Source organism: Nicotiana tabacum, chromosome 6 (genome assembly GCF_000715075.1).
Source record: "Nicotiana tabacum cultivar K326 chromosome 6, ASM71507v2, whole genome shotgun sequence".
Taxonomy (NCBI): Eukaryota; Viridiplantae; Streptophyta; class Magnoliopsida; order Solanales; family Solanaceae; genus Nicotiana; species Nicotiana tabacum.
This window is the reverse complement of record NC_134085.1, coordinates 6,870,789-6,942,877: the sequence shown is the minus strand read 5'-3', so window position 1 is coordinate 6,942,877 and position 72,089 is coordinate 6,870,789.

Below are 72,089 nucleotides of genomic sequence, written 5' to 3'. Positions count from 1 at the left end.
CTTGATTCATGCCCGAGGGACTATATATGAGTGACAGTGATGTTTACCCGAGGGGCTGTTTATGACTTTTGTTGCCCGAGGGGCTGTATACGAGTGTGTTTTGCCCGAGGGGCTGATTATGTTTTCATCATTTTTATTTACTGTTTTATCACTTCGTTTGAAAGCTGTTGAAAGATGTTTTAAATGGTTTTACTGAAAGTGGATTTAAATGAGTTGAGTTGATTCAAAACCCTGATTTTAAAAGCCTACTGTATTCTACTGAGATTTCGTGATATGAACTATATATGTTTTATTGCTCGTCACTGCTGCTCAGTCTTTATTTAACTTTATTACTTACTGAGTTGACGTACTCACATTACTCCCTGCACCTTGTGTGCAGATTCAGGGATTGCTGGACGTGCTAGTGAGTGTTGTTTTCATCCGTCACAGATCTGTTGGAGTTAGCATAGCAGCTGCATGGCGATCGCAGCCCTGCTCATCTCCCTCTTATCTTCCTATAGATGTTATTAGTTGGTTTCCGGATTGTAGTAGTCTCAGTATTATCAGACAGTTCTTAGTAGATGCTCACGACTAGTGACACCCCGATGTCGGGCTTTCCTTCTGCACTTTGTTATTCAGATTTATCTTATGAAGTTTTTATTAATTAAATATCTTGAAGTAGTCTTTATGATAAAAATTCAGGTTATTTGAGTAAAAGAGTCGGCTTGCCTAGTCCACGATAGGCGCCATCACGACATGGTAGATTTGGGTCGTGATATTGTATATTTTACTCAATTTCTAATCACGTGTTCAACTACGAAAATCAGCCACTTAAATCACTTTTAAACCCAGAAAAATAGTCGACAAGTCGCACACTTTTACACCTAAAACCAAGCCCAAAACTACCCATCAATAGCCGCAAAAATATGCTCGAAAACAGTCCAAAGAGCTCTACAAAAACCATGGAAAACCAGTTGAAATTACCTTAAAAACGCAGCAGAAAAACAACATAGGGAAAGAAGATTTTTTTCAATAATTTTCCACTTTAATAAAAAAGAAAAATGGTGTAACTAAATCCTTATATATATATATATATATATATATATATATATATATATATATATATATATATAGAGAGAGAGAGAGAGAGAGAGAGAGAGAGAGAGAGAGAGAGAGAGAGAGAGAGAGAGAGAGAGAGAGAGAGAGAGAGAGAGAGAGAGAGAGAGAGAGAGAGAATGTATATAATTTGTAAGTATTCCTTGTTTAGGACCGGTAATATATAAAAGGCAAAATACATAAACAAACACTTAAAGTTGGCCTCATATAGACACTTCAACTTAGCACATATGTGTCACGTGGACACCTGTGTCTGTAAGTCTACCAGAGTGAACACTCTCTGCTGACATGTCAAGTCAACAAATGAAATAATGACATGTGTAATTTCAAAATAAAAATATTAGCACCTTAATAATAACTTGATTATAAAAAACTCAAAAAGAACAATTCTTCCTTCTTTCAACCCTACCCGTCGTCATCTTCCCCAACGACCCCTCCTTGCCGGAAAAATTCATTTCCGGCCATTCTTTTACAATTTTGTCATCTTCTCTTGAAATTTGATCCTTTTTTTCTTCTTTTTCTTCATGTTAGAGCTTTCGTCGAAATTTCTTTAAAAGTTCCAAATCTAATTCTTCTTCTTTAGATTCACGAAACTTCGCCGGAAAAATAAAGCTTCATTGGAATTTTTGAGATATAAATCTGATTTTTTTTAGATTTAAGTCACAAAGATTAATTTCGTTATTATTGAGAAAAAATGAAACTTTGCCGAAAAAATGAAATTTCGACGAAAATGTTATTATTTAGATTTTTTTGTCGGGAATGTTACTGTTTAGTTTTTTCTTCTTCTTAACGTTAAATGTTGTTGATTTTGAATGATCCAGATATTTTTTAAGAGGAGATGGAGGTAACAATGTTTTTCTTTCTTCTTCATGTTACTTTTGGAAAAATTAACAAGTTTCTTGTTATTTTTGGATTGAGAAGATGGTGACGGTTACATGGTGTTTTTGTACTTTTGTGTGCGAGTTGTTTGGTGGTGATGGGGCTGCTCGTTTTTTTACTTAAAGGGCTTATGTACATGGCTGTTTTGGGTCTTAGAGTGAAGCTTGGTAAAACTCATATGGTAGAAGAAAAATGGAGAAGATGAGCTTGTGGCAAAGAGAAGATGGTAAGGTGAGAGAAAAAAAGGTAATGTGAAATCCATCTTTCAGAACAAGGAATGATCAAACGTGGTGATGGTGGTTGTGGCTTGATTGGGGATGAAGAAGGCGAGATCCACATTAAAAAAATTAAAGTAAAAATATAATTATATGAATCTTCACACGCTCAAATATGAGCGAGACACACTCATTATGCCATGTCACCTCGGAGTGTTTACAAGACATACTAAAAACCAACATAAAGTGTCTATATGGTCACCTAGTAAGTTGGAGTTTGAGAGAGATATCTGGGGCCAACTTTAAGTGTCTGTTTATGTATTTATTAGGATAATTTTAGTAAATAAGTTTCAAATATTATATATAAAGGAAAAAATCCCAAGAGATAATGAAGTCAGATATCATGTATTACTCTATTGTAAGCGATATCAATAATACTGTTATTAGAGCCCATTTATGTAACGATCCGACTAGTCGTTTTGAGCATTTTTCACTTTGCTCGCCAGTTCTCGGGCATGGATAGCCCCGTGTGATGTATTATGACTTATGTAAATCATCGGTTTTGGCTTTCAGGTTAACCAGGGTAGATATGGAAGAATGATTCTCAACTTGAAGCTTTATATTTGAAAGATTTGACCAAGTTTTAACCTTTTAGCATTCGATCTCAGATTTGGATTTTCATGATTTGGTTAGCTTCGCTAGATGATTTTTTGACTTGGGAACGCATCCGAAATGTAAATTGGAGGTCCGTGGTAGAATTAGGCTTGAATTGGCGAAATTGAAAATTTGACATTTTCGGTTGGCAGTGAAAATCTTGATATCAGGGTCGGAATGGAATTTTGACAGTTGGAGTAGGTTCGTAGTGTCATTTGTGACGTGTGTGTAAAATTTCAGGTCATTTAGAGGGATTTAGTAGGTTTCGGCATCTTTTGTGGAATTTAAAATTTTGGAAATTCTTAGGCTTGAATCCGGGAGTATTTGGGTGTTTGATGTTGTTTTGAGTATTCCGGAGGTTCGACCAAGTTTGAATGTTGATATGTGACTTGTTGGTATTTTTGATTGAGGTCCTGAGGGCCTCAGAATGATTTCGGATGGTTATTAGAGAGTTGGAATTTGGTAATGCAGTTGAAGTTGTTGATTGTATCTTAATTGCACCTGCGGAATGGGAACCGTAGATGCGAGGTCTGTAGAAGTGGGTATGAGGTGCATGTGCGCGGATGGGATCACAGGTGCGACTTGGCCCCCGCATCTGCGATGATCGCAGATGCGGTCAGGATATCGCAGAAGTGGAAGTGGATTTTTAATGAGATTCTGCAGAAGCGGAAATGTTTTTGGAGGAGCGGTCCGCAGATGCAGGAATGGGACCGTATATACGGTTTTGCTGGGGAGAACCTATAAATTGGAGACTTCGCGAAATTTGGGTTATTTTCCACCATTCTTGTTCGGACTTAGAGCTTTTTGAAGGGTTTTGAAGAGGGAATCAAGGGGGTTTACATTAAGGTAAGTTACTTGAGCTTAATACTTGTGATTATAGTAATTTTCAGTTGTTTAAGCATGAAATTAGTAAAAATTAGGGATGAAATTGAGGGGATTAGGGCTTGAAATTGGAGAGTTTGATTTGGGGATTTGAGGGATCATTTGATGTCGTATTTTGATGAATTTGGTATGTATAGAATCATGGGTTAAAGGAGTTTCTAGTTTTGTAATTTTTGTCAGATTCCGAGACGTGGGTTCGAGGGCCGGGTTTGGGTGAATTTCAGAATTTTGGTATAAATTGATTGTTTTTTGTAAGGAATTGGCTCCTTAGCCTTTATTGATTGCATTGTATTTCTTTTGGTTAGATTCGGGATGGTTAGAGGCCGATTCCAGAGGCAAGGGCACCGCGGAGTAGGGATTTGACCGGTTTGAGGTAAGTAATGATTGTAAATCTAGTCGTGATGGTATGAAACACATTATTTTTTACTACTTTAAGGTGATGCACATTCTATGTGACGGGCGTGTGGGCATGCACCGTTGGGTATTGTGACTTGGTCCGTCCCGTAGAAACTATAAAGTTGCTTATTTGACTTATGTGTTTTAGAAAGAATTACTATAAATTGGGCTGAATGCCATATTTGGAGCCTTGTACTAGAGTTGTTTGGACCTTTAGGGGCCTTTTTCTTATTATCCTCTCATTGTTTTGATTAAAAATCTATTCTCAGTCATGCTATATTCACTGATTTCATAACTCAGTCTTTATCACTCCGTTTTGATGCATATAAAATGTTATTTTAGGCTGAGCACCCTGTTTTTACTAATAGCCTGAATGGCTTGAGAGGTTTATGACTGACTGAGACCGAGGGCCTGTTTTGTGAGGATATAATGGGCTCGGGCTATGCGCCACAGCATATTGTTACTGATTCATGATTATGTGAGGCCGAGGACCTGATTGATTTATGCCACTAGGTGGATTGATATTGTTAATAATTCATGATTATGTGAGGCCGAGGGCCTGATTGATTTATGCTACGAGGTGGGTTGATATAGCGCTTGGGCTGTAGGAGCCCCTCCGGAGTCTGTACACCCCTAGTGAGCATGAGTACCCTAAGTGAGTGATATGATGCTTTGCCCGAGAGGCTGTTCTAGATTCATGTTGTGCCCAATGGGCTGTTTACGAGTGATTGTGAGGTATGCCCGAGGGGCTGTATATGAGTGACATTGATGTTTGCCTGAGGGGCTGTTTATGATTCATGTTGCCAAAGGGCTGTATATGAGTGACAGTGATGTTTGCCCGATGGGTTGTTTATGATTCATGTTGCCCGAGGGGCTGTATACGAGTGATGTTTGCCTGAGGGGATGTTTATAATTTATGTTGCCCGAGGGGTTGTATATGAGTGAGTTTTGCTCGAGGGGCTGGTTATGCTTTCATCATTTTTACTCATTGTTTCATCACTTTGTTTAAAACTATTGAAAGATGTTTTAAATGGTTTTACTAAAACTGGATTAAATGAGCTGACTTGATTCAAAAACCCTGATTTTAAAAGCCTGTTGTATTCTACTAAGATTTCATGAAATGAACTGTATATGTTTTATTGCTTGTCACTACTGCTCGATCTATATTTACTTTTATTACTTATTGAGTTGGCGTACTCACATTACTCCCTACACCTTGTGTGCATATCCAGGGGTTGCTGGACGTGCTAGTAAGTATTGATTTCATCCATCGCGGATCTGTTGGAGTTAGCAAGGAAGCTGCATGGCGATTGCAGCCCTGCTCTTCTCCCTCCTATCTTCCTAAAGATGTTATTAGTTGGTTTACATACTGTATTGATCTTAGTATTATCGGACAGTTCAAGGTAGATGCTCATGACAAGTGACACGCCGATGTCGGGCTTTCTTTTCACACTTTTGTTTGATTTAAACACTTTATGAACGTTTATTGTTAAATAGCTTTAATTTTATTTTATGAATGAAAATATTGATTGATTTTAGTAATGTGTCGGCTTGCCTAGTACCATGATTGGCGCAATTACAACAGGGTAGTTTGGGTCGTGACAGTTTACATTAGCTTATTGTAAATAGTTGATAAGCTTGAAGTGTTTAAAAGCATTTTTAAGTATTGAAACTGATTTCTTAAATAAGCATTTATGTGTTTGGATAAACATGATAAAACTGATAATAAGTAGTTGATGTGTTTGTCACACCTCCTTTTTACCCGCGCCCACAAGGGCATAGGAGGAGTTTTTCCAATTGAAGGACAATCGAAACGAGATTTATTATTAAAGATTTAGAGTCTCCACTTGGGAGATTTATGGTGTCCCAAGTCACAGGTTGAATCCCGAATCGAGGAAAAGATTGACTCTGTATTACAATCCGCGAACCAGAAATCCGAGTAAAGAATTCTGTTAACCCGGGAGAAGGTGTTAGGCATTCCCGGGTTCCGTGGTTCTAGCACGGTCGCTCAACTATCATATTTGATTTTATCTGATTTAAAAAAAAACATGTTTATGCTTATGCTTTTGAACCGATTTTATTATTATTGTTATTTTTTATGAGAATTGCAACGTCGTGGAAACGCGTCTCTAACCACGTTACATCAATGCACCCGTGGTTGTCGACATATTTCGACTTCGTTGAGATTTGGATTTGGGTCACATAAATGCGCGCCCGAGTTTAGGAAGGTAAATTTCTTAAAAGCGCGTCTAAAGTGTCTAACGCGTTATTATTTTGGGGAAAACCATAAAATTTGCTAAACGGCCCATCCCGAGTTCTATGTATTTATTATAACCATTTAATGAGGGCCCCGCAATTTATGCGTTTATTTGGCGAGGCTCGTCTCATATATTATTTTTTTAAAGGGAAAATCCTAAAGTAACTATGATTTCTATTTTTTGTTGATCTCTAGTAAATTAAAAGTACAGGTCCTAATCGATTTGTTACGGGGTTGGAGCTGACTAATTGGTGATGATGTACCAAAGCCAAACATCGGGCTTCGAAACTGGCCATCCGTATATCTCAGCCCAGGTCCAAGCACATACAGTCATAAAACGGGACCTGGGCTGCTCGTTTATCAATCTGGAGATTACACATCTTGGGGGAAAATGAATGGTTAAGCCCATGTGACTAAGCCAAACACGGTAGTTTAAATTGAGAAAATGACCAGTTAACAATTGTTCTAATGCATTATTCAGATGTTGTTGATCAGATTAACACCTCAATAGCTAAATGAAACTTATCAAGTTTAATGGTCAAATCCAATAGACGTGCACATTCTGATGTTTACTAACATTCTTGTACTAACTTGAAAATACTACTTCAAACTAATATATCAATTGATTCTTAAGGTAATTATTCATATGAGGTTACAATTAACTAAGTGGCTGATTGATATAACTACTACAAGCTTTAGCTTTAGGTGAAGGTGCATCAACCTATATTCATATTAACAACCAGATTACCTATGACCAATTCAAATAATGCACTCAGTTGGTGTAGCCGAGTACAACTATCTTAACTACAGAAATCCATATTTCAGTCCACAAAATGTAACTAACATCTACTGCACAATAAACGAATCACAGAAAAACTTTCAGAATAACAGAACTATCGAACATGCAAATCCCCAGTTAATGAGGAACACAAGTTCTCATACTACCTAACAGTCTGTACCAAATGATAGCTAACACAGTCCAATTGCAGTTCAAATTATGAAACAACTCTGTTCAAATCTAATTTATATGATTACAAAACTAATTTTGTTCCACACAATTGAACTAGAGTCTAAGTTCAAATCACAGACAACGAATCAATTAAAAAAAAGCAACATAAGACATTTGGTCAATCTCTATTGATTTTATGTTTCAATCATGTGAAGCTACAACCATAGAGTCTCGAGTCGTGTACCTAGAAATCAGTTACAATGGAAGAAGAGGTCAGCCACAACAATGCAACAGTAGCAGCAACAAACAACAGCACCAGCATGTTGACAATCAACAGTAACAAACAGAGCCAAATTCAAGACCAAACCACAGTCACAAAGCCCAGGAAGAAAGAATCTTAACCAAAACACTAAATCTACTAGAAATTAGACTAAGCAGTTATAGGACATCTTTCAGCAATCAGATAATACCTAGCACCCTCGAGTAAATCACCAAATATCTTCAAAAACTATCTCAAAGACTAAAAAAAGTTGATCTCCCCCTTCTTCTCTTAGATCTTCCCCCTTTTGAAGACCAATGTTAAACTCTTTTTTTATTCAAATTTTTCCACTGTTCAGCCTGTTTATTCCCTCCCATGTGCACTCCTTTTAACTTTTATCATTAGCCAATATTATTTTCTGATTTCCAACTCTTAAAAGGTCCTTAAACAAATGTAATTTCCACTACTGATCCTTCTTTTCAATTTTTAATTCCCTCCACTAACTTAGTGCTTTTAATTAATTCAATAGTGTACCACTGCCATTTGTTGTCAGACTCAAATAGTAACCCCTCGCGCTAAACTTATACTAGTCAGTTGGTTATTAAAACAAGAAGTTATACCAAACCATTGAACTAATCTTATTGTTCTGACTAAGTGGAAAACGAGATGTAATTTCAATGCCTTAAAACAAACTGATATCCTAATTGTATGAAACAAATCCGCAAAAACCAATCCAAAAGAAACCACAGTGAATGAAAATAATCTATACAAGGAACTGATGGAATTTCAAATGAAATTGACCATAAACAGAAAAAGAGACGAAGAAGATGAATATCAGAATAAAAGTTAATAGACTACAAACATAGAATCAAGACAGGGACTCACCGGTCATTAGTAAATGAAGAAAACCTTCGAATCTTCAACTTTTAAACCAGATTTTGACTTTAACTGTGTGTTCTCATCAAGAACACACAGATAAAGTCCAAATTAGCTTAAAGTATCAGCGAATCTTTGACTCTACTGTTTTGGGTTCAAAACTTAGATTTATTATTCGACAGGTTCAGGTTTGATTCGAGGGTAACGAATCGTGGATTAAGGAAGAGGAGAGGGAGATGGCTTCGGGGTGTTAATTTTGGGTTGATTGGGTTAACTAGGGTTCGGGGTCAAATTTCGATCGAAGATTCGACGATTTTGGTCGTGATTCGAAAAGAACTATTTAGGGATTTGAGATGCTGAGGTGAAGGAGAATCAACGGTGTAAAGATGGGGTCGTTTGGACCACCGAAATAGCCGTGAGGTGATTTCCGGTGGGCGGAGCATGGTGGTAAGGGGCGGAGGGATCGTTTGGTCTCTAAGGCTTAGAGACGAAGAGGTGAGGGTGGGGGTATGATTTTAGGAATATATAGTGGGGTGGGGATTTGATCTTGGCCGTTGGATCATTCACGATCAACGGCCTGGATCACTTCACTAATGAGGAACGACGTCGTTTGGTTTCAACTGGGGCTGGACCGGGTGGGGAACGGATTTTGGGCTGATTTGGGGCGGGTATTGGGGAGAATTTTGCTTGGGCCTGGGTAAAATGAGAAATAGCCCAACAGATTTTGCCCTCTTTTATTTAATCATTTCCCTTTTCTTTTTCTTCCAAAAATTAAAACTAAAACCCTAATTAATTTTTTTTAAAAAAACCCTAATTAACTTTAAAAATATTAATTAACTTTAAATAATACCTATCACTAATAATTAAATACCAAATTAAAAGAAAAATCCCAAAATTTGACATTAAACACTAAAATGCACAAATACGTTATTTTTGTGAAATTTTCATTTTTGTAAAACAACAATTTACTTAATTAATGTAAAAATGTAAATCTAAATTCTAAATGCAGATGCTATATATATATATTTTTTTTGTATTTTCAATGCATTAATAAAATTAAAATGCATAAAATATGCGAACTAATGCTGTATTTTGTCCCGGGCCCGGGCCTTAGTGGGCCTAACGGGCCGGGCCTCGCGGTCCCGGGCTTCGTGGTCCTGGGCTCTGGCGGTCCCGGTCTTCGTGGGCTCAATGGGTGGAACCGGCCCGTGACGGGCCTAAGCCCACATGGTCCTGTGCTTAACGGGCCGGGCTCGTGGGCTTCGCGGGCCTAGCGGGCTTTTTTTTTTTTTAAGACAAATTCTTGTAGTATCATGGCTATATTAAAAATATATATGTAGTATATATGTATATCTAATTATTAAAGTGCTTGACGAAAAAGAAAATAACAAAACAATAGTAAAACACTAAATTGTCATGCATAATATATTTTCTTGTAGTATATTATATTGTATCTTATGTATATATATTCTCTTATATATTTTCTTTTAGTATATGTATTGTATCTTATGTATATATATTCGCATAATATATTTTCTTGTAGTATATATATTGTATCTTATGTATATATGTTCGCATAATATATTTTCTTGTAGTATATATATTGTATATTATGTATATATATTCGCATAATATATTTTCTTGTAGTATATTATATTGTATCTTATGTATATATATTCGCATAATATATTTTCTTGTAGTATATATATTGTATCTTATGTATATATATTCGCATAATATATTTTCTTGTAGTATATATATTGTATATTATGTATATATTGTAGCATAATATATTTTCTTGTAGTATATTATATTGTATCTTATGTATATATATTCTCTTATATATTTTCTTTTAGTATATGTATTGTATCTTATGTATATATATTCGCATAATATATTTTCTTGTAGTATATATATTGTATCTTATGTATATATGTTCGCATAATATATTTTCTTGTAGTATATATATTGTATATTATGTATATATATTCGCATAATATATTTTCTTGTAGTATATTATATTGTATCTTATGTATATATATTCGCATAATATATTTTCTTGTAGTATATATATTGTATCTTATGTATATATATTCGCATAATATATTTTCTTGTAGTATATTATATTGTATCTTATGTATATATATTCTCTTATATATTTTCTTGTAGTATATATATTGTATATTATGTATATATTGTAGCATAATATATTGTCTTGTAGTATATATATTGTATCTTATGTATATATATTCTCTTATATATTTTCTTGTAGTATATATATTGTATATTATGTATATATTGTAGCTTATAAACAATTCTAAGTATAGACAAAGAAATATTGCGAAAAGAAGCTCATGGGTAGAAGCAATAAATTTTATTACCAAAAAATGGCATATCTTTCTTAGTCATCCTTCCCCCAATGGAATGAGCACAACAAGGTACTAATACCACCATTAGAAGGAAAAAAACTAAGGAAGATGTGCCAAAATACAAGTTACATATTATTCTATGTATTATCTCTAACAAATTTCATAAATCCTTCAAGGTTCAGAGGAGGTTGCGTTGGTGGTGGTGGAAAAGAAGCTTGTTCATCACCACTTCCGGGCGAAGCCGAATCCTCCGCAAGTTCCGCTATCATTTCTTCATAAGCTTCATCTATCGCCGGTTGTGCTTCTGCAATTCCAAAGTTTCTTCTTTCCGAGCGGATCCAATCTCTAAACAATACTGATTTTTCCAAGCTATCCCTCATAGACGCTCTATGATCACCTATTTGCAGTCTTGCTTGACTGAAAGCGCTCTCTGATGCAACAGTTGAAGCTTGAATTGATAAAATATCCCGAGCCATCCTTGCAAGAACAGGAAAATGTTTTTCCCTTGCCTTCCACCACTCCAAAAGATCAAAAGAGCCGTCTGGATTCTCCTTTTCAAGTCCCTGAGACAAATAAACTTGAAGCTCATTTAGATGTGAAGTTTCATCATAATTTTCACCTTGAGACCCCCTGAACTCCGTCCAAGATTTAAGAGCTTTTAAGCCCGCAACTCTTTTAGAGGATTGTGAGCTAGACGAAGTAGGGGTTGGAATAGTTGGCCTAGCATGCTCTAAGGCAAGTTGATAAGCATTATAAACTGTTTGAGCGTTAATCTTAATTGAAGCTTTTGCATCTGCAAGTGTCGCAATTTCCTCATTTGAAAGATCTAAAGCCTTATAAATATTTGAATACCAAAAATAAGGACCTCCCAATTTCATTGTAGGATTTAGCATTGCAGCAAGACCATAAATAGGAGGGATAGGAAAAAAAATATTTTTTAAACTTTTGTTTCATTTCATTTATAGAAAGTTCATAAATATCCCCACCCTCACTAAATTCAAGAAACAAATCAGATAGTGCTGCAATATAAACTAAACAGTTTGAAATAGTAGGATAATATTGCCCAGAAAATGCATTTATAGCAATTTGAAAATGTTCTAAAAAATCTAAAAGAATTTTAACATTAGTCCAATCTTGAGTGGTAAGCATTTCATCATCATCCTCACCACCTACCAGAGAATTAAACGTTGCATTAATTGAGTTTCTATATTCATATGCTACTACTAAACTTTCGTACATACAATTCCATCTAGTCGGGCAAGGTTTAGGAACCTTTCTTTCTCTAAGGCCATATTCATCACATTTTTTAAAATACTCTCTAAGTCTACTTCTACGGTTTGAATAAAAAAGCCAATTAAGAGCCATTCTAACCTTTTCAATTTCTATGTTTAATATTCGCATACCATCACCGACAATTAAATGATAAATATGACAAATACATCTAACATGGAAAATATTAGTAAATGCAGGATTTAGTGTTGTTGTAAGCATGCCTATAGCACTGGTGTTACTAGAAGCATTATCCATTGAAATTGCCATTATTTTATCGCTAAAGCAAAAATATCTACAAATATCTGCAACAGTGTTAGCTATAAACTTACCTGTGTGACGCGAATTAATTATTCTATATGTAATTATGCGTTTTTGCATTATCCATTCCTCATCTATCCAATGACTTGTAACAGTTAGGTAATCACAATCATTACCACTTCTACCAATATCAGTAGTAATAGAAATCCGATTAGGTATATGAGTAAATAAATACCGCAAATATTGTTCATATTCATGTTTGAATTTATAAATATCACTCTTAACTGTTGCGCGAGGCCAACCTTTATAAGTAGGATTAAACACTCTTCTAATATAATGAACCCAATTAGGATTAGAAGCAAAAGTATAAGGTAAGCACATAACAGTAATCATCTTTGCTAATTCTTCACGATCTCTATTTGGATCGTAATATAAAATACCTCCGGTGACAGTGTTAATTCCTGGTTGAACTAGATTTGAACCTGTACTAGGGTTAACCGCAGAATCTACACTTGTCCCCTCTAGCTGCGCTTTCATTTGAAAAAATCTAGCCTTATCTCTAGGGTGTGTTTTTATGTGCCTAGTCAAACTACCTGTGCCGCTACGGTCTCCAGTATATTTATGCGACATTAATTTCCCACAAGTTTTACACTTAGCCTTATTTTTTTCTCTTACTTGAGTAAAAAAATTCCAAACTAATGATGTTTCTAGGTGTTTAGCAGGTTCTCTATTAAAAGTAGGAGTTTCTACAGGTGGGTCGACCGGTGCATCACTTGGGTTATTAAGAGGACTAGTAGGTGTATCATCTAAATCCGGTGCTTGGGTTTCATCATCATCCTCATTTTCCTTATTATTTTCTAAGATGGTTTCATTAGGATAAAGAGCATTCATAATTTCATCATCTAATCTATCACCTGGTGCAACATTATGATAAAATTCACTATCGGTAAATTGAAAACAAGGGTGATCACTATCAAGAATTACGGAAGGAGGAGGACGTCTAGGTTGGTGACTACTTTCAACTTGCTTATCTTTTCTAGGTCGGGGAGCCGGGGGAAGGGTAGTTGGTTGGCCACTACTTTCACCGGTTTTATCTTTTCCTTTACCAAACATTTTTTTCAAAGTAAATGCCATATTAATTATAATTATGCAAACTAAACCACACAAAAATATATTCTAAAAACGTAAGAGTTGAAACGAGTTTACCGGATTGCCGAACAACTTCTTGAAAATTGAAAATCGTTGAACACTTGAAAACTTCAATTCAACACCTTCACAATTTTTCACGAAATTTCAACAATAAATTAAGTAATTGTAGTAGAGAGATTGAGAGAGATTGAGAGATATTGAGAGATATTGATGAATTGGTGAATAAAAATGAAAGAATGAGGGGGTATTTATAGTTGAGAAATGGGGAAAAGTGTAATTATATAAAGTTTGGGTTTAAAATAAAGTTTGGAGGCCAAATGACCATTTTTTAAAATTAAAAACGGTCATATTTTCAGCCCAAACGGCTAGATTTTAAATATGGCCGTTGGAGAATTTTAATTTTTTTTTTTTAAAAATAGCCGTTGGGCCCGCCAGACCCGCCAAGACCGGCCCAGGCCCGCCTGCCGGTCCCGGGCTCGTGGGCTCAACCTTGAAGACCAGCCCGTGACGGGCTCAGGAGGCCCACCAAGACCGGCCCACCTAGGACCGGCCCACCAGGACCACCAGGCCCGTTAGGACCGCGGGCTCGATCCGGTCCGGTTCAGGCCCGGCCCACCGAGCAGCCTTAATGCGAATAATCCGGAAAATTGCCCAGTAATTCCTAGAATAACACATAATTAAAGAAAAGAGCCTAATTTTGAGAATTCTTTTGGAGTAATTCATGTGAGGCAAAAATCACGTGCTCACAGCTGCCCCTCTTTGCCCGGAAACATGAAGAGTTTTCGTGCAAAGATAAAGTTAGCAGATATGAACGATTTTTGCCCGTTCGAATACTCCGTGGGTAGCATTTTTTAAAATATTTGACCAAACCTCTGCTTCAAAGGTTTCCTACATATCCTTGGCTATAAAAGAATCAGGTCAATTTAGTTCAGGAAGTTTCGGTAGCTGGGACTACCCGGAGCTGTGGTTTTACTGTTACTGTTGTTGCTGCTGCTGCCGCTACTTACTGACCTCCTTATTATACCAATGGTAAAAGAAAACAAGAAGCTAGAATAAACTAGGGATTACAAAATCTTATCTATCTTCAAACTTGCTCTTGTCGCCTTGCTTTCTTGTTGGCTCGTGTTTCCTCCGCTGTTTCTTTCTTTAACTTGACTTGTAGTCTTCTTTCTGAAGTGGGATTTATGCTGGGGATATTTTGTTGTAACCCTCTGCTTTACTAACTTCTGACTTGAACTTGAATGTATTCCTCTGTTATACAGGCGGGCTCCTAACTTCAAACTTGAACTGTATTCCTCTATTCTACAGGCGGGCTCCTGACTTCAACTTAAATTTAAAGATAATATGACCTCCATTCTTCAGGCGGGCTCCTGACTTCAATTACAACTTAAAAATATAACACCTCTATTCTCCAGGCGGGCTCCTAACTTCAACAACAACTTAAAAATATAACACCTCTATTCTCCAGGCGGGCTCCTGACTTCATCAATTGCAACTTTTAAAATAAACACCTCCATTCTCCAGGTGGGCTCCTGACTTCAATTACAACTTAAAAATATAACACATCCATTCTCCAGGTGGGCTCCTGACTTCGACAACTTCTTAAAAATATAATACCTCTATTCTCCGGGCGGGCTCCTGACTTCATCAATAACTTAAAAATATAATACCTCCATTCTCCAGGTGGGCTTCTGACTTCAATTACTTCTTAAAAATATAACACCTCCATTCTCCAGGCGGGCTCCTGAATTCAACAACAACTTAAAAACATAACACCTCTATTCTCCAGGCGGACTCCTGACTTCGAAAACTTCTTAAAAATATAATACATTCATTCTCCAGGCGGGCTCCTGACTTCATCAATAACTTAAAAATATAACACCTCCATTCTCCAGGCGGGCTCCTAACTTCAATTACTTCTTAAAAATATAACACCTCCATTCTCTAGGCGGGCTCCTGACTTCAACAACAACTTAAAAATATAACACCTCTATTCTCCAGGCGGGCTCCTGACTTCAACAACAACTTAAAAATATAACACCTCTATTCTCCAGGCGGGCTCTTGACTTCAATAAATTCTTAAAATATAATACCTCCATTCTCCAGGCGGGCTCCTGACTTCAACAACAACTTAAAGATAATACAACCTCCATTCTCCAGGCGGGCTCCTAACTTCATCAATTTCTTTAGAATGCATTTTGTTGCCGTTGTTCTTTCCTGTCTCCTTTATCATTTTCCTCTTGCTTGAATCATCTCCTTTCAGAACTATTTTCCTCAAAATTGATGTTCCATTCCTCCGAAAACTGCTGGGGATGACACCGGCATTCCCTTTAAAAATGTTATTCTCCTCCTTCAAAGAATACTTCCCTTAAGACTTGTGTTATTTTTCTCCCGAGATTGCTTTCTTTAAAACTTGTATCGCCTTCTTCCGCAAACTGTCGGGGATACAACTTCCCTCAAAACTTGTGTTGTCTTCCTTCTTCCCCAAGTGGGTACCTGATTTTCGAGAAAATTTTCACAATGAGAGAAACTTTTCTGCCCCAGTTTGATAATCCTCTTTGTGGCCTGTCTTTCCGCCATCAATAACATTTCCTTTCCCTGCTTCAAATCAAAGAAAATTTGTTAGTTTAAAACGTGGTGAAAGGTCGTGTCACTCCTGCTGGGGATGGTTTTTCTCTTCCTTTCTTCTTTCCCTGCTCTGCATTTCATTATGCAATCAAAACTTGCTGGGGATGATATTATTTGCTGGGGATGATATTCCTATTGGGGGTGGTTTTTCCTTTTCTCCCTTCCCCGCTCTGTGTTGTCCGACCCTCTTGGAACTTGGTCGAAAATCTGTCGGGGATGCTACTGCATCTCGATGATCCCTATTCACAAATTTCTCAACTGTTGTTTTTCTGTTTTTCTCCATACTTTCCCTGAAATTCTAGACCAATCCATAATTTGGTTTTGCAACGAACGTCTTTCTCGTTCCATTGAATTATCTTTGGCCTGTCCTATCCACATTTTTGTTTTTGCACCATCTTGACAGCTGGTAGTAAGCTCTGAAAATCCTTTTAAAAAACAAACCGCTGGGGAGATAAAGTCTTTAAACAAGTAAAAATAAAAAAATGATGACTTCAAGAAATAAAAGAAGAAGAGTTTTCTGAACAAATGCTGGGCCGAAGAAAAAGGAAAAGAACTTATCTGAATGGTACAACCGATCCCAATGATCACGTCGTGCATTTTGGATTAACAAACCCAATCTATTTATATCAATCAATCTTTCTGATGGCCTTACTTTGTTGGGGATATGTAAGCGCTCAATTCTTTTGTCGACTCAACATCTTTGCACTGCTTGATGCCTCGACGGACCTTTCCATCAATCTTATCTTGTTTGCCTCTTTTTAAATCCTTGTTGCCTCATAGTGCCCTTCGAGGAGTTTTCACTAATAAGACTCTCTCATTTTATTTCTTTTTTTTTCTGCTTCCGTCGCCTTATGGTGCCTGTGAAGGTTTTCATCGATAAGACTCTATCTTTTTATTTTTTTCAACTTCCGTCGCCTTATGGTGCCTGTGGAGGTTTTCACCAATAAGACTCTCTCATTTTATTTTATTTTTTTCAGTTGGGGATTGGAGTGTTACCGATATGACTCTCTCTGCTGGGGATTCTTTCGACTATCAATTCATTTCCATCTTATGATCCTCTTCTCTGCTGGGGATCAGAGTGTTATTCCTGACTTTCATTTGCATTACTTGGCACTTCTCGGATACTGATCGGAAGGTCTTTTTTGGACATCAATATGAGTTTTTTTGTGGCTAAAAGAAAAAGTTTAAAAATAATTTTGATGGGTAAAACATTACAACTCTTGGAATCAACTTTCTTTCCCTAAATTATAAACACAACTTCTGCCCCAGTGTTTCTTGCTTGGGGATTTTTGATTCTTATTACACTATGACCGAGCCGTGAGACGCCTACGTATCCTTTTTGAGGAATCAGGTCAAACGTAGTTCACTCAATTCCTTGTTTCTTGTGACTTGTTGTTATTTTTCTTTTCTCTTTTTTTTTTTCAATTTCATTACCGATTCAAAGAGAGGGGTATGAAAGAATAAATAAGGCTCAAAAGGGGAAGCAAAGGTTAAAGTGTATGAAAGAATAAATAAGGCTCAAAGGGGGAAGCAAAGGTTAAAGTGTTTGGATAGAAGAGCAAATTGCCTCCGTCATTTCATTCTCCGATAAATGCCAAGTACAAACAAACAAACAACAATTACAATCAAAGGAATTACATATAATATCTCTTGACTGCGTCAGAATTGATAGCCATGTCGACGCATCTTCCCTCGACATCTGTCAGACATAAAGTGCCTTTGGATAACACCCTGGTCACAATAAACGACCCTTGCCAATTAGGGGCAAATTTGCCCTTTGCTTCGGCCTGATGTGGGAGGATCCGTTTCAACACTTGCTGCCCCACTTCAAATTTCCTGGGATGTACCTTCTTGTTATATGCTCTTGCCATCCTCTTTTGATACAACTGGCCATGACATACTGCTGCTAATCTTTTCTCATCAATCAAGCTCAACTGCTCCAATCGGGCTTTGACCCATTCATCATCATCAATCCCAGCCTCGGCAACAATCCGGAGAGACAGAATTTCAACTTCTGCCGGTATCACTTCTTTAGTTCCGTATACCAACAAATATGGAGTTGCACCTATTGAAGTACGAACAGTAGTGCAATAACCCAACAAGGCCAATGGTAACTTCTCATGCCATTGTCTGGACCCTTCTACCATCTTCCTCAGTATCTTCTTTATGTTCTTGTTAGCCGCCTCGACCGCTCCATTCGCCTTGGGACGATATGGTGTGGAATTACGGTGTGTAATCTTGAACTGTTGACATACTTCTTTCATCAAACCGCTGTTAAGATTAGCACCATTGTCCGTGATGATCACTTTTGGGATCCCAAATCTAGAGATGATATGGGAATGAACAAAATCTACCACTGCCTTCTTGGTTACCTACTTGAAAGTTTTAGCTTCAACCCACTTAGTGAAATAATCGATGATCACCAGAATGAACCTATGACCTTTGGAAGCTACCGGCTCAATAGGTCCAATGACATCCATGCCGAGGCAACAAATGGCCATGGTACTGACATTGTATGCAATTCTGTCGGCGGAGAATGAATCAGATCTCTGTGTATCTGACACTGATGGCATTTCTGCACGAAATTGATACAATCACGCTCCATAGTGAGCCAATAATACCCTGCTCAAAGAATATTCTTCGCCAATACATATCAGGTGGGTTGTTCTGATGGTAAGCAACCTCCACTTCCAACCAAGATGTTGTGAGTTCGAGTCTACCCAAGAGCAAGGTGGGAAGTTCTTGGAGGGAAGGATGCTGAGGGTCTATTTGGAAACAGCCTCTCTACCCCAGGTAGGGGTAAGGTCTGCGTACATACTACCCTCCCCAGACCCCACTAAGTGGGATTATACTGGGTTGTTGTTGTTGTTGTTGTTGTTGTTGTTGTACATATCCTCTCATATGTGGCCCACAAACTCCAGCATGTACTTCTATCATAACTGTTGCGACTTGACTAACATTTATACATTTCAGCAACCCCAATTCTGGTGTTGTTTTATACAACACTCCTCCATTGAGGAAAAATTCATTTTCCAGTCACCGAATGGCTCTCTTTTGATCTCCGGTGGCCTGCTCCGGGTATATCCCCATCCTGAGGTATTCCTTGACATCATAGAACCATGGTTCCCTATCCAGTTCTTCCTCTATCATGTTGCAATAAGCATGCTGATCACAAACCTGAATATTCAACGGGTCAACATGAATTTTGTCTGGGTGGTGCAACATTGATGCTAAGGTGGCCAAGGCATCGACAATCTCATTATGAACTCTTGGGATGTGTCTGAACTCCACTGATCAAAATCGCTTGCTCAGATCGTGCAAACATTGTCGATATGGTATGAGCTTCAAATCCCGCGTTTCCCATTCACCCTGAATCTGATGCACCAGGAGATCCGAGTCTCCCAAGACCAAGACATCCTGGACATCCATGTCTACAGCTAGCCGTAAACCTAAAATGTATGCCTCATACTCAACCATGTTGTTGGTACAATAGAAACGCAGTTGAGCTGTAATAGGATAATGATGTCTTGTTTCAAAATAAGTACCACTCCTTGTCACACCTCCTTTTTTTACCTACACCCGTGAGGGCGTAAAGGAGTTTTTCCAATTAAAGGACAATCGGAACGGGATTTAATTATTAATTATTCAGAGTCGCCACTTGAGATTAATGGTGTCCCAAGTCACCGGTTGAATCCCGAACCGAGGAAATTTATGACTCTGTTAACAGTCCGGGAACCAGAAATCCGAGTAAGGAATTCTGTTAACCCGGGAGAAGGTGTTAGGCATTCCCGGGCTCCGTGGTTCTAGCACGGTCGCTTAACTGTTGTATTTTATCTGATTTTAATACATGCTAACTTATGTGCCCTTTTATTTAATTTTGAACCGCTATTATTATAATTATATTTTAGAAGAATTACGACGTCGTGAAAACACGTTTCGAACCACGTCACAATCAATACACCCGTGGTTGTTGACACATTTCGACTTCATCGAGATTTGGATTTGGGTCGTATCAATGCGCACCCGAATTTAAGAAAGTAATTTAATTAAATCGTGCCTAAAGATGCTAACGTAGTATTATTTTGGGGAAAAACCATGAAGTTTGCTAAATGGCCATTCAAAATTCTAATCATTTCGGTAATTATTTATTTAGGGCCCCACCTTTATTTATTTTTTTGTGCGATGAGGCTCGTCTCAATTTGTGAACCTCTTTTCTATCATCATTTATTTTATAAGGATTACGACGTCGTGAAAACGTGTTTCGAACCACGTCACAATCAATGCACCCGTGATTGTCAACACATTTTGACTTTGTTGAGATTTGGATTTGGGTTGCATCAATGCGCACCCGAGTTTAAGAAGGTAATTTAATTAAAACTGCGCTTAAAGATTCTAACGTAAGGTTATTTTGGGGAGAACCGTGGAGTTTGCTAAATGGACATCCCAACTCCTAATCAATTTTATACACCATCATTGAGGACAGTCGTGTACGTGATTTGCGTTGGGCGAAACTCACTTCTAACATTTTAAAATAAACCAATTGAGATTAACTTACAATTTTTAATGATCAAATGCCCCTAACAAAAAAAAACTCAATTGTGTGTAAACTGAAAAAGTTCAGTGGCCCAATTTCTACACTGGACTGGACCATTGACGGGCCTCAAAAGTGGCCCAAAGTTGGATCAGGCAAACGAAAGGGAGGCCCAGGCGACAGACTTCAACACCTGGACTCGAATCCCTTGAGAAGCCCAGATTCACGAAGGCTGTTCGCATAATAGCCTGAGATGGCTTATCTTTGAGCCCAGCGAAACTTTGATTTGTTTGCCCAGACAACACTTTGAAATTATCTTTAAGCTATTGCAAGTATTCAATAATCAGCCAAGGGGAAATAATGCACAATTACTTAACTTAGAAGGAAATTAGTCAATTGAATTCCCTTTCATATACAGGGTACTTCTTCTAATGACATTCTGGTGCTTTTCTTAGACATCATTAAGGTAAACTAAGCTATAAACACAATCTCAATAGCATAAAGCAAACGAGTTATTTCTGAATCAATTCAGGCCAACATTGCTATCAGTATATCATGTAATCAACTAGCACTGATGTTCCCTTCATAGTACTCACATGACTCTAAAATACCACAGTTCAGATAATCTATTTAGCACTAAAGCAAGCAAAACTTTTAAATAATATTCATGAATTGAACACTGAGTAATTAGATCTGAAAGTTAGCTAAATCAGAACTCAGTTCTGCATGTACATTCATTCTTCAAATAACTCATTTCTGCCCATTTAAACTCACATTCATCAGGGGTATAATTGGGTACCTGGTTAGATGAAAATATAAGAAGGAAAAGAGTTAGCTACTTTGAACAGCAACAGCAGCAAACTCAGCAACACGTACCACAGAACATGCTAGGAAATGCTTTGAAAACCAGAAATATAGGCAGACTCCACAGATCAATTCAACACACACTTCAAATGCACTCCTAACCCTCACAGCTGCACCTAAGCACCTATGTAATAATGCTAAACCCAAAACCCAAAACTGAAATCCAAAACTAGTAATGAAACTGTGAAGTTCTTTCGGATTTCTCCATTTTTGATGTTTTTGTTTTCTGAATAATCTTGGAATTAAAGTGCTAACTGAAATCAAAAGCAAGAATGAAAACTCAAATTGAAACTCAGGGCTGAAGGCAGAAGAAGAGAGAAGAATCCCCTTTCCCAAGGCATTTCATGCCCTTTTATAGGCAACCCCAAAGAGAATAGATCAGATTCTGATTTTCCAATCAGTCCCTCCCTATTTTCAGTTTGGTCCCTCTATTCTTAACTTGCTAAACAAGTAAATGCCTTACAATTATTAGAATCTACACTTGTACCCCATTCTAGAAGGCCCTAGGGTATTCCTCTACCCATACAATACCTATACTGCCCTTTCATATACCTTGATATTACTATTCCTATCAGAAACTACCCTTTTCCATACCCAAATTACCCCTGAAAGCCCCTCAAAGTTACTGAACCTACCCTCATCCTTAACAGCTATAACCAATACCCTAACCCAATCTAAAACTAACTGGGAATGATTAACTAGCACTCATAAAACAATTAATCAACTAACCAAAACCAAATGTTTAATTATATTAATTCAATTAAACTAAATGATATCAAACTAAACTTAAACTAACATGAACAGCATTAAATGAACTAAAGCTAATTCTTAAACTGTAAACTCATAATCATTCAAACAAATATCAATTCAGAACTAATCAACAATTGGCAGAACTTAAACTAATTCGAATAAATCATCAAATTAATAGAAAAAATTAACGAAACAACAACTGTAAATAACACTTCAAACATGCGAGTAAAAGGAAGCAGCAAAAACTCACAGAGGCACAAGGGACTCCGGCCAGTCAGAAACGTCTGAATCCTTTCAGATTTTTGACGCGTAACATCCCTAACCATGTGTTCTTACAAGAGAACACATGGTTAAGGATACTACGGTTCGAAATCAAAAGGATTTGGTTTTAGGGTTTGGCCAGAAATTCTTAGATCTAAGATTCAGGCCGTTTCATAGTGATTTGAAGGAAAATAACCATGGATTAGTGTTGAGGAAGGACCAGGGGTTGTGTGGTGTGATTTTGGACTGATTTGGATGAACTCGTCACTTGGCTGGAAAACTTCAAACTAAGATTCGACGAGTTCCGGCCTTGTTCGAGGTGAACTAGTGGGTGCAATAGAAAGAGGAGAGTGAGGGGGATTTGTGGTGTTAATCTCGGAGTGAACAGCGTAGTTTGTGTTCACCGCCGGCGAGGGGTTTGATGGCGACGCGAATTAGGGTTTGTTGAGGAGGGGTAGGGTAAGGACGATGAGGCAAATGGGGGTAGGGGGAGAGTTTCGGACCCTTTTATATTAAGAACCTCGTTAGTTCCGGACCGTTGGATTGATGAGATCCAGCGGTCCTGATTTGGAGGCCACGAAACGACGTCGTTTCGATTAGAAAGGGGGACGGACCGGGTTGGGGGCTTGGGATGGGGCTGATTTACAATGGGTTGAGATGTTTGGGCCTGAACAAATCTTCTGATTTGGCCCAAATTTGGGTCTTTTATTAAGACCCAATTTCTATTCTTATTTCCTTTTTGTTTTCTTTTCCCACTTTTACAATTTTTATAATTTTTCTAATTTTGTAAAACTAACATGAAATCCTAGCTATTTCAAAACAAAGACTAATTAATTACTAAAATTGTTCAAAAGCTATTTCATGACAAGTTCATATAAAAATCATTAAAATGTGAAAGTGACTAATTTTTGTGATTTTCATGTTTTGTTTTTTTTAAAACAATTAACCCTTAATTGATACTAAAAGCTAAACGCAAAAAATGCATATTTTTGTACTTTATAGAATTAACATGCGCAAATAGAATGCAACAATTATCAGAAAACGACGCCAAAATTGCACAAAAATTGTAAAAAATAAAGGAAAATTATTTTGTTTGGGATTTTGGGAATAATCATATTTTAGGGCAAAGATCACGTGCTCATAGCTGCCCCTCTTTGCTCGGAAACATGAAGGGTTTTCGGGCAAAGATAAGTTAGCAAATACGAGCGATTTTTGCCCGTTTGAAAATTCCGTGTGAAACACTTTTGAAAAGTTTGACCGCACCCTGCTTCGGAGGCTGCCTACATATCCTGGGCGAAACAGGAATCAGGTCAGTGTAGTTCGGGAATGTCTGGTAGCTGGGACTACCAGGAACTGTGATTGTACTATGCTTGCTGTTGTTACTGCTACCGTTACTGTTTGCTGACCTCCCTTATTACACCATGTCAAAGATAAAAGAAGCTAAACTAACTATGCTCTATGAATCATAAAAATCCTATCTAAATTCTTCAAACTTGCTCTTGTACTTCCTTGTTGCCTTGTTGTCTTGTTCTTTCTATATAAAATCCATATTGTTATTCCCTTAGGCGGACTCCCAACTTCTGAAACTTGAACTGTGTGTATTCCTCTGTTATACAGGCGGGCTCCTGACTTCTGAAACTTGAACTGTATGTATTCCTCTGTTATACAGGCGGGCTCCTGACTTCTGAAACTTGAACTGTATGTATTCCTCTGTTATACAGGCGGGCTCCTGACTCTATTCTCCAGGCGGATTCCCTGACCTCCGAAACATGAATCGCATGCCTCTATTCTTCAGGCGGGCTCCTGTCTTCAAAATAAACAAAGAGTTTGATTGAAAACTAAAATTGAATTATATCACCTCTGTTCTCCAGGCGGGCTCCTGATTTCGACTGCTAAAATATTTAACACCTCCATTTTCCAGGCGGGCTCCTGACTGTTGAACCTAAAATTGAAACTACTCCTCTATTATCCAGGCGGGCTCCTGATTGCAAAAAATTAAATTGTATGTCTCTGTTCTCCAGGCGGACTCCTGACTTTTGAACCTAAAATTGAAACTACTCCTCTATTATCCAGGCGGGCTCCTGATTGCCAAAATTAAATTGTATGTCTCTGTTCTCCAGGCGGACTCCTGACTTTTGAACCTAAAATTGAAACTACTCCTCTATTATCCAGGCGGGCTCCTGATTGCCAAAATTAAATTGTATGTCTCTATTCTTCAGGCGGACTCCTGATTACTAGATGAACAAAGAGATTGAAGGGAAGCTAAAAACTTGAATTGTATCACCTCCGTTCTTCAAGCGGGCCCCTGACTGCTTAAAAATCTGAATGGTATGTCTCTATTTTCCAGGCGGACTCCTGACTTTCGGGTATATGAACTACATCCTATTATCCAGGAAGGTCCTGAAAACTTGCACTTATTCTAATCATGCCAACTTTGAAATCAAATTCCATTCCCCTTATGCACTTCAAGATTATCTTGTATTTAATCAAACCACACTTTGCGATCAAACCTGATTACTGCTTGTTTTCCTTCTTGGAGAATTACTTTTCAACGGCTAACTTTCTGCCCCTGTTACAATCAAAGAAAATTTCGTCAGTTTAAAATGGTGGTTAGTTGATGGCCTTCTTGCTGAAAAATCCTTCCACTGCCTTGCTTTGTGTTGATTGCCTTCCACGCACTGACCCTGAACTGCTTGGCTTTCTGACCAACTTTTAAATTTCCCAACATCCGGCGACCTAAATGTTTTGCATCCATGCTGCTATTTCATTTTCTGACCTTTGTTTAAGCTTTTGCCTTTCCCACGACATTCCCCAATCATTTCACCGATGAAACTTCTGTTAATCCCCTGTGTTCCACTTAACATCAAGTTGTTTTTGACATGCTCTGACCACGTTGTACTTTACAATTCTAGAAACCGGTAGTGAGCTTTGAAGTCCTTTCTGATTTTATTGACCAAGACTAGTACTGAAACATCTCAACTGGATAAAACCCTCAAAAGAAAATGAAATACGATGATGTTTGAGTCAAGGATAAGAAGAATCCAAAACCAGATGGTTGTTTCAAAAAAAAGGAAGGAAATGAAACTTATCTGAGCGAGACAGCTGGTACCAATGGTCATGACATGCATTTTGAATTGATCAGCCCAATCTGTCCAAATAACCGACTTTCAATCGCCGTACTTTGTTGCCCCGAGCTTCCATAACTTGTTGGAATTACCCAGACCTTAACTTTGCTTTCTTGCGGTACCTCGAAACATTTTTCCTCCCACAGACCTTTTGCCATTCAAACATTTTCCAACTCACTTTCGCCTCAAGGTGCCCGCGAGGGTTTTCACCAATAAGACTCTCTCATTTATTTTCTCTCAGCTCCCGTCGCCTTACGGTGCCCGTGAAGGTTTTCACCAATAAGGCTCTTTCATTTTACTTTCGTTCTTTCTTGCTTGAACCAGAGTGTCTCCACTGATACGAATTACTGTCACCTTCTCGACCTGGCATTTCTTAGAAATTGATCAAAATGTCTTTCTTTGGACCGTAATGTAGGCTTTTGGATTGGGTTAGAAAGAAAGGTATAAAAGGATCAAAACAATTCGAATGGGTTTAAATTACAACTTTCGGAATCCAATTTTCACAAAAATCACAACTTCTGCCCCAGTTTCCTGCTTGGGGATTTTTGGATTTCTATTTTGGTATGACTGAACCTTGGAGTAAGGCTGCCTATGTACCCTTTCGGGATCAAGTCAAGCGTAGTTCACTGTATTTAACTTTTGTTGTTGTGTTTTTCTTTCTTTCCTTTTCTTTCTCTTTTTTTTTCCTTTTCTTTCTTTTCCTTTTCTTTCTTTCTTTTCCCTTTCCTTTGTTTTTCCTTCTTTCCTTTTCTTCTTTTCTTTTCTTTTCTTTCTTTTCCCTTTCCTTTGTTTTACTTTTCCTTTGTTTTTGTTTTTGTTTTTCTCTTCTTTCTTTTCCTTTTTGTTTTCCTCTTCTTTCTTTTATGTTCGGTACCTGTATTCCCCGATAGTGCCGTTGATTCCGAAAGAGGGGTATGAAAAATAAGTAAGGCTCAAAGGGGATAACAAGGGATAATAGTGTTTGGATAGTAGGACAAAATGCCTTCATCATTTCAATCTTTAAGATATGCCAAATACAAACAGATACATTCAGAAAATAAAGAAATCATACATAGTATCTCTTGACCGCATCGGAATTGATGGCCATTTCTATACATTTTCCTTCCACATCTGTCAAATACAATGCTCCGTTAGACAATACTCTGGTTATTACAAATGGTCCCTGCCAGTTTGGGGCAAACTTTCCTTTTGCTTCAGCCCAATGAGGCAAAATCCGCCTCAGTACTAATTGCCCGACTTCGAACTTCCTTGGACGTACTTTCTTGTTGTATGCTCTTGCCATTCTTCGTTAGTACAGTTGGCCATGACACACTGATGCCAGTCTCTTCTCGTTAATCAAACTCAACTGCTCAAGATGGCTTTTCACCCATTCATCATCATCGATCTCAGCCTCTGCAATGATTCGCAGAGATGGGATTTCCACTTCTGCGGGTATTACTGCCTCGGTACCATATACCAATGAATAAGGAGTTGCCCCCACCGAGGTACGAACGGTGGTGCGATATCCTAACAATGCAAAAGGCAATTTCTCGTGCCACTGTCTAGATCCTTCAACCATCTTCTGGAGTATTTTCTTTATATTCTTATTGGCTACTTCAACCGCACCATTTGCCTTGGGACGGTATGGAGTAGAATGCCTATGAGTAATCTTAAACTGCTCACATGTCTCCTTCATCAAATGACTATTAAGATTAGCCCCATTATCTGTGATGATTACCTTTGGAATCCCAAACCGACAGATGATATTTGAATGCACGAAGTCGACTACAGCTTTCTTAGTCACAGACTTGAACGTCTTAGCTTCCACCCATTTGGTAAAATAATCTATAGCTACCAAAATAAACATGTGCCCATTTAATGCTGCTGGATCAATTGGCCCAATAACATCCATGCTCCACGCAACAAAAGGCCATGGTGCGGACATCGTATGTAATTCTGATGGTGGAGAATGAATCAAATCTCCATGTACTTGGCATTGATGACACGTACGCACAAAATTGATAAAATCCTGCTCCATCGTGAGCCAATAATAACCCGCTCGGAGAATCTTTTTTGCTAGAACATACCCACTCATATTGCGGTCCACAAACTCCGGAATGTACCTTAGTCATAATAGTTGTGGCCTGCCTTGCATCTATACATCTCAACAACCCGAGATTTGGAGTTCTTTTGTACAACACTCCTCCACTAAGGAAAAACCCGCTTGCCAATCGCCGAATCGTTCTTTTCTGATCACCGATGGCCTGTATTGGATATACTCCCGCTCTAATGTACTCTTTGATATCATGGAACCACGGCTCTCCATCGATTTCTTCTTCTATCACATTACAGTAAGCATGCTGATCACGGACCTGAATCTGCAATGGATCAACATAAGCCTTATTTGGATGGTGCAACATTGACGCCAAAGTCGCCAAAGCGTCAGCAACCTCATTATGAATCCTTGGAATGTGCCTGAATTCTATGGCCTGAAAACACTGGCAAAGCTCATGCAGACACTGCCGATACGGTATAAGCTTCAAGTCCCGTGTTTCCCATTCTCCTTGAATCTGGTGTACCAGTAAGTCCGAGTCACCCATGACCAAGACTTCCCATATACCCATATCCACAGCTAATCTCAATCCCAATATACATGCCTCGTATTCTGCCATGTTGTTTGTGCAGTAGAAACGAAGCCGAGCCGTAACAGGGTAATGCTGACCTGTTTCCAAAATAAGTACCACTCCTATTCCCACGCCTTTCATATTTGCAGCCCCATCAAAGAAAAGTTTCCATCCCGACTTCTTAGCTTGTTCCAATTCATCAACGTGCATCACCTCTTCATCAGGGAAATAGGTTTTCAAAGGCTCATAATCTTCATCGACGGGGTTCTCAGCCAAATGATCGGCTAATGCCTGTGCTTTCATGGCGGTCCGTGTTACATAGATAATGTCGAACTCGGTAAGCAAGATCTGCCACTTTGCAAGCCTTCCTGTGGGCATGGGTTTCTGAAAAATATACTTTAATGGGTCCAAGCGAGATATAAGGTAAGTAGTGTAAGATGACAAATAATGTTTCAACTTTTGTGCCACCCAAGTTAGGGCGCAACATGTCCTTTCCAGATGAGTATACTTAACCTCGTAATATGTGATCTTCTTGCTGAGATAGTAGATAGCCTGCTCCTTTCTGCCCGTAACATCGTGCTGCCCCAGTGCACAGCCGAATGAACTGTCCACGACTGTCAGATATAAAATCAAAGGCCTCCGTGGTTCTGGCGGAACCAACACGGGTGGGTTTGACAAATACCCCTTTATCTTATCAAAAGCCTCCTAACATTCATCAGTCCAACTGACCGCGACATATTTCTTCAACAACTTGAAAATTGGTTCACACATTGCCGTGAGCTGAGCAATGAACCTGCTGATATAGTTCAATCTTCCCAACAAACTCATCACCTCGGTTTTGTTTCTTGGAGGCGGCAACTCCAGAATAGCTTTGATCTTTGACGGTTCTAATTCAATACCCCACCGGCTGACTATAAACCCCAACAATGTCCCGGATGGCACCCCGAAAGCACACTTTGCAGGATTGAGCTTAAGATTGTACCTGCGAAGCCTTTGAAAGAACTTTCTCAAATCTTTGACATGGTCGGATTGCTGTCTAGACTTCACGATCACATCATCCACGTATACCTCGATTTCCTTATGTATCATATCATGGAAGATGGTTGTCATGGCCCTCATATAAATTGCCCCAGCATTTTTCAAACCAAACGGCATGACCCAATAACAATATGTTCCCCACGGCGTGATGAATGCCGTTTTTTCTGCATCTTCCTTGTCCATTAGAATCTGATGATAACCCGCATAATAATCCACAAAAGAGCCAATATCATGTTTGGCACAATTATCGATCAGTATATGGATGTTGGCCAATGGGAATTTATCTTTTGGACTTGCCTTGTTAAGGTCTCGATAATCGACGCACACCCTAGTCTTGCCATCTTTCTTTGGCACAGGCACGACATTAGCTAACCAAGTGGGGTACCGTGTAACCTGAATGACCTTCGCCTCAAACTGCTTGGTAATCTCTTCTTTGATCTTCACACTTATGTCCGTTTTGAACTTTCTCAACTTCTGCTTTATAGGAAGGATTGCCGGATCAGTTGGTAATTTATGAACCACCAAATCGGTGCTTAGACCTGGCATATCATCATATGACCATGCGAAAACATCTTTGTACTCATGCAATACTTTAATTATCTCCTCCTTGAGTTGTGGCTCCAGATGAACACTTATTTTAGTTTCCCGCATATTGTCTTGGTCCCCTAGATTAACTGCTTCTGTGTCATTTAGGTTAGGTTTGGGTTTTTCTTCAAAATGACTTAATTCTTTACTAATTTCCTCATAAGCTTCATCATTGTTACAATCCACCCCATCATCACACTCGATCTCTTGTATTATTACTTCTGAGCTAGATTGGCTTTTAAAACTGGACCGAAGATTCCCCATGCATGTCATATCATTGATATTAGCATAAAAAGAACTGTACAAAAAGAAAAAAAAAAGAAAATGGAAAGAGAATTAGGGACGAAGAAAATTGCATTTCATTAAATGTAAAGACAACAAGGTTTTAACTCATCCAAACAGATGGAACATAGCAACTGGATTACAAACCCTGGAATAATCCAGGTGACAAAAGGAAAACAAAACCCACTACCACGACTCCCTCCGAATTGGAAGAGGAGTAGCTTCCCAATTGTTGATGTTAGCATGTGGTCCGATGTACTGTATGTCTGCTCCGCTTGACCCTTCCCCGGCCTCAACCATGTTTACTTCAGCAAATACTCTCTCGAACACCTTATCCAAATTCCCCTCTGCCCCAATCAACGAACCCGACATCTTTGCCAATGACTGTTTCTTACTACCCGGCCTGACGAAGGACCTGGACAAACGTGGAATAGGTTTCAGGAAGAACCCAAGCTTTCTTTTTCGATTTACGGGACCTTCTAACATCTTCCGCTGTTGGTTTGAAACCTAATCCGAAGGTGTCCAGATTTTTGGGAAGGGACACAGGTTGAATAATGCCCTGGAGTTTAGCCCCCAGACCTTTCCCTGGCACGAACCCGTTATTCAGCATTTCTGATACTACCATGACAGTCGCAGCTGCTACCCTAGGACATGGCATGCTTTTACCTTCGGGCACTCTGCTTACCGGGACCGTGTCGAAGACCTGATAAACCAATGGTCCTTTATCATCTTCGGTTTCTATAAAGGGCACAATGGCATCATTCATGGCGCATGTGGGATCTTCCCCATGTAACACAATTTCTTGTCTGTCCCACTCGAATTTGACCATTTGGTGCAGCGTGGAAGGCACGGTTTTGGCCGCGTGAATCTATGGTCGACCCAACAAAAGATTATAGGATACTGCAACATCCAACACATTAAATTCCATAGTGAATTCGACCGGGCCAATAGTCAATTCGAGTACAATATCCCCTACTGTGTTTGTTCCCCCTCCGTCGAATCCTCGAACACAAATGCTATTCTTTCGGACTCTATCCTCATCGATCTTTAACTTGTTCAACGTGGACAACGTGCAAATATTAGCGCTCGACCCGTTATCGATCAGTGCCCGAGTAACCATTGAACCTTCACATTTGACCGTCAAATAGAGAGCCTTGTTGTGTTATGTGCCTTCCACAGACAATTCATCATCAGAAAATGCTACCCTGTTCACTTCAAAGATCTTGTTGGCAATTGTCTCTAGATGGTTCACTGAAATTTTGTCATGCACATGAGCCTCATTCAATATCTTCATCAAAGCTCGGCAATGCTCATCAGAGTGAATCAATAATGACAACAACGAGATTTGGGCCGGTGTTTTTCTCAGTTGTTCAACAATGGAATAATCTTGTACTTTCATCTTTTTCAGAAACTCTTCTGCCTCTTCTTCCGTCACAGCTTTTTTGACTGGCACTGGATTGTCTTTAGCGCCCCTAGCCTTTCTCAACTCTTCGGGAGCGAAACAACGTCCCGACCGGGTTAGTCCTTGTGCTTCACAACTCTCTTCCTCAATTTCCTTTCCTTTGTATGTCACCACTACCTTGTCATACCTCCACGGTACGGCTTTGCTATCAACCACGGGTAACTGGACTACCGGTTTTATGACAACCGGTTCTACGTAAGCTCCTTTTACAACCACCACGGGTGCAGATGATGACCCTGGTACCATTAACTTGACTGGCTCTGGCTTTTCTGAAGCCACAACTGGTCCTTTTCCCATTACCAACACTGGCTTGTCTTTTATTGCTTTTAACTGAACCACTAGCCTTGCACTCACTGTCTTCTCTTTGGCTTCCGTAGAACGAATTACCATAACCACCTGCGAAGGTTTTTTAGGCTTTTCCCCCTTATGTATCAGTTCGATCATGTTGTCCTCGTAATGTGCTGGTAACGGATTTTGATTGATGTTCGGGGCTTCTGGAGCCTGTACTTCAATACGGCGATTATTAATGAGCTCTTGTATCGCGTTTTTCAACTTCCAACATTTTTCAGTATCATACCCCGGCATCCCTGAGCAATACTCGCAGCTAACAGAGTGGTCCAGGTTTCTAGGAAGAGGGTTTGGTGCTTTGGATTCAACTGGGGTCAGCATTCCCAACTGTTTCAATCTGTGGAAGAGAGCAGTGTAAGATTCTCCCAGTGGAGTAAATGTTTTTCTGTTTGGGGCCTTCTCACTTCTAAAAGCTTGGTTTGGGCGGAAGTTGGTTCCTGGTCTGTTTGCCCTGAGATAGGTGTTTTGTGGGTGTGGCTATGTATTTTAAGGACTTGGTGTACGCCATTGCGAGTGCACTGGGGGTTGAGTGTAGGTCTGGGCGTGGTGGATAGAAAACTGTAGTTCTGGTGGTGGATAATAGTGTTGCGGTGGGCCATATGGGGTATATTGGTAGTTTGGGTGGTGGGGTCTGGGTTGGTTGTAGTAGAGTGAAGGGTTATTGGGCCTGGACCAAGCATTAGCTTCAACTGCAACAACTTCTTCTTTCTTCTTATTCCCAAGCACACCACCAGTACCGCTTTGGATGGCCTGGGTGGTTGCTTTCAATGCCGAGTAGCTCAAGATCTTGTTAGATTTCAATCCTTCTTCAATCATGGCTCCCATCTTTACCACTTCATTAAACGACTTTCCGACAGATGTCACTAGATGACCAAAATAGGTAGGTTCCAATGTTTGCAAGAAGTAATCTACCATCTCACTCTCCCTCATGGGAGGATCAACCCTTGCAGCTTGTTCCCTCCAGCGGAAACCAAACTCTCTAAAACTTTCCCCAGGTTTCTTTTCCAGTTTCAACAATGACAGACGATCGGGGACTATCTCGAGGTTATATTGAAAATGGCCAATGAATGCTTGTGCCAAATCATCCCATGTATACCATCGGCCGGGGTCTTGCCTCGTGTACCATTCTAGCGCTGACCCGCTCAGGCTTTGACCGAAATATGCTATCAATAATTCATCCTTTCCCCCAGCACCTCTCATTTTGCTACAGAAACCACGCAGATGGGCTACTGGGTCACCGTGCCCCTCATATAAGTCAAACTTCGGCATTTTAAACCCCGCAGGCAACTGGATATCAGGAAAAGGGCACAAATCTTTGTATGCGATGCTAACTTGGTTACCTAAACCATGCATGTTCCTGAAGGATTGATCCAGGCTTTTGACTTCACTAATCACTTCCTCTTGTTCTGTATTCTTAACCAGTTTCTCAACCTCTCCCAGGATTTCAAAATGGGGAGAATAGTCATATGGCTCAGGCGCTTTGAAAGTGGGTTCGGGAGGGTAATATTGGGTGTCGTGAGCTTGGAATAGCGGTTCACTGGATGATCTATGTAGTGGAGCTGGGGGGAGGTGCCACAAAGACGGGAACCATGGGTGGTGGAGGGTTCTGTTTAGAGGGTGGAGCTGGGGGAGCGTATGAAGTGGTACCATAACCCTAGGCCTGATAAGGGAAAGCTGAAGATGCGTGGGGAGTGGTAGGCTCCTAAGCTTGAGCCAGGGGTGGGATGTAAGATGGGTTAGTAGGATATAGTGGTGCTGGATGCCCCTGAGACCATGCCCAATGCATTTCAGCCATTTGTGCTTTTAATTTCCTCATCTCTTCTTTCATAGCACCCACATCTGTTACCTCAACCTCATTCGAAGGGTCTACGATGCTGATTTCCGAATCCTGCCCTGTCATTTTTACTTGATCTTTCGACCGAGTGTTGTACGGGTGAGTTGCCAGAATTGCCAATCAACTAACCACCTGCCTGGACTCACACATTTAGACAACCACTTTGTTAGCGATTAGGTCTTAACAGATTTAACAACCGCACGTTGGCATGAATGCACTTATACAGTTATTCATTTCTATTATGCGTTTGCTCGATTGCATGCGTCATCCCAGCATTTCGTTCCTTGTTTCATTTTACCTTTCTTTCGAATTTCTTCACCTTATCCCTCTCTTGTGCTTCTTCTTTCTCTCTCTGTTTTTCCGCTCTTTTCTTTCTTTCTCTCTTTCTCGGTTTTCCTTCTATTTTCATTTTCTTCTTTCTATTTTCTTTACGATTATGGTCAAATCCTATGGAGATTGCCTACGTATCGTGACCCCGCACGAATCAGACCAAGCGTAGTTCGTGAGAATAAAAGCAAAAATAAAAGGTGGAAGTAAGAAATTTTCGAAATTTTCAAATTTCTTTTATCACTAAAACAAACTATTACAAACGAAACTTAACAGACGCAATTTTAAAAGCAAATACATACTCTAAAACTGTAGACATACTTGACCTGGGCAGATAACAGACATACGAAAGACTGACTCAAAATGGTAGAAAATTACAAACACAGACTATGCATATTCTAGTGCTTCAAACTTAGGTGTCCGCGGGGCGTCGTTCGGCCTCGCCGCGGGTCTAGGATCCAAATCCCTTTCAAGCTGCTCTAACTCATTCATGGTTCGCTTCACATAGATCATCACTGCTGAGACAAAAGTAGTACGGGTCATGTCTTCACAAACCCGACATCTCCTGATAATAGCATGAGCAATGGCTCTAATCCTGTCTCTTGTTTGCTTCTTTTCTATAAGCAAGCGTCTTATCTGATCGCTACACGTCTTTAAAGCTCGAGAGTATTGCAGGTGTTGGTCTTGCAGCTGCTGCACTTCTACCTCCATTTGGGCCAACAAGTTGTAACAATGTCCACTTTCAATTTTAAAATCTCTAGCCTGCCTAACCGCTTTACCCTCAAGGGCAACCACTTTTCTCTTTAAATTGGCAACAATTTTCTCATGGTCCCTTTTCAACTGATTCAAGTATTGGCGACGCTCCTCTGTTCTTGTAGCCCACTGTGCTTTAAGTTCTGCCATGACATTCTCAGATTTTTCTAACTCATCCCACCATTCCCTGACTTCATTTTCCAATCTTTTTACCAATTGTCCATCGGATCGGCTCCTCGGTTGCTTATCGGTGGTTATCTTCAACTGTCGGATTTGGGTCCTAAGTGCTTCATTTTCTCGAGCCAGTCTATTCTTTTCCCCTTGATCCGCGGCAACCTGTACACTGTTCTCGAATTTCAGACTCTCAACTTGCTGCTTTAGTTTACCAATCTCAACTCGATAGCTTTCTTCCTTCGCTAACCAGTCCCACTGCGCTTGGGATGACTTGGCGAAATCTTCAAGATGAGGTCTTTTAGCCGGTCTCCCACATGCCACGTCACCTTTGAACCACTCGTGATACCCTGGGGCAACTTCCCCTTTGACCCTATCTGACACGCAAGTGTTTGCCATCAAATGTTGACACTCGCTCCAAATTTGGCGAACTTCTTCCTCGGGGAATCGACCGTCAGGACTGATTTCGACCACTTGGGTACTCAAATCTTCATCTCTCGGTACTACTTTATATCTACCGAGTTGCCTCAGAACCCGATATGGCGCATAGGGCTGGATGCCTTTGAGTCCCATCAACAGAAAATACGGGCGGGCTGCTGGCATATATACGACCTCTTCGACAGGCAACCATCCAAGCACCCACTATATCTGGCTGGCATTGAGGTTCCGAAATAGTAATGCCCAGGCCGCGACTCCTTCAGGTAGACTAACCCCTTTGATTCTTGTATAAAATTCACCTATACAAGTTTTCTCAACCGAACCATAACTCAATAACTGAGAGCGAGGCACAAATGCTCAGTCATCCACATTTGTAACAACAAGTTACATCCCTCAAAAAATTTGCCCCCAGCTTTGCACGCAGTGAGAGCTCTGAAGATATCAGCCACAATCATAGGTGCTAAAGTGCTTTTCCCCATGGTTTGCAAGGTACTGACGACCCCCGCTACTTTCAAATCAATATTACCATCTTTTCTTGGGAATATTACGAGGCCCAAAAAAGCTATCATAAATGCCACTCGTCTGTGTTCCTCCCATTTTTGTCGGCTATTTCTGTTGCACGGCTTAAAGTCTGGATTATTGAACCCACCCACATGGCCATATCTATCATACATGAAGCGGAAGCTACAGAAACCCTTTGCAAAATCTGGGTGATGAACTGTTCCGGGTATTTTCAAGGAATCCAGGAATCAGTGTACAATAATGGCCCTAGGAGCAATCAAGTATTTGAATCTCAATGGAGCTTGATCACTTCCAATGTACCCCGCTATTTCTTCCAATGTTGGGGTGAGTTCAAAGTCTGAAAAATGAAATACATTATGTGCCGAATCCCAATGGGCGACCAATGCTCTGATAATATCCCCCGAGGCTGAATGTTTAATAAATCCGGAAGGTCTTTCAAATATTTTCTCACTTCGTCTTGCCCCTCTTTGCCTAAATCATTCCACCATAATTGCAGCTCAAAAGGGATTTTGGTCATTATTGAAAAGGGCTCATTCACCATCGTGCTCATCCTGCACATTTATTAAAGCGTTTTAAGCAAAAGAAAACTCTTGTTTGACACAAAAAATAAGTTGTCTATATTTGCGACTCAAAATTACCTATTTATTGTCAAGCGAAGAACTTGACTTTCAAATATGGCCTTTCAGTGCTTTGGGAAAAGATTTTAAGGCTATTTATGACTAGATGACTCTACTTAGTTTTTTTTTCATGTCAAGATAAAATAAAAAAACGAAAACACATGACCAAAGGTGGCTGTTTATGCAAAGTAAGCATTCCGGCGCTCCGTTTGGGAACATTTGGCTATTTTTGACAAAAACGGCATCACCTGGTTTATTTATGACAAAAATTAAATTTTGATACGTTCCGGTTATTTTTTGCAAAAAGGGAAAGTTGGACCCGATGAGGGTTGCCTACGTATCTCACGCCCTGTGAGAATCAAATCAGGCGTAGTTCGGGCAAATTAACCGAACTATTTTAAACATGACTCTTTTCCATCTTTGTTTTTAGCATAAGCGAATAACAACTATTAAAAACAAAACTCTTTTTTTTCAACAACTAAAACAACCTATTTTCCAAGCTAAAAAACGGACTCTTTTTTTCTTTTTTTTTTCAACAAAATAATGAAACAACTTATGTTTTCCAAAACAAAGACTCTTTTTCTATAAATAATTCCCTTTTTTTTTCAAAAATTTCGGCAGAGTTTCGCCAGTAATTGGTCATTGATTTCTTATTTCTAAAATAATCAATTAACTCCCCAACTGCTATTTTATTTCACTCTTTTTTTTTTCCAATTTTCCAACACCCGAGATTCAGAAACCGGTCAACATGCAGGTTCGGAACAAATAAATGCACAACACAAGAGAATGCATCAGGATGGTCTTTTCATTTCAGGTTGCTAGTCCTAGACGGACCCAACCCCTGTGGTGAGTCCCCTAAGTCAAAATGCAACGTGATGCAAATAAGCGTTCCTACTAGGGATCCGGCATAAAGTCATGTTATTCTATGTTCAAAACCTGGGTCAGTGTTCTAGACTGTGTACCCGAGCGGACAACTCGAATCGAGGAGGGGGCAACTTACCGGGAACCAAAAGGCCATCCGGCTTCGTAACTTGTTTGGCCTCTTTCTTATTTCAAGGTATGACACTAACAGGATAGGGAGTCTCAACCAGTAAGCACATCCCCGGAGGTGAAGAGAGAAGGGTGTCGGCACAGTTTATATATAGTTCAGATAATCAAAGCGGTAACATTTAGCACACTCAACATAAAACATGTAGGAGAACCAGATACAATTAAATACAACAATTTATCTAAGCTAGAATTCTGAACCCTAAACTAGAGATTCTGGGTTCGATCCCCAGCAGAGTCTCCAGAGCTGTCACACCTCCTTTTTTTACCTACACTCGTGAGGGCGTAAAGGAGTTTTTCCAATTAAAGGACAATCAGAACGGGATTTAATTATTAATTATTCAGAGTCGCCACTTGAGATTAATGGTGTCCCAAGTCACCGGTTGAATCCCGAACCGAGGAAATTTATGACTCTGTTAACAGTTCGCGAACCAGAAATCCGAGTAAGGAATTTTGTTAACCCTGGAGAAGGTGTTAGGCATTCCCGGGCTTCATGGTTCTAGCACGGTTGCTTAACTGTTGTATTTTATCTGATTTTAATACATGCTAACTTATGTGCCCTTTTATTTAATTTTGAACCGCTATTATTATAATTATATTTTAGAAGAATTGCGACGTCGTGAAAATGCGTTTCGAACCACGTCGCAATCAATACACCCGTGGTTGTTGACACATTTCGACTTCATCAAGATTTGGATTTGGGTCGCATCAATGCGCACCCGAATTTAAGAAAGTAATTTAATTAAATCATGCCTAAAGATGCTAACGTAGTATTATTTTTGGGAAAAACCATGAAGTTTGCTAAATGGCCATTCCAAATTCTAATCATTTCGGTAATTATTTATTTAGGGCCCATCTTTATTTATTTTTTTGTGCGGTGAGGCTCGTCTCAATTTGTGAATCTCTTTTCTATCATCACTTATTTTATAAGGATTACGACGTCATGAAAACGTGTTTCAAACCACGTCACAATCAATGCACCCGTGATTGTCAACACATTTTGACTTTGTCGAGATTTGGATTTGGGTCGCATCAATGCGCACCCGAGTTTAAGAAGGTAATTTAATTAAAACTGCGCTTAATGATTCTAACGTAAGGTTATTTTGGGGAGAACCGTGGAGTTTGCTAAATGGCCATCCCAACTACTAATCAATTTTATACACCATCATTGAGGACAGCCGCGTACGTGATTTGCGTTGGGCGAAACTCACTTCTAACATTTTAAAATAAACCAATTGAGATTAACTTACAATTTTTAATGATCAAATGCCCCTAACAAAAAAAATCAATTGTGTGTAAACTGAAAAAGTTTAGTGGCCCAATTTCTACATTGGACTGGACCATTGACGGGCCTCAAAAGTGGCCCAAAGTTGGATCAGGCAAACGAAAGGGAGGCCTAGGCGACAGACTTCAACACCTGGGCTCGAATCCCTTGAGAAGCCCAGATTCACGAAGGTTGTTCGCATAATAGCCTGAGATGGCTTATCTTTGAGAGTAGCAAAACTTTGATTTGTTTGCCCAGACAACACTTTGAAATTATCTTTAAGCTATTGCAAGTATTCAATAATCAGCCAAGGGGAAATAATGCACAATTACTTAACTTAGAAGGAAATTAGTCAATTGAATTCCCTTTCATATACAGGCTACTTCTTCTAATGACATTCTGGTGCTTTCCTTAGACATCATTAAGGTAAACTAAGCTCTAAACACAACTCAATAGCATAAAGCAAACGAGTTATTTCTGAATTAATTCAGGCCAACATTGCTATCAGTATATCATGTAATCAACTAGCACTGATGTTCCCTTCATAGTACTCACATGACTCTAAAATACCACAGTTCAGATAGTCTATTTAGCACTAAAGCAAGCAAAACTTTTAAATAATATTCATGAATTGAACACTGAGTAATTAGATCTGAAAGTTAGCTAAATCAGAACTCAGTTCTGCATGTACAGTCATTCTTCAAATAACTCATTTCTGCCCATTTAAACTCACATTCATCAGGGGTATAATTGGGTACCTGGTTAGATGAAAATATAAGAAGGAAAAGAGTCAGCTACTTTGAACAGCAACAGCAGCAAACTCAGCAACACGTACCACAGAACATGCTAGGAAATGCTTTGAAAACCAGAAATATAGGCAGACTCCACAGATCAATTCAACACACACTTAAAATGCACTCCTAACCCTCGCAGCTGCACCTAAGCACCTCTGTAATAATGCTAAACCCAAAACCCAAAACTGAAATCCAAAACTAGTAATGAAACTGTGAAGTTGTTTCAGATTTCTCCATTTTTGATGTTTTTGTTTTCTGAATAATCTTGAAATTAAAGTGCTAACTGAAATCAAAAGCAAGAATGAAAACTCAAATTGAAACTCAGGGCTGAAGGCAGAAGAAGAGAGAAGAACCCCCTTTCCCAAGGCATTTCATGCCCTTTTATAGGCAACCCCAAAGAGAATAGATCAGATTCTGATTTTCCAATCAGTCCCTCCCTATTTTCAGTTTGGTCCCTCTATTCTTAACTTGCTAAACAAGTAAATGCCTTACAATTATTAGAATCTACACTTGTACCCCATTCTAGAAGGCCCTAGGGTATTCCTCTGCACATACAATACCTATACTGCCCTTCCATATACCTTGATATTACTATTCATATCAGAAACTACCCTTTTCCATACCCAAATTACCCCTTAAAGCCCCTCAAAGTTACTGAACCTACCCTCATCCTTAACAGCTATAACCAATACCCTAACCCAATCTAAAACTAACTTGGAATGATTAACTAGCACTCAGAAAACAATTAATCAACTAACCAAAACCAAATGTTTAATTATATTAATTCAATCAAACTAAATGATATCAAACTAAACTTAAACTAACATGAACAACATTAAATGAACTAAAGCTAATTCTTAAATCGTAAACTCATAATCATTCAAACAAATATCAATTCAGAACTAATCAACAATTGGCAGAACTTAAACTAATACGAATAAATCATCAAATTAATAGAAAAAATTAACGAAACAACAACTGTAAATAACACTTCAAACATGCGAGTAAAAGGAAGCAGTAAAAACTCACAGAGGCACAAGGGACTCCGGCCAGTCAGAAACGTCTGAATCCTTTCAGATTTTTGACGCGTAACATCCCTAACCATGTGTTTTTACAAGAGAACACATGGTTAAGGATACTACGGTTCGAAATCAAAAGGATTTGGTTTTAGGGTTTGGCCAGAAATTCTTAGATCTAAGATTCGGGCCGTTTCACAGTGATTTGAAGGAAAATAACTGTTGATTAGTGTTGAGGAAGGACCGGGGGTTGTGTGGTGTGATTTTGGACTGATTTGGATGAACTCGTCACTTGGCTGGAAAACTTCAAACTAAGATTCGACGAGTTCCGTCTTTGTTCAAGGTGAACCAGTGGGTGCAATGGAAAGAGGAGAGTGAGGGGGATCTGTGGTGTTAATCTCGGAGTGAACGGCGTAGGTTGTGTTCACCGCCAGCGAGGGGTTTGATGGCGGCGCGGATTAGGGTTTGTTGAGGAGGGGTAGGGTAAGGACGATGAGGAAAATGGGGGTAGGGGGGAGAGTTTTGGACACTTTTATATTAAGAACCTCGTTAGTTCCAGACCGTTGGATTGATGAGATCCAGCGGTCCTGATTTGGAGGCCATGAAACGACGTCGTTTCGATTAGAAAGGGGGACAGACCGGGTTGGGGGCTTGGGCTGGGGATGATTTACAATGGGTTGAGATGTTTGGGCCTGAACAAATCTTCTGATTTGGCCCAAATTTGGGTCTTTTATTAAGACCCAATTTCTATTCCTATTTCCTTTTTGTTTTCTTTTCCCACTTTTACAATTTTTATAATTTTTCTAATTTTGTAAAACTAACATGAAATCCTAGCTATTTCAAAACAAAGACTAATTAATTACTAAAATTATTCAAAAGCTATTTCATGACAAGTTCATAGTAAAAATCATTAAAATGTGAAAGTGACTAATTTTTGTGATTTTCATGTTTTGTTTTTTTAAAACAATTAACCCTTAATTGATACTAAAACCTAAACGCAAAAAATGCATATTTTTGTACTTTATAGAATTAACATGCGCAAATAGAATGCAACAATTATCAGAAAATGACGCCAAAATTGCACAAAAATTGTAAAAAATAAAGGAAAATTATTTTGTCTGGGATTTTGGGAATAATCATATTTTAGGGCAAAAATCACGTGCTCACACTCCTATTCCAACTCCCTTCGCATTTGCGGCTCCATCAAAGAAAAGCTTCCATCCTAGTTCCTTGGTCACTTCCAACTCATCTATATGTATTACTTCTTCATCAGGAAAATACGTCCTCAAGGGTTCGTATTCTTCATCAATAGGATTCTCAGCCAAGTGATCAGCCAATGCTTGAGCTTTCATGGTCGTCCTCGTTACATAGACGATGTCAAATTCCGTGAGTAATATTTGCCATTTCTCCAATCTCCCTGTAGGCATAGGCTTCTGGAAAATATGCTTCAATGGATCCAAGCGTGAAATGAGATAAGTAGTATAGGATGATAGATAATGCTTCAATTTCTGTGCCACCCAAGTTAGGGCGCAACATGTCTTCTCAAGTTAAGTGTACTTAACCTCATAGACTGTAAACTTCTTACTGAGATAATATATGGCCTGCTCCTTCCTGCCTGTGATGTCGTGTTGTCCCCGTACACACCCAAATTAATTCTCCAGGACTGTTAGATAAAGAATCAATGGCCTCTCTGGCTCGGGTGGAACCAGCACAGGTGGATTTCATAAATACCCTTTAATCTGGTCAAACGCCTCCTGACATTCCTCGGTCCATTTTACCGCAACATCTTTCTTCAGTAGCCAAAAAATGGGTTCACAAGTCGCCGTGAGTTGAGAGATAAACCTACTAATATAATTCAACCTTCCCAATAGACTCATTACTTATGTTTTGTTCTTCGGCGGTGACAATTCTTGGATGGATGTGATCTTTGACGGGTCCAACTCAATGTCTCGCTGACTGACGATGAATCCTAATAGCTTTCCAGATGGAACACCAAATGCACATTTGGCCGGGTTGAGCTTAATATCGTACCTTCGAAGTCTTTGGAAAAACTTCCTTAGGTCTGCTACGTGGTCTTCCTCATGTTTGGATTTTATGATCACATCGTCCACGTATACCTCAATTTCTTTGTGTATCATGTCATGAAACACAGTAGTCATTGCTCTCATGTACGTCGCCCCAACATTCTTCAAACCAAATGGCATTACCCGGTAGCAATACGTCCCCCACGACGTAATGAAAGACGTCTTTTCCGCATCTTCTTCATCCATCAGAATCTGATGATACCCAGCATAGCAATCCACAAAGGACCCGATCTCACGTCCGGCACAATTATTGATCAAGATATGGATGTTGGGTAATGGAAAGTTATCCTTTGGGTTTGCCCTGTTCAGATTGCGGTAATCGACACACACCCTGATCTTCTCATCTTTCTTCGGCATTGGCACCACATTAGCCAACCAATCAGGATATCGAGTGACCCGAATAACCTTTGCTTGCAGCTGCTTGGTTACTTCCTCTTTAATCTTCACACTCATGCCTGTTTTGAACTTCCTCAATTTCTGCTTGACGGGAGGGCATACCGGGTCAATGGGCAATTTGTGAACCACTAAATCAGTTCTTAACCCCGACATGTCATCATAGGACCATGCAAAAACATCTTTGAATTCAGTAAGTGCTTTGATTAGTTCTTCCCTGATATTTGGTTCAATGTGGATGCTTATTTTAGTTTCCCTGATATTGTCTGCATCCCCTAAATTTATGGCTTCTGTGTCATTTAAGTTGGGCTTGGGTTTCTCTTCAAACTGGCTTAACTCTCTGTTTATCTCTTCGAAGGCTTCATCCTCATCATATTCCGATTCATCATCATAATCGACCTCTTCTACAATTAGTTCGGAATCAGATTGATTTTTTAGAATAGGTTGAAGATCCGTTGTGCATGTCATGTCATTAGAACCAGTATAGAGAGAACTGTTCAGAAAGTGAAAAGAAGAAAACAAAATTAAAACAAAATAAGAAGAGAAAAACTTTCACTTTATTAAAATACGGGATAACAGAGTTTCACACTTAGCCGAATACAAAACCAAATTGGATTACAACCCTGGAATAATCCAAAAAACAAGAAAGAAAAATCAGAGCCCACTACCAAGACTCCCTCCAGGTAGGAAGGGAGTAGCCATCCAATTGTTGATATTTACCCCAGGCCCCACAAACTGTACATCTACCCTACTGGACCCTTCTCCAGCTTCTATCATGTTGACATCGATGAACAGCCTTTCAAATCCCTCATTCAAATCTCCATCTGCCCCAATCAGTGGTCCGAGAACTTTCGGGGTCGACAACTTTCTGATACCTACTCTGACAAATGATCTGGATAGCCGTGGAACCGGCTTAGGGAGAACCCAAACTCTTTTCTTCAACTTGCGAGCCCGTCTTGCAAAAGTATCCAGATTCTTGGGCAAAGAGACTGGTTGGACAATACCCTGCAAATCAACCCCCAAACCTTTTCCTTGTACAAACCCGCTATTCAACATTTCCGAGGCTATCATGAAGGTCGCAGCTGCAATTCTAGGAAGTGAAAGGTCCTCGCCCTCAGGAATTTTGTCCAATGAGACCGCATAAAAAATCTGGTAAACCCATGGACCCTTTTCATCATCCGTCTCTATGAATGGCACAATGGCATTACCCACAGTGTCTGTGCCGTCATCCCCGTGGACCACGATCTTTTGCCTATCCCACTCAATGTAGAAGGCACTACTTTGGCAGCATGGATCCAGGGTCGCCCCAATAGAAGATTGTATGATACTGTCACGTCTATCACTTGGAATTCCATGGTGAACTACTAGACGAATTGTCAATTCCAGTATGATGTCACCTACCGTGTCAGTACCACCCCCATCAAAACCTCGAACGCAGACGCTATTCCTATGAATCCTGTCATTATCAACCTTCAACTTGTTCAGAGTAGACAAAGGACAGATGTTGGCGCTTGACCCATTATCAATCAATACCCGAGTGACCGCCGAGTCTTCTCACTTTATGGTCAAATAGAGAGCTTTATTGTGTTCTGTACCCTCTACTGGCAATTCATCGTCAGAAAATGTCACTTGATTTGCCTCGAAGATTTTATGTGCTATCTTTTCCAAATGGTTCACAGAGATCTTATCCGGAACATGGGCTTCGTTCAGGATTTTCATCAATGCTCGGCAATGGTCGCTTGAATGGATCAACAATGATAGCAACGAAATCTGTGTCGGGGTCTTCCTCAACTGCTCCACAATGGAGTAGTCTTGTGCCTTCATTTTCTTCAAAAACTCTTCCGCCTCCTCCTCTGTCACTGGCTTCTTTATCGCTGCTGGATTGGCCTTTCTTAACTCTTCGGGAGCAAAACACCTTCCCGAACGAGTCAACCCCTGGGCCTCACACACTTCTTCCACAACCTCCTTCCCCTTATGCATCACCGTCACTTGACAGTAGCTCCATGGCACAACTTTCTCACTTGTTATCGGCAACTGCATTACTGGCCTGATAACAACTAGTTCTACGTGGGCCCCATTCACAACTAACACTGGTGTGCTTGATACTCCCTGCAGCACTACCTTGACCGGCTCTGGCTTCTTCGCAACAACAGACGAACCTTTCCCCATTACCACAACTAGCTTGTCATCTACCCTTCCCAACTGTACCACTGCCTTTCCACTGGTTGGCTTTTCTTTTGGACTGACACGAATCATCATTACCATTTGTGAGGGTTTCTTGAGCTCCCCTCCTTCATGCACTAGTTCGATCATGTGGGCCTCATGGTGTGCCGGTAATGGGTTCTCATTGATGTTGGGTGCCTCTGGTGCCTGAACCTCAATCCTATTTGTGTCAATAAGATCTTGTACGACAGTATTCAATTTCCAACACTTCTCGGTATCGTATCCGGGAGACCCCGAATAATATTCACAGCTTACTGAGTGGTCCAGATTTCTAGGGAGTGGATTTGGCAATTTGGGCTCAATAGGAGTCAACAGGCCTAACTGTCATAATTTGTGGAAAAGTGTGGTGTAGGTTTCTCCCAGCGGAGCAAATGTTTTCGGCCTCTGCACCCTCTCATTCCTGAAAGTTTGATTCCTACGAAAACCTAGCCCTGAAGGATTTCTGTAGGTCTTTGGGGGTGGATATGTGTTTTGTGGAGGTGAGTATGTATTTTGGGGAGCCAACGCACGCCATTGCGGGCGAGCCGATGGCTGGGTATATGTTTGGGCGTGATAGACAGAAAAATGTGGCTCTTGTGGTGGGTAGTAGGGTTGTGGAGGGCCATATGGGGTGTACAGGTAATTTGGGTGGTAGGGTCTGGGTTGGTAGTAGGATGAAGAATCTCTTGATCTGGACCAAGTACCTATTTTGACTGTTGCGACCTCCTCTCTCTTCTTCTTCCCGAGCGCACATCATGTGCCGCTCTGGATAGCTTGAGTTGTGGCCTTGATTGCCGAATAGCTCATTATCTTATTGGACCTGAGTCCCTCTTCAATCATACCGCCCATTTTTACTACTTCGTTGAAAGATTTACCAACTGACGTCACCAAGTGACCAAAGTAAGTTGGCTCTAAAGTTTGTAAGAAGTAGTCCACCATTTCATCTTCCCTCATTGGTGGATCGACTCTTGCTGCTTGCTCTCTCCAATGGAATCCAAATTCCCTGAAGCTCTATCCAGGTTTTTTCTCAAGTTTCAATAGTGTGAGACGATCAGGGACGATCTCAAGGTTATACTAGAAGTGACCTGCAAATGCTTGTGCTAGATCGTCCCAGGTATACCACCTGCTAGGATCCTGCCTCGTGTACCATTCCAGCGTGGACCCGCTTAAACTTTGACCAAAATAAGCTATCAGCAGCTCATCCTTTCCACCTGCCCCCCTTATCTTACTACAGAAACATCGTAGATGTGCCATGGGATCACCATGTCCCTCATATAGATCAAATTTTGGCATCTTAAAACCTGCCAGCAATTGAACATCGGGGAAGGGACACAGATCTTTGTAGGCCATAATAACTTGGCTGCCCAATCCATGCATATTTCTAAAGGACTGCTCCAGGCTTTTCACTTTGCGAAGCACTTCGTCCTGCTCCGGATTCTTAGCCGGTCTCTTAGTTTTCGCCGAGAGCTCAAGGTGAGGGGTGTAAGTGTATGGCTCGGGTGCTTTGAAGGTGAGTTTGGGAGGATAGTATTGGTTGTCGTGAACCTGAAACACTGGTTCGTCGGGTGATTTTTGCAATGTGGCGGGTGGAGGTGCCACGAAAACAGGAACAGTTGGTGGAGGAGGGTTCTGTTTGGGTGGTGGAGCTTGGGGATTATAGGAAGTTTCCCCCTGATAGTATTGGGCAATGGGGAAGCTCGTTGATGGACCAGTGGGAGGGTGTTCCGGAGTCCGAACCGGTGAGAGGGTAGGAGTAGAGGGAGGGATTGGTGATGGTTGTCCCTAGCCTAGGCTAGGTGCATCCCAGCTATCTCTTGTCTCAACCTGTCTACTTCCTCCTTCATCATTTGCATTTCCATCTTTTCCTCCTCAACACTTTTGTCCGAACTAGACAAGCTTTTCGGAATGGGCCCTTTAGATCTTGTGTGGTAATGGTAATCTGCCAGAACGTTCTAATGAGCTACTGTTTCGAAATCTCTGGAGAGAAACAAACTTGTTAGCATTAAAGTTTAACACATATTGCAATTGCACGTTGGGGGATGCAATATTCCTAGGCAGTTTAACCATTTCTAATATGTCTTTGCTTCGACCGCATGCGCCATTCCGGCTTACTTTGTTTGTGCCTCGTTTAAGTGTTTCTCAAACTTTCCTTTATTTGCTTTCTTTTTCTTTCTTTTTCTTTCTTTCTTTTCCTTTCTTTTATTCACTTTGCCTTTTCTCTTTTTCTTTTTAGTGGTGGTCGAATCTTATGTGGATTGCCTACGTATCATGTCCCCGCATGAATCAGACCGCGCGTAGTTCGGCCCGATAAAAGGTAAAAAGCAATAAAACCTTTTTTTGGAATTTTCAAATTTTTAAACTTGATTACATAGTTTTAAAAACTGGCCATACTAACAAACTTTGACAAAAACATGACCTACAGACTTAAAAATCAAACAACCCGCATACTCTAATAAAAAAAATTCAAACTCAAAAACAAATGGCCAGATTCCTTTCCCTATTTGCCAATTTTAACCAAATGGTTATTTTTGCAAGTGTGGCTCCTTCCCAATTTCACATGAATTTTGAGGTCGGGGAGGATTATTTTATGACACTTCCAAACTTATCCGTTCTTTTACGATAATAGTTTTTCGACAACTAAAAGATACTCTAAGGCTATCTCGGCAAGAACGGTTTAAAACACCGCCGAAGCTGGCTCGGCTTATTTTGACCGAAAATCCAAACGACATTCACTTGCCCACTGACTCTTTTTCTTGTTTTTTTTTTTTCAAATTAAAATAAAAGACCCGGTTTTTTGAGCACGGCCTTTCAGCACTTCGGGGACAAAGATTTTAAGGTTGTGTGGGCTAACCGGTCAAAACCTAAAAATGACCAAAGGCGATTGTTTATGCAAAGTCAGCCTTCCGGCGTCCCTTTTGGGAACATTCGACTATTTTGACAAAAAAGGCATCACCCGACTTATTTATGACGAAAAATTAAAATTTTGACATTTTTTGGCTATTTTTGCCAAGGGGAAGTTGGACCCGATGAGGGTTGCCTATGTATCTCACACTCTGTGAGAATCAAACCGGCGTAGTTCGGGCAACGAAAATAAACTAATTTTGAAAACAAGACTCGTTTAAATAAATTACACTAAACACATTTTTTTTCATTTTCTCAAAATTTTGGCAAAGTTTGTTATTTGGGCACTGTTTTTTTTAAATAGGTAATTATCTCTCTACACTGCTATTTTCTTTTTCTCTTTTTCCGATATTCCAGTATTTTCAGAAGCCGGCCAACATAAGTCTGCAGCAAATAAATGCGTAAAACAAACAGGATGCAGCAGGATGGTCTTTTTCATTTCAGGTCGCTTGTCCTAGACGGACTCAACCCCTGTGTTGAGTCCCCTAAGTCAAGTACACATTGATGCAAATAAGCGTTCCTACTAGGGATCCGGCATGAGGTTTTGTTATACTAGGTTTATCCTGGGTGTTTGTTCTAGACCTGGCTTACCCGAGCGGACAACTCGAGCCGAGGATGGGAACTGCGTACCGGTAACCAAAAGATTATCCGGTTTTGCAACTCCTCCGAATCCTCGTTCTATTTTGGGATATGACACTAACAAAAAGAAGTCACGACCAGCGTGCACTCCTCAAGAGAGAGAAAAGAGGGGTTTCGGCACAGTTTATATATATACAATTCAAATAATATCAAAGCGGTAGAAGTAGCATTTTGCACATTAAATCCAAAAATGTAAAAAATCAGATAACAAATAAAACCAATATAACAATTATCCTAAGCTCTAATTTCTAACCTTGAACCAGTTGTATCCCCAGCAGAGTCGCCAGAGCTGTCACATCTCCTTTTTACCCGCGCCCGCAAGGGCATAGGGGGTGTTTTTCCAATTGAAGAACAATCGAAATGGGATTTATTATTAAAGATTTAGAGTCGCCACTTGGGAGATTTATGGTGTCCCAAGTCACCGGTTGAATCCCGAATCAAGGAAAAGATTGACTTTGTATTACAGTCCGCGAACTAGAAATCCGAGTAAGGAATTCTGTTAACCCGGGAGATGGTGTTAGGCATTCCCGGGTTCTGTGGTTCTAGCATGGTCGCTCAACTGTCATATTTGATTTTATCTGATTTAAAAAAAACATGTTTATGCTTATGCTTTTGAACCGCTTTTATTATTATTGTTATTTTTTATGAGAATTGCAACGTCGTGGAAACGCGTCTCTAACCACGTTACATCAATGCACCCGTGGTTGTCAACACATTTCGACTCCATTGAGATTTGGATTTGGGTCACATAAATGCGCGCCCGAATTTAGGAAGGTAAATTTCTTAAAAGCGCGTCTAAAGTGTCTAACGCGTTATTATTTTGGGGAAAACCGTGAAATTTGCTAAATGGCCCATCCCGAGTTCTATGTATTTATTATAACCATTTAATGAGGGCCCCGCAATTTATGCGTTTATTTGGGAAGGCTCGGCTCATCTATTATTTATTTTAAAGGAAAAATCCTAAAGTAACTATGATTTCTATTTTTTGTTGATCTCTAGTAAATAAAAAGTACAGGTCCTAATCGATTTGTTACGAGGTTGGAGCTGAATAATTGGTGATGATATACCAAAGCCAAACATCGGGCTTCGAAACTGGCCATCTGTATATCTCAGCCCAGGTCCAAGCGCATACAGTCATAAAACAGGACCTGGGCTACTTGTTTATCAATCTGGAGATTACACCTCTTGGGGGAAAAGAAATGGTTAAGCCCACATGACTAAGCCAAACACGGTAGTTCAAATTGAGAAAATTACCAGTTAACAATTGTTCTAATGCATTATTTAGATGTTGTTGATCAGATTAACACCTTAATAGCTAAATGAAACTTATCAAGTTTAATGGTCAAATCCAATAGACGTGCAGTTTCTGATGTTTACTAACATTCTTGTACTAACTTGAAAATACTACTTCAAACTAATATATCAATTGATGCTTAAGGTAATTATTCATATGAGGTTACAATTAACTAAGTGGCCGATTGATATAACTACTACAAGCTTTAGCTTTAGGTGAAGGTGCATCAACCTATATTCATATTAACAACCAGATTACCTATGACCAATTCAAATAATTCACTCAGTTGGTGCAGCCCAGTACAACTATCTTAGCTACAGAAATCCATATTTCAGTCCACAAAATGTAACTAACATCTACTGCACAATAAACGAATCACAGAAAAACTTTCAGAATAACAGAACTATCGAACATGCAAATCCCTAGTTAATGAGGAACACAAGTTCTCATACTACCTAACAGTCTGTACCAAATGATAGCTAACACAGTCCAATTGCAGTTCAAATTATACAACAGCTCTGTTCGAATCTAGTTCATATGATTACAAAACTAATTTTGTTCCACACAATTGAACTAGAGTCTAAGTTCAAATCACAGACAACGAATCAATTAAAAAAAGCAACAGAAGACATTTGGTCAATCTCCATTGATTTTATGTTTCAATCATGTGAAGCTACAGCCATAGAGTCTCGAGTCGTGTACCTGGAAATCAGTTACAATGGAAGAAGAAGAGGTCAGCCACAACAATGCAACAATAGTAGCAACAAACAATAGCACCAGCATGTTGACAATCAACAACAACAAACAAAGCCAAGTTCAAGACCAAACCACAGTCACAAAGACCAAGAAGAAAGAATCTTAACCAAAATACTGAATCTACTAGAAATTAGACTAGGCAGTTATAGGACATCTTTCAGCAATCAGATAATACCCAACACCCTCGAGTAAATCACCAAATATCTTCAAATGCCCTGAACATCCAAACACAGAACAGAAACCGAGAGATTTGAACTATTTCTGCTCTTGAAATCAATGTAACAGTGTGAGCTGATTGTCTAAAGCACTCTCTCTCAAACTCTTAAGGTTTCAAAGTGTAGAAGAATTCAGCTTTAAAAGGTTTCAAGAAAAAAACTGATCCTCAAACTCTCTCTATGAGTTCTAGTTCTCAGAAACTGATTCAAGAAGGAAAACTCTCTCAAAGACTAAAAAAATTGATCTCCCCCTTCTTCTCTTAGGTCTTCCCCCTTTTGAAGACCAATGTTAAACTCTTTTTTTATTCAAATTTTTCCACTGTTCAGCCTGTTTATTCCCTCCCATGTGCACTTCTTTTAACTTTTATCATTAGCCCATGTTGTTTTCTGATTTCCAGCTCTTAAAAGGTCCTTAATTAAATGTAATTTCCACTACTGATCCTTCTTTTCAATTTTTAATTCCCTCCACTAACTTAGCGCTTTTAATTAATTCAATAGTGTACCACTACCATTTGTTGTCGGACTCAATTAGTAACCCCTCGCGCTAAACTTATACTAGTCAGTTGGTTATTAAAACAAGAAGTTATACCAAACCGTTGAACTAATCTTATTGTTCTGACTAAGTGGAAAACGAGATGTAATTTCAATGCCTTAAAACAAACTGATATCCTAATTGTATGAAACAAATCTGCAAAAATCAATCCTAAAGAAACCACAGTGAATGAAAATAATCTATATAAGGAACTGATGGAATTTCAAATGAAATTGACCATAAACAGAAAAAGACATGAAGAAGACGAATATCAGAATAAAAGTTAATAGAATACAAACATACAATCAGGACAGGGACTCACCGGTCATTAGTAATTGAAGAAAACCTTCGAGTCTTCAACTTTTAAACCAGATTTTAACTTTAACTGTGTGTTATCATCAAGAACACACAGATAAAGTCCAAATTAGCTTAAAGTATCAGCGAATCTTTGACTCTACTGTTTTAGGTTCAAAACTTAGATTCATTATTCGACAGGTTCTGGTTTGATTCGAGGGTAACGAATCGTGGATTAAGGAAGAGGAGAGGGAGGTGGCTTTAGGGTGTTAATTTGGGGTTGATTAAGTTAACTAGTGTTCGGGGTCAAATTTTGATCGAAGATTCGACGATTTTGGCCATGATTCGAAAGGAACAGTTTAGGGATTTGAGATGCTGAGGTGAAGAAGAATCAACTGTGTAAAGATAGGGTCGTTTGGACCACCGGAACCGCCTTGAGGCGATTTCCGGTGGACGGAGCACGGTGGTAAGGGGCAGAGGGATCGTTTGGTCTCTAAGGCTTAGAGACGAAGAGGTAAGGGGGGTTTGGCTTGGGGCGGGGGCGGGGTATGGTTTTAGGAATATATAGTGGGGTGGGGATTTGATCTTGGCCATTGGATCATTCACGATCAACGGCCTGGATCACTTCACAAATGAGGAATGACGTTGTTTGGTTTCAACTGGGGCTGGACCGGGTGGGGAACGGGTTTTGGGCTGATTTGGGGCGGGTATTGGGGTGAATTTTGCTTGGGCCTGGGTAAAATGAGAAATAGCCCAACAGATTTTGCCCTCTTTTGTTTAATCATTTTCATTTTCTTTTTCTTCCAAAAATTAAAACTAAAACCCTAATTAATTTTTTTTTTAAAACCCTAATTAACTTTAAAAAGATTAATTAACTTTAAATAATACCTATCACAAATAATTAAATACCAAATTAAAAGAAAAATCACAAAATTTGACATTAAACACTAAAACGCACAAATACGTTATTTTTGTGAAATTTTCATTTTTGTAAAACAACAATTTACTTAATTAATGTAAAAATGTAAAACTAAATTTTAAATGCAGATACTATATTTTTTGTTTTTTGTATTTTCAATGCATTAATAAAATTAAAATGCATAAAATATGCGAACAATCCGGAAAATTGCACAGTAATTCCTAGAATAACACATAATTAAAGAAAAGGACCTAATTTTGAGAATTCTTTTGGAGTAATTCATGTGAGGCAAAAATCACGTGCTCACAGTGTTTGCTAGAAAAGTGCATATAAGTTGTTCTTTTATTAAAATGACTAAAATATCCTTTAAAACTTTACAAAAGATTATAAATTAAAAAGCTACTTTGTAAAGAAAAAGATGAACAACAAATATGAAATGAAAAGAAAGTTAGAAAATTTATTTTGAGAATCAGAAAATATTATTAAGGATAAACTAGTAAAACCCTTAGTCAAACTAAAAGTTCTTATAAGCTAAAAAAAATCATAAGTTGAGGGTGACCAACTTATGGCTTATGACTGATTTTAGCTTATATGCACTTGGCTTTAAAGCACTTTGGGTGTTTACCAAACACGTAGATAAGCCGAAAGGTAAAACCAGTTTGACCACCTTATAAGCATAGCCAAATACCATATTAGTCTCGTTTGAAAGTCATTGCAGATAGAATCAGGCTTTTCTTTGGTAAACTCATCAATGCTACTCAATGAAAGTGTAGTGACCCGATCGGTTGTTTTGAGCAATTGCACTTTGCTCGGTAGTTTAAGGGCATGAGTAGCTCCGTATGATGTATTACGACTTATGTGAATCATCTATTTTGGTTTTTAGATTATTCGGAATTGATTTGGAAAAATAAATTTCCTGGTTTAAGCTTTAAGTTGGAAGAGTTGACCAAGTTTGACTTTTTGGTATTTGACCTTGGATTGGATTTTTGATATTTCCGTTAGCTCCGTTGGGTAATTTTGGACTTCGGAGCATGTCTGGATTGTTATTTGGAGGTCCGTAGTTTAATTTGGCTTGAAATAGAGAAAGTTGAATTTTTTTGGAAAAGTTTGACCGGGAGTGGACTTTTTGATATCGGATTTGGATTGTCGTTCCGGGAATTGGAATAGCTTTGTTATGTCATTTGGGACTTGTGTGAAAAATTTGGGTTCATTTTGGGTTGGTTTGCTATATTTCGGCATGAGTTATGGAAGTTGAAGAGTTTAAATTTCTTCAAGTTTGAATTGAGGTGAGATTCGTTGTTTCGATGTTGTTATGTGTGATTTGAGACCTCGAGTAGGTGTGCATTGTGTTTCAGGACTTTTTGGTATGTTCGGACGAGGTCCCGAGGGGCTCAGGCGTGTTTCGGATTGATTTCAGATTATTTTTCCTTCATTTTGCATTGTTGGTTCTGCAGAATTCTGGGCTTCTGGTTTCCTTAGTCGCGATCACGCAGTAGGGATTGCAATCGTGATCGCGTAGTGTTGGTTTCTGGCTAGGAAGAAGTGGTTCTTCGCGTTCGCTAGTCCTTAGACGCGTTCACATAGCTTGCTACAGATTATGCATCACGTTCGTGCTAGCATCCACGCGTTTACGTAGTGAATTTGGGTTGAGCTGGGCAGAGGTTATTCCTTTTCGCATTCACGATGTTTTCCCGTGATCACGTAGCTTTGGGAGCCTTGTTTACCGCATTTGCGAGGCAATTGCTGCGATGGCGTAGGCTATTTTGGTGAGGCTGTTGTGTTTGTTCTTTGTGTTAGCGGAGTCTTGTCCGCATTCGCATAGATTCTTTTGGTGGCAGTGCATTTCGTTCATTGCGAACGCGATGGACTTCTTGTGTTCGCATAAGAGGAGTACCTAGGAAGATTATAAAGTACTCTATTTTGAGGGTTTTGGCCATTTTTATATTTTTGGAACTATGGAGCTCGGATTGAGGCAATTCTTGAAGGATATTTCACCATATGAATTGGGATAAGTGTTCTCCACTCGATTTTGGTTATATTTCGTAAATCTATCTTCGTTTTTGGTACTTGGATTGTGAATTTTAAAGAGGAAATTGGGAGATTTAGCCTAATGTTTTATAAAGCTAATTTTTAAGTTTTGAACACCGATTTGGGGTCGGGTTTGAGTGAAACTAGTATGGTTGAACTCATAATTGAATGGGTTGTTGGATTTTATGAGTTTTGTCGGGTTCCGAGGCGCGGGCTCGGGTGTGACTTTTGGCCCATTTTGGGTTTTAATTAAGTATTCGACCTTTATCATTTGGAATTGTTTTCCTGGGCTTTATTTGATGTATTTGAGTTGCTTTTGGCTAGTTTCAAGCCGTTCGGGGGTCGGTACGCACGAGATGGCATTTTTGGAGCATCGCTTGGGTTGCCTGGTATTGGAATTGGCTTGTTCGAGGTAAGTAACACTTTTAAACTTAGTGTTGAGGGTATAAAACCCCAAATTACGTGCTATGTGATTGATGTTGAGGTGACGCACATGCTAGGTGACGGGCGTGTGCGCGTGCACCATTTGAATTGCGACTCCGCTATTTCTTTGGTGCTGTGTAGTTACCTGATCTTACTTGTATTCATGAAATTTCTACGTACTTGAGCTATTGAGTTGTGGCATATGCTAGAATCCATGTCTAGGCTACATGCTTATCATGTTGGGACCCACTGAGGTCATTTCTGCTGTTGAGCTATCTGTTTTCATCGCATTAAATACTCAATCATACCCATTCATATGCATATCATATCTCAGTCTCTGTTGCTATTTATTGATACATCACATCATTATTTTTGGGCTGATATTTCATGACACTGAGAGCCCGAGAACTGGAGAGATTGATGACTATGTGAGGTCAATGGTCTGACGGTGAGGATGTTCATGGGATCGGGCTGCACGCTGCAACATGTTTTACTGAATTATGCCGTGATTGTCTTGTTATAGTGCTTGGGCTGAAGGAGCCCCTCCAGAGTCTATTCACATCCCCAGTAAGCGCAGGTACCTACTAAGTGTTGAGTTATTAGGAGGATGGAGTAACTGTGAGGACTGAGTGGCTGTGAGGGCTGAGTGGCTGGGAGAACTGAGTGAATTGATATTCTAAGAGTATGCATATGGCTTTATCATTGAGTCTCATCGCATTTGACATGCACGTGACATACATGCATAGAGATGCATTTTTCTCATATTGTACGGTATCACATCATTCATGAATTCTCACATATATTGACATACAGGCATCGAGAGGTATATTACACTTGCTATCTGGAGAGAAAATGAAACATCATACTTACTATTGAAAGGATTTTTTAGAAAACTCACAATATTAAAACTTACTCATATTTTCGATGATTTCAGTAAAGGAGCTGGGTTTTCACTGATATACTTGAAAAGCGAAACTATTTTCGAAAAAGTATAAAAAAGCTGAGCCTTTTATCTCCGAGTTACTTCTTTATTTATTTGCTTTAGGTTTTTATGAACTGTTGTTGGCTATTGGTATTGGACCCGAACATTGTTCCAACTCGTCCCTACTTTTAACCTAAGGTTAGGTTTGTTACTTATTGAGTACATGGGATCGGCTGTACTCATACTACATTTCTGCACCTTGAGTGCAGATGTTGCCTGATGATTTTGCTGTGTTCGACGGGAGATGGACTTGAAGACGTACCTGCATTTCGGTTGGAACTGCCTCTTGTTCATATTAGCCTTAAATTCATAAAACTCTATTTATGTGCTTTTCGAATAGATGATGTATTTATTTTATACCTGCTTTGTAAATTCTATTCTTAAAAGCTCATGATTTGTACTACCAATCTTTGGGAAATGTATAAGATTAAGATATTTTATTTCCTTTATTGTTTCATTAAATTCTATTGAAATGGATAGAGGGTAATTGGCTTACCTAGCGGGTTGGGTTAGGTACCATCACGACTAGTTAGATTTTTTTTCGTCACAGATTGATATCAGAGCTCTAGGTTCATAGGTTCTACAAGTCGTGAGCAAGTGTCTAGTAGTCTTGAGGATCGGTATGATTACTTTTATACCTATCTTCGAGAGGCTACATGACATTTAGGATATAATTCCCATCTTTCCTTCCTTATCATGTGATATTGATTCAGTTTGAAGCATAACTCTTTGAATTCCTTCCACACCTTCGTATGCGCATGTGAGCGCTTGGTATCAACTGTGCATCGATGATTTGTAATTCCATGGATGAGGTACGAGATGTGATTTCAGTGTGCTGATGATGAGCCACTCTGGAGGACTTGGGGTCGGGTTTGACTCTAGCTTGAGCATAGAGATTTTGATTGTGTGAGCACGTGCTTTTGGACTTATATGACTGGTAGTGTCCCTATGAGTGGAATTCGTGGCTACGTGATGAGTATGATGTGACTGAGAGATGTGTTTATATGGTTTGAACGCGACGAGAAGAGTTTTCTTGAGATGTAGAAAGGACTATTGGGTTGTTTGATTTCTGTCTTGATTTGACATATCGACTCGGGTTATGGGTATGTTGAGGGAATCTTTCATGTTGTTTAATTACGGAGTGAAGTAGATTTTCATGTCTTGTTGCGGTTTCAGACTTAGGAAGATTAGGTGATTGCATAGAAGTTGTGGATGTGAAAGGGTATATAAAGAGATGTCAGCTTGAGGCTAAGCATGTAGGTTATAACCTGCGAGGTAATCTACGGATGTGTGTTTTTTTTATGATGTTGTGTGGAGGCTTCCTTATCTACGTGTGGGTTATATTTGTGCGATTTGAGTTTGGATCAGTTGTAATAGTTGACATAAACATCATGAGGATAAATGCGAGTTTAGTAGATAATTTGAGGTATTATGTGATTTGTGTTGCGTGAATTTGTGAAGGATTTAGTTGAATCTCACTGCGGTATTATGGCAGTAATGGGGTAAGGTTATTTTAAGTTAACAGATATTTTATTACATGGCTTTGAGCATAGTGGGGGAGTCTGTTATTGACGCATTGATTGCACGGTTATGTGTTGTATTGGTTTTGATTTGAGGTATACTTGTGAATCAGTTATGATTTGCAGAGGTTGAGACCGAGAATGGCTCGAGTAAAGGAATTTCTTTATGCAGGTTGTATTACACTCTATGGTTATATAGAAAACATGGAATGATTGAGTGATTATTCGTGAAGGATGTAGTGTGCATGGAGTAGGAATTCACTCGGTTGCTTAGGGGTATGGATTACTCCCTTAGGTGTTGTTGTGTTAATGGGGCACAAGTTGTTTGGTCCATTTGGGTGGTTTAATTGAGATTTGAGCAGAATGGGAGACACTCGGGAATGGTTCTAATGGATTCATGATTTATATGTAGCAATTAGGAAATTTCAGGATTTGTATATGGCTAGAAACTGAGATTTATATTGGATGGTGGCGAGACACGCGGTATTTCTATATCATTGTGGATTATACACTTTAGTATCAATGAAGTAAAGGAATGAAGTTTTAGGTTCACATAAGGTTTCTTCAGAGTGGGTGTAGCGGTTGTGGTGACTTGGGGTGCTTAAGAGGAGATATAACGACTTATAAGCCTTCGGGCGATGTGGTTTCATGCTTGGGTCTTGGGTGGTGAGTTTTGGTTGAGGATTGTGGTATTATGGCAAGGAGGAGTATTAACTTGAAGGTAATTCGGAAGGAACTCACAGTAATAGGGCAGCTTGATAGTAGGTTGGATCAGCACAATAATGGATATAATCGGTTCTTTGGATACTTATGATGTAGTGAGTTGCAACATGTGTTTTGTGAAAATGCTCTTGGGTTTTGGCGACCTGCGTGGCTAGGTTGAGTTAGAGAGATTTGGTTCTAATAGCTTGGTTATGTGCAAATGGGCTTCGAAGAGTTCTCGATGATTTGTATCATAGTTCGAGGCGAATATTTCCTACTAGCATGAGGAACATGTTACGAATTAGGATTTTCTCCTGGATAAGATCATATGGATGGTTTCTAACTGATTGAGTATCTAGTTTGTTGTGACTTGGAGTGGATTATGAGATTTTTGTAATTCATATGATGGAATGATAGATGCGGTGTGTTATGTAGGATTGAGATTTGCATGTGTAAGGTCACGGTTCAGTTTTGAATGGATGGTCATGAAATTTTAGGCATCATGGACGGTTTCAGATGACTAAGTGAATGATATTACTGTTTGGTATTGCTTGAGGAAAGTGTACATTTCAGAAGACGCACTGTGTTTTGATTTATGGATGTTTCATTAGTATGGTGGTACTCGTCTAGTCGACCGACTACTGATATTCATATTTTTGTGATGTGGCATGGAAGAATTAAAGAAGTATTCCTCATGAGATGATCATGTATGAGAGATGTGTTAGACATTTATGCGGTAGAGATGGGATCAGATATGGTGATTCGTGTGTTCTATGGATTTAGAGACTGGGAATTCTTAGGAGTAGATTGTTTCGTGGTTGTGGACTGTAGAAATGCGGGCAAAGCTAGTCAGAGGGTGGTATGTGCTGTGGTTAGGTCATTGTGGACCTTCGGAGAGTTATTTATCTAATTAAGGATGAACAAAGTCGATTTGGGGCGCATTGGTAGGCCCAATTAGGATGTATATTCCATAGTGAGTCGGATTGGTTGGCTTCTTACTGCTATGGTTGAGGTATGTTCCATTCGGTTGTTGTTGAGCTTATTCGTGTTCTGAATGATCTATGAGTTACTCTTCTATTCTACGAGGAGTTGCAATTTGTTGGTTATATGCACACATGGTGCGGTTCTATTTGGGCATTATAGTGAAAATTGAGCGAGATGGGTATTTGATGGATGCATGACTAACTTCATGTTATTTCGGGGTTTTGTGTGGAATTGTTTCATTTTCTTCTCCGTGGTTATGGTAATGCACTTTGGGTACTTGATGTCGAATTGCGCGTGGTTATTGATTTTGAGTAGGGTGGCTTGAGGTATATAATATGGACCAGTGTTTGGATGGGGTCACGCATTGTAGTGGAGTTATGTTGATGTATGAAACTTTGTGTTAGATTAGTGTGATGGTTTTACAGTGTGTGATGGATTTTTAGCATTTTGTTGTGGCGGTACTTGTTAAGCTTGCGGGACAGTTCTCTCGTTAGAATCATTTTTTTCATGATTGAGTACATTTGAAAGGTTGCTTATTAGTGGCACGTCACTAGAGTGGTCGTGTTGAATGAGATGAGATCATTGGACCTAGAATGGATACTATCGGATTTAATTACAGCATGTTTGGAAGGATAATTTCGGAAGTCGGGTTAGAAATGTGCTATAGTTCTTGTCGCAGGAGAGGGAACTCCATGACTTGTTGATCTGATGAAGGGTTAGGAGTTTTGCATGTTTCTTCCATCATCAGCAGTGTACAAAGGTTTTAGAAAGAGGCTTTGTTTGGTAGGAAGTTTATTACTGGTATTGGGTTATTTTGAGCAGCTACTGTGATTAGAAATTATTGCTATGAGTATTTGAGTTACATGGTATATCACGTGATTACATCTTGGGATATGGTGATAGCTTGAATTGTTCCGACTTATTTAGTGTGTAGGTTGCGAGGTCCGGGTCTTGTAGAAAATTCCGAATGTTGGAAATTTGACTCTAAGGTTGATGGGCTAGGTTGAATTATGAAATTTCAGTTATGTTGTGTTATCAGACCTATATGGGATAGGGTGACGTGGGATCACCCCGGGGTATGTGCATGGTAAGGTTACATGGCAGTTTGGCCACTTCAGAACAACGTTGGGCACGTTCGAGGACAAATGTATGTTTAAGTGGGGGAGGATGTAACTACCCAACCGGTCATTTTGAGAAATTGCACTTTGCTCAGTAGTTGGTATGAGTAGCTCCGTATGATGTATTATGACTTATGTAAATCGTCGGTTTTGGTTTTTAGGTTATTCGGAATTGATTTGGAAGAATGAATTTCATGGTTGGAAGAGTTGTCCAAGTTTGACTTTTTGGTATTTGATCTCGGATTGGAATTTTGATGGTTCTGTTAGCTCCGTTAGGTGATTTTGTACTTAGGAGCGTGTTCGGATTGTGATTTGGAGGTCCGTAGTTGAATTGGCTTGAAATGGCAAAAGTTGAGTTTTTTGGAAAAGTTTGACCGAGAGTGGACTTTTCGATATCGGATTCGTATTGTAGTTCCGGGAATTGGAATAGATTCGTTATGTCATTTTGGTAATTGTGTGCATAATTTGGCTTCATTTCGGGTTGGTTTGCTATGTTTCAGCACGAGTTAAGAAAGTTGAAAAGTTCAAAGTTCTTCAAGTTTGAATTGAGGTGCGATTCATTGTTTCGATGTTGTTATATGTAATTTGAGGTTTCGAGTATGTCCGTGTTGTATTTCGGGACATGTTGGTATGTTCGGACGGGGTCCTGAGGGGCTCGGGTGTGTTTCAGATTTATTTCGGACTATTTTTCCTTCATTTTGCATTGCTGATTCTGCAGAATTATGGGCTTCTAGTTTCCTTAATTGTGATCGCGGAGTAGAGATCGCGATCGCGTTGTGTTGGTTTCTGGTTAGGAAGAAGTTATTCTTTGCTTTTGCGAGTCCTCAGACGTGCTCGCAAAGCTTGATGTAGATTGTGCATCGCGTTCGTGCTAGCATCCATGCGTTCACGTAGTGAATTTTGGGCTAAGCTGGGCAGAGATTATTCCTCTTCGTATTCGCGATGTTGTCCCGCGATCGCGTAGCTTTAGGAGCCTTGTGTACCGCGTTCGCGAGGCAGTTGTTGCGGTGGCATAGGACATTTTGGTGAGGCTACTATGTTTGTTCTTCAACTTGTCCGCGTTCGCATAGAGTCTTTTGGTGGCAATGCATTTTGTTCATCGTGAACTCGATAGACTTCCCGCGTTCGCATAAGTGGAGTACCTGGGCAGATTATAATGTACTCTATTTCGAGGGTTTCAACTATTTTTACATTTTCGGAGCTATGGAGCTCGGATTGAGGTGATTCTTGAAGCACATTTCACCATATGAATTGGGGTAAGTGTTCTCTACTCGGTTTCAGTTATATTTCATAAATCTATCTTCGTTTTTGGTAATTGAATTGTGAATTTTAAAGAGGAAATTAGGGGTTTTAGCCTGAAATTTCATAAAGCAAATTTTTGAGTTTGAACACAGATTTTGAGTCAGATTTGATTGCAACTAGTATGATTGGACTCGTAATTGAATGAGTTATCAGATTTTGTGAGTTTTGTCGGGTTCCATGGTGCGGGCCCGGGTGTGACTTTTGTCTAGTATTGGGTTTTGATTAATTGTTCGACCTTTATCATTTGGAATTGTTTCCTTGGGCTTTATTTGATGTATTTGAGTTGCTTTTGGCTAGTTTTTAGCTGTTCGGGGATCGGTACGCGCGAAATGGCATTTTTGGAGCATTGCTTGGCTTGCCCGGTATGGGAATTGGCTTGTTCACACTTCTAAACTTAGTGCTAAGGGTATGAAACCCCGAATTACATGCTATGTGATTGATGTTGAGGTGACGCACATGCTAGGTAATGGGCGTATGGGCGTGCACCGTGTGAATTGTGACTCCGCTATTTCTGTGGTACTGTGTAGTTACCTGTTCTTACTTGTAATCATGAAATTTCTATGTACTTGAGTTATTGAGCCGTGATCTATGCTAGAATCCATGTCTATGCTACATGTTTATCATGTTGGGACCTACTGAGGTCATTTCTGCTGTTGAGCCATCTACTTTCATTTATTTATATGCTCAGTCATACGCATCCATATACATATCATATCTCGATCTCTGTTATATTTATTGATACATCATATCATTATTTTTAGGCTGATATTTCATGATGTTGAGAGCCCGAGAGACTGGAGAGATTGATGACTGAGTGAGGCTGAGGGCCTGATGGTGAGGATGTTCATGAGATCAGGTTGCACGCCTCATTATGTTTTACTAATTTATGCCATGATTGGCCTGTTATAGCGCTTGGGCTGAAAGAGCCCCTCCGAAGTTTGTACACACCCTAGTGAGCACAAGTACCTACTGAGTGTCGAGTGCCGAGTGCCAAATGCCAAGTGCCAAGTGATTGGGAGGATGGAGTGACTGTGATGACTGAGTGGATGTGAGGACTGAGTGGCTATGAGGACTGAGTGAATTGATACTGTGAGAGTATGCATATGGTTTTATCACTGAGTCGCATGACATGCACATGACATATAGGCATAGAGATGTATTTTTCTCATACTGTACGGTATTATGTCATTCACGACTTCTCACATATACTGACATATGGGCATCGAGAGGTATTTTACACTTGCTATTTGGAGATAAAATGAAACATCATATTTACGGTTGAAAGGATTTTTGGGAAAACTCACAGTTTTCGAACTTACTCATATTTTTGACGATTTTGGTAAAGAAGTTGGGTTTTCACTGATATACTTGAAAAGGGGAACTATTTTTGGAAAACTATGAAAAAGCTGAGCATTTTATCTCTGAGTTACTTCTTTATTTATTTGTTTTACGTTGTTATGAACTGTTGTTGGCTATTGGTGTTGGACCCGACCTTTGTTCTATCTTGTCACTACTTTCAACCTAAGGTTAGGTTTGTTACTTATTGAGTACATGGGAGTATGAGCATCTTGAGTGCAGATGTTGACTTATGATGTTGTTGTGTTCGACGGGAGCTGGACTTGAAGACATACCTGCATTCCGGTTGTAGCTGCCTCTTGTTCATGGTAGCTTTAAATTCATAAAACTTTATTTATGTACTTTTCATACAAATGATGTATTTATTTTATACCAGTTTTATAAATTCTATTCTTAGACGCTAATGATTTGTACTACCAGTCCTTGGGAAATGTATAAGATTAAGATGCTTTCTTTTTTTATTGTTTCATTAAATTCTATTGAAATTGGATAGAGAGTAATTGGCTTACCTAACGGGTTGGGTTAGGTGTCATCACGACTAGTTGGATTTTGGGTCTTGATAGAAGATTCTTCAGGAATAATAAGCTCCTGAAACAATGAGCTCCGAGATGTTAAATCTGGAGCTCATAAAAGAAAATCAAAAGCTTCCAACACAATCGAAGATCTCTTGATTCAAAAGAGGGAGCAAGCGAGCTCCGAGATGTTAAATCTGTTATGTGAGGAACAAGAAGAAAGGGAGAGAGAGAGAGGAAAAGTATATTGAACTTAAAGCTAATTGTATTGACAATGCACTAATTCAATTACTACCTAACTAAAATGTAACTAAATCCATGTGTTTCAATACTTTGCACCTTCCAAACTTTCCATTACCTCTTGAATATTTCCATTCCAGAGGAAGACTGTATATAGCTTCTATATATCCTACATTCCTACTATATATGTTTCCCCTCCAAGCAGTTCTGGGAGGTAAAGTCAAATAAATTAATGGAGGCAAAATACATAAACAGGTTGGTCGAGATATCTCTCTCACACTCCAACTTGCCAGATGACCATACAGACATTTCAACTTAGCACAAATGTATCATGTGGACACCTGTGTCTGTAAGTTTACCTGCGTAAAATACACTCTCTACTGACATGTCAAATCAACAAATGAATTAATGACACGTGTAATTTTAAAATAAAAATATTATCACCTTAATAATAACTTGATTAAAAAATACTTAAAAAGAACAATTCTTCCTTCTTCCAACCATACCTGCTGTCATCTTCACCAACGACCCCTCCTTGTCGGGGAAAATTAATTTCTGGCCATTCTTTTCTAATTTTGTCTTCTTCTCTAGAAATTTGATCCTTTTTTTTTCACATTGGAGCTTTCGTCGAAATTTCTTTGAAAGTTCCAAATTTGATACTTCTTCTTTAGATTCACGAAACTTCGCCAGAAAAATGAAGCTTCGTCGGAATTTTTGAGATATAAATCTGATTTTTTTTTTCAGATTTAAGTCACAAAGATTAATTTTGTTATTGTTGAGAAAAAACGAAACTTCTCTGAAAAAAATAAAATTTCGCCAAAAATGTTATTGTTCAGATTTTTTTGCCGAAAATGTTACTGTTTAGATTTTTCTTCTTCTTAGTTTTTTCGTCGGGAATGTCATATGTTTGTTGTTAGTTTTAGGCTGAGAAGATGGTGATGGGTGCAGGTTACATGGTGTTTTTGTGCTTCTTGATGGTAGGCTATAATTATATATTTTAGTCGCTTATCGCACTTTAATTTACTGTACTTTTATTGTGTTTGAGCTTTAATCGCTAGTGTTTTGTACTTATTATTTGTTTTATGCTTTGTAGGAGTGATTCCGAGTTATGTAGATATTTTGGAACTAATTCGAGCTATTTGGAGCTTTGAAGTCTCAGTAAACGACCAAGGGATTAAACTGGGATCGTGTTCGGGGATCGAGGATAAATTCTGGACGTCAAAATTCATGGAAGAAGCAACTGCTAAAGAAATGCACTAGTGCGAGGCAAAGTGCGATGCATTAATGCAAATTTTTGTCAGAAATTTCCAAAGTTCAGAAACTGGGGTTTTGTGGTCTGACAGGAAAAAGCATGGGGTGACGCACAGTGCGATGCATGGAAAGCACTAAGTTTGCAAGTTTTTCTCTTTCGGCTAGGAAAGGGAGATTTTGTCTAGGCCCGACCCTTCTTAGTATAAATACATGAAAAAACGTTATTCGGACTTTGAACATCCTTTAGACCAAGGAAGAACACAAACCACGCCTGGAGGAGGCTTCTAACTAGTTTTTCTTTTCTTCTCTTCTCTTAGTTTCATAATTTATTAGTTCTAGAGTTGTGGGTGCTACATAAACGTTATAGTTTGAAGCCCGAATTGTTCTTATTATTTTATTATATTGGTTTATTTATTCAATCTTGCACTTAATTAGTTGATTGTTTGATCATCAATTGAATACTATCTACAAATTTAGGATTGAACTTGGGAGAGAAAATTTTAGATTGCAAATAAGATTGAATAGAGCAAGTTCTTGAACTCGAGCATCAGGAATGAATTTGCGGTTAGGATAGGGATATACTTAATCTCCTTGCTTTGTTATTATACAGGAATTATTGATGCGTTCTTGTTAATCCTAATTCCATAGGAATATAGGCATTAGGTTAGCTTGAATAGGCGAGTTATACTTCGGGAGAAGGCTACGAGAAATATTAACCCTGTTAACCAATAAACCAGATAAATTAATTAGATGATTTAAGTGAAAAACTCAACGGGATTGTTAGCTAACCCATAGCTCTGAAATATTTTCTCCCATTGAATTCTTCTCTAAGATTGCAGAATTATTTCCTTTAATTTCATAGTTTACTATTCTAGATTAGTTTTAGTTAAATATTCATAACTTTAGAAAACTGCTTGAATAGATTAATTGTCTTAGTTTAATTTAGTTGATAGTTAATCACAAGTCCCTGTCGGTATGATATCTGGACTTACAATCCTATATTACTTTTCAACCACGTATACTTGCATGTGCATTTTGGAGCAACAAGTTTTTGACGTTGTTGTCGAGGACTTAGAAATTAGCTATTTTTCTGGATTAGACTTTTACTGTTATCTTTACTAGTTTTTTTTCTTTTGAAATATTTTATTTTTATAACTATTTGATTTTTCTCTTTAAGTGTTTCTAGTTCTCTCAATATGACATCTGGGGATGAAGTACACAGAGATAAGGTTATTGATGAAGACGCTTGGTTGACGGAAGACTGTTAAGGCCCGTATTTTTGGGCTTGTCATAACGTGACATCTTGGAAGTCTGAATTTGAATATGGGAGTAAGAGTTGGTATTGTGATGAATATTATCGATTAAGGGAATATGTGCAACGGCGTTGTTTGCTAATAACGTTGTTGAATGATTGGTCTAAGAAAAGAGTTGATCGTGCACAAGAAATTGTCAGGTTTGGCTTGGCTGTGCGGAACGTGGATACAGATTTGAGTGCAAAAATTGATGCGTGTAACTCCCAACACTTTAGAGGTGAGTTGTGTAAAGTTGAAAAAGATCTTCAAGGCCAAATTGAGGAGTTAAAACGAGAATACAATCATTAGATCATGTTCTTGTTGATGATGCCGAGGTTGAGGGAGTATATAGTATTGAGGATGTCAAAAATAATGCAGTTTTAGAGTTGGGGCTTGTTGGTCCTCATTCTAAATATTTTTCTACATTATATTTGGATGGAGACATAGAAATAAAGCTTTTGGAGAGATATATAGATGAAGAGCAAGACCCTTACATTATTAAATTTACCATACCAAAAAGGCAAAGCGGCATACATCACTTAAGAGTCAAGAAGTGCAAGATGCGATATCTATTACTTGGTTCCTCTATTTTCATAACCCCACCCCAAGAACGTGGCAGAAAAGTTGATACGAAATTGGGAGCGCAATTCATATCCTCAAAGTGGAGAAAAAAGTGGTGAAAGTGATAGCATCGTGCCATGACTATAAATAATGTGCTTATTGGGAGGCAACCCAATTCTATTGTTTCTTTTTTACTTTTGTTTATTTTTTTTAATTGTGTTATCTTTGTAGTGTTATTTTTGTGTTTTGTAGGAGTAGAAGCATGGAGTCAAAGACAATAGGCATGTGCAAAATCGAGCAGGTGATTGGAGCTATGTGTGGGGTGCCCACACAAAGGACCATACTTGGGGGAAGTCTGAATACCCGTGAGCTGCTAATTCTTCCGCCTTTGACCTAGGGAGAACACAAACCACAGTTGGAGGAGGCTTCTAACTAGTTTGTCTTCTCTTTTCTTCTCTTAGATTCATAGTTTATTAGTTCTAGAGTTGTGGGTGCTACATGAACATCGTAGTTTGAAGCTTGAATTGTTCTTATTATTTTATCATATTGGTTTATTTATTCAATCTTGCGCTTAATTATTTAATTGCTTGATTACCAGTTAAATACTATCTACAAATTTGGGATTGAACTTGGGAGAGAGAATTTTAGATTGCAAATAAGATTGAATAAACCAAGATCTTGAATGCGAGCATCGGGAACAGATTTGCTGTTAGAATAGGGATATACCTGACCGCCTTGCTTGGTTATTATACATGAATTATTAATGTGTTTTTGTTAATCCTAATTTCATAGAAATATAGGCGTTAGGTTAGCTTTAATAGGCGAGTTGTACTTCGGGAGAAGGCTACGAGCAATGTTAACCCTATCAACCAATAAACCAGATAAATTAGTTAGACGATTTAAGTGGAAAACTCAACGGGGTTGTTAGCTAACCCATAGCTCTGAAATATTTTCTCTCATTGAATTCATCTCTAAGATTGCAGACTTGTTTCCTTTAATTTCATAGTTTACTATTCTAGATTAGTTTTAGTTAAATATTCATACTTTAGAAAATCGCTTGAATAGATTAATTGTCTTAGTTTAATTTAGTTGATAGTTAATCACAAGCCCCTGTGGGTACAATATCTGGACTTACAATCCTATATTACTTGTCGACCACGTATACTTGCATGTGCATTTTGGAGCAACACGTTTTTGGCGTCGTTGCCGGGGACTTAGAAATTAGCTATTTTTCTAGATTAGACTTTTACTTTTTGTCTATTCATGTTTTTAAATTTTAGTTTAGTTTAATATTTGGTGGAAGACAAATGGAGAAGATCAAACATGGTGATGGTGGCTATGGCTTGATTAGGGATGAAGAAGGTGGGGTCCACATTAAAAAATTAAAGTAAAAATATAATTTTATGCATTTTCACGCGCTCAAATATGATTGAGACACACTCATTTTACAATATCACCTTGGAGTATTTACGAGACATACTAAAAACCAACATAAAGTGTCTATATGGTCACCTGGTAAGTTGGAGTGTGAGAGAGATATCTGGGGCCAACTTTAGGTGTCTCTTTATGTATTTTGTCATTAATGTATGTTGGTGAACGTAGGAGAAAGAGATCAATTCGTCGTGCTTTAAAGTCGTAGTAGGGTATGGGGCGCTAAAGAGACATTACTGACTTGAAGCTCTGACCTCGGCTGTGAAACTAATGTTTTTAAGTTTCTTCCTTAGTTCTCTGTCACGAACTGGGATCGCTCGCCAGCTAGTGCCCTTGAGTTATTCTCTTCGGTATCGCCTTCTCTCATCGTTAAAGGCGCCGCAAGGCACTCGACTAGAATTTCATTGAAACTTTTGTTTATGTCTAGGATCTTCATAAAGAGTTATTCGGGTGATAACAGAGACAATTTTAGAATATATATTTAGGAGCACTAATTTACTATACAGTTAGATACTCTAACAAATTGATAGTGAATGAAGATATTGCCTTGCCTAATCTAACTAGAAGAAGTTAGACTTATTACTTTATTCAAAGATGGTGGACAACATCTATAAGTCACAAAATGTACAGCAAATTCATATGAATCGGAGGAAAAAACAGAACATCAAACATAGCATCTTTGTGCCATATTCAATAAATTAACTGCATCATCAATCTAATAAAAAATAAACTGTCTCCTTCTCCGTAAGAAGCTCATATTTACAATCAAATTTATAGGCGTTTATGTCTTGTAATTGGCTATGCAAGGGCTTGCTATTCTTCATATACATTAAACGATTGGTGACATGTAACCATTTCAACAGTTGAGGTTAGGATGAGTTTCCTAGGATGACAACTCCATAACAAAGCATCCACAAAAGTTGGGAGCCCTCTACGTGACTTTATATACACATTTAAAACGTTTACTTGGGAGGGTAGCAACTCTGTGGTGAAGTAGCAAATCTTTCATTTTGATCTTATTGCACTTGTGAAAATTAAGGGAAACTTGACCAAGACATTGAGCTTAATAGGAATATCCTCAATTTACGGAACAATGAAGCATTTAAATTGTTCCCGGACTAGAAATCAATACGGATATGTGAGTGCTTCAATTGGCTCGACTCTTTTGCAATTTTAAGCTTAGGAATTTGATCGCCCGTATCCTCAAGTAATACCAAATTTGAAGCATCAATCTCTCCACCTATGTCCTCGCAATCCTTAATCTTCAAGAACCTTAGGGATTGACTATCGCAAATCTTAAATCTTTCCAACCCGTTACAGACATTGTCTAATATTAAACTCTCAAGGGATTGAGATCTAGAAACAAGGTGCTGGAGAAATCCATCAGATATATTCATACCTGATGGCTCTAAAGATTTCAGATTTTGACATTCGACAACATCCAACATAGGAGACTCTTCGAAAGAACCACAACAAAACAAGCGTTCAAGAGTTGGTGCTTGAATTTTAACACGTTGGTTTTCACGTGTCCTAATGGAAACTGACTTGACTTTTTGAAGATTCAACGACTCAATCTTTTCCAACCCCGGACAAAACTATTAAGTAGAGTCTGAAGCATGTTGTCATCCAACCTTACATATAATAGAGAGAGTTTTTTCAAAGAAATGCAGGTCGTCACACCACTAGATAATGAACCCTGCAATCGCAACCCTGTAGAACCAATTCTCTTAAAGATTTTGGTGCCAAGATTTTGAATACATGTAAAGGGTATGACGAGTCAAGCGTGTAGGGTCTCCATACACTATATGTTATATCTTTTATACCATTTTGAAGAGTGATATCAAGCCACTTATCAATCCGAGGGAAAAAAAACTTCATGAGAATAAAATTCTAAACAATTTGAAAATTCAAACATTTCAATAGGGATGTTGTTGTCCTGTATCTCTCCAATATTGTGTCCATTATTTTCGCGTTCTTCTGGTAACGAAATTTGAATTTTAAGTTGGGAAGAGTCAACCAAGCTTGTAGCCGTGTTTTGGAGAGAATACTCATCTTTACTGCTTCTTTAAAACTAGGGTAAGAGACTGTTTTGTGAATCAGACATTCAGGCAATGTTACTCTTGCCATGGTTGTGGCTACAAATTCACTCAGAGAATATAAATTGCGTTCTTTATATAACAAAGTCACACTCCTACAACTACAAGGAAAAGTAATGGAAACCCTTTTTTTAGGCAGAATTCTACCTCCCATAAAACCTTTTGATTTAATTAAGCCAAGTTAGGTGCTATAATTTAAAGGTTTTTGATAATCCCAAAAAACCTTGGACTTGGATTTAAATAGTAACTAGTGAATTAGTCGCGATCAATAAAAAGTTTTAATAATTTTAGAAATCGATCAGTTTGTTTAACTATTACTATTTGAGAAGTTAATAAATAACGTTAGTCTTGTAGTTTCCATCCATCTTCTAAATATATAAATATATTCCAAAAAAAAATTGAAATGAAAATTTAATGTGTTAACTTTAGTACTTGAATCCCAACACATATTTTGGGGAGAAATTCAAAAATAGCCAGATTTACAACTGGTAGTTCAAAAATAGCCCAGTTTCAAAAGTAATCAAAATTTAGCTACTTTTCGTGTAAAGATAAATCTGAGCGAAAACACTGTTCAGAACTTGAAAAATACGCCAGTATATTATACTGGAGTTCCAGCATAAATATGCTTGAACTCCAGCATATTATACTGGAGTTCCAGGATAAGTATGCTGGAACTCCAGCATAATATGATGGAGTTCCAGCAAAACTACACTAGAATTCCAGCATAATATACTGGAGTTCTAGCAAGTATAATTGTCCAGTATAATATGCTGGAGTTTGGAGCACCGATGCTCCAATCTCCAGTATATTATGCTGGAGTTAATACACAGGTGCACTGAACTCCAGTATATTATGTTGGACCGGTCTCTGTTGCAGCAAAATAGTGGCTATTTTTCATTGACTTCGTAAATGCTGACTATTTTTGAATGACCAGTCCGAAAACTGGCTATACCGTGCTATTTTGATCCTCCTTTCAGAATTTAAAAATCACTCCATCCGGTTCGAAATAAATGTCTTATTAACTTATCAAATTTGGTATTTAGAAAACAAAGTATTATCTTCTTTTTTCCTTAACATTTTTACCATTTTCTTTTGTACTTGTTTCTTCCTATTTAATGTATTTTTTCTTTTCACCAAAACAGAATAAGAAAAACGATATTTTTACTATTTTGTTTAGTACTATGTTGTTTTCGTCAAGCTGCTACAGAAAGTCAGAAACAAAAGGTTTTATGGGCCAGAACTTAACAGACTACTTAACTATGGGCCAGAACCAGATAGTCCGGCTAGATAAT